Below are 72,089 nucleotides of genomic sequence, written 5' to 3' on the forward strand. Positions count from 1 at the left end.
GATATATTTTCTATCTGCTGCTTCGTTAGATTAAAATTTTGCTGTCTGGTCAGCTGCATCACTGGGATCTTTATCATGATCTGTGCCATCCTGAACAGTTTTTTTTTTTTTTCCTCCTGAAAAGTAATTTTATTTTTGTTTAACTTTCAATTTGTCAATCACTTCTTTCCTTAAATAGTTTTATCCCATTTGATACTAGGTACCCTCATATTGGAAACTTAGTAAGAACTACTTAGTGATTCTACTTAGAAGTTATAACCATACAACTAAGATATTTTGAATAAAAGCCTATCCATATGTCAGATAAACTTTAGGAACTCATATTATCTCTTCTTTTACAGAAACTCTCTATCCTGATGTAGTGTGACTAAGGGCCAGAAAGCTAACTTCCTTAAATGAGACAAAATTTTAAGTTTCCCAACTACCACTCTAAATAAGAAATCTTTCTTTTGGATACAAAATCAGTTTCCTCAACTGTACAATTAATTGTAATTTAATGGTTTTTACTCTTACTACTTCACTTCAAACGGTGACCTATACATTTGTTTAAGCAATAATAAGTTTCTTTATGGTTTCTTCATAATAAAAAAAAAATCAGATGTGTTAGAGACACTACTAAAAAATATTTTACCTATCAAATATATGGCCTGTGCATTGAAAATTTTCCAATTAATTTTCAAATCTTATAGAACCTCTGTTTTAAAAAATATCATATTTGAAATAATTTGAATGAATGCTTTCACAAAAAATGATGTTTCTGTTACCATAATCATCAGTTTTAACAATTCTCCTAAAAATGCTCTCCATCATTTTTCTTGATTGTAGATGTCAATAATATGGAAATATTTTTGATATAACAGAACATTTAATTTCATCAGTTTCCCTTCAACACACAAGTCATTTGATGATAATTATATTGGCCATTTCCATTGGTTGGCAGGAGGCTCATCCACTAAAGGCTCCCATGGTTTCCATCATATCATTTTTCTCGCCGGACTTAGTTCATTTTCAGCCTGAAGAACCACCTCTTCTATTTGGCCACCCTGAAGTTGGTCTTATAATTTTTTAACATCTGGTTCCGCTTTAACCATATCCAACTTCTCATTTGTAATCTGTTCTGTGTACTTTCTATATGCTGCATTTTTAGGGATTTCCTCAAGAACATCAAGAATTTTTGTGTACAATATTCTTAGCTTCTCTTGCGCACTCTCACATACAGCCAACCCCACAAGGCCAGTAGTCTTCTTTAGCAAGCCTGCCATGACAGCACTGGAAACTGGAATATTCATCCTGAACAGTTTTGTGTTTACCTTTGCTTCCTGGGCAGGGCTGTCACACCTCTTATGCTATAGGGGGCGGAGCCCTGTGCACTTGTCACAGCTGAGCATTTTCTGCGGACGTGGGGGTCCAAGATGAATTCCTGCTGTTCAATCTCCACTGAGAGACCGGGAGCTTCCTCCTCCATCCCTACCCCCACCAGGCCTCACAGTCCAACGCAATGGGGGTCTGCCTTCCCTGGCTTTGGAATCGTCAGCTGATGGGTCCGGTCTTTAGCCTGGGGTGCTCCCCAGGTTCTTCTAGCCTCCCCTTAAATACAGGTATCTGTGCTTACCGCTGTCCTGCTGCCATCACTGCTGCCGCTGCAGACAGCACAACTTGACCTCTCCTCCTCAGCTTCGCCCCTCCTACCTGTCCAGATGAGCACCACTTCTTTATAACTTCATACATTGAACTTCCATTTATTTTCTGGAACTTCTGGTTATTGCTGGTTTTGTGGTAGTTGTATTCTTTCTTAGTTGTAGAGGGAGACGGAGCATGTCAATCTTGACCTGAAGTCTCCTGTGTTTGTTTATTTCCATGTCCCAGGCAGAGCTGTCGATCCTCCTATGTTGTAAGGGGAGGAGCCTTAGGTATTCATCAGTAACGGACAACCTGTTTCACCACGTTGTGGCACTGTATGCAGGGAAGGGGTCTGAGAAGGAACAATGCCACTTCCCCAGCACTTACCCCCTTTCCAGGCACTTCTCCCACTTCCGCACCGGACTGGCGCCCCTCTAGCCACTGCCCTGGCCGTCATTCCCAGAGTGGGTGGGTCTGCGGACATTCCAGTTCCATGGGGGCCCCCCAAACAAATGGACTCCCCTGAGACCAGCAATTTCTGCCTCCATCCCAACCCCCACTGGCCTGCACAGTCAAAAGCAATGAGGCCTGACTCTCCCCGGAGCTGGGACAGTGAGCTGCTCTAGTGAGGATGTGGGAACACTCCCAGGTGTTCCTCCTGACCCACCAAAATGTGTAACTGCACTTTCTGCTGGCCTGCTGCTGTTGCCACTGCTGCCACCACCACGCTCTGTCCTGTATGCCTGGGCTCTGCCCCTCCCACCTGTCCAGACAAGCATTTCTTCCCTACATCCTTGTTTGCTGGACTTCCATGCACTCTGATACCCTGGAACCTCTGGCTGTCTCCAGCCCCAGGCAGTTGTACTCCTTCCTAGCTGCGAAGGGAGACACAGTATGTCAGTCTACGCCTCCATCGTGGCCGGAAGTCAAGACTTAATAATCTTTACCTACTTCATGGCACTGTTGGGGAAAACAAGTGAGATATAGTTGTAAAGTGTCTAGCACAGTTCTCAACACAGATTTTCCAAATGACTTTGAGAATTTGGCCATATTTTCAAACTGCTTGCATGTAGTGTCAAGCCTCCTAGATGCACATCTGTCTGCCTCTGAGTTGCAATATCTGGTCCAGGTTAGTGGGGAATCAGCTTGAAAGGGGAAGTTAGGTAGGCAACTGGGGAGAGGCTCAGAGAAGAGCTTTTGAGAACATGGTTGACACTAATAAAAGCGGCCTGTGGGTTGGGACTGCTCAGCTTAGAGGCACTAAATCTGAAGACTGGAAATGTATAAAACTTAAGGAACAAATGGAAGAAAAAGGATGAAATCAAAGGTCAACATTAAAAAGGAGATATATATACCAAGAGGCAGAGAACTCCTTCAATGAATGGTAATTTTCTTGAGAATAGACATCAATGTTCTGTGATTTAAAAATTGGTTTGTAATAACTTAATGAAGGTACAAATTGGGAAATCCCTGTGTCCTGTGTCCTAGTGGTGGGATTTTCTGCACAGATATGTCCAGACATTGTCATGCCAACAAGATGAGTTAGGAACACAGGTTGTCTGTGACTTTTTCTTGCCCACTGTGCCTATCAGTGCCTCTGTGGACTTAAAGAGTTGATAGCCATTTTGAAATTTAGGTTGTCAATATCTTTAACTCAGTTTTTCCCTTGATGCACTCAGAGAGGACTAGAAAACCAGAGGGTCAGTGGTTAATGCCATGTTAGAAGGACAGGAAAAATAATCCTGGAATGCAATTTTTCTACCTCTGGCTAGAAGGGGTCCATGGGGTACCACAGGAGTGAGAGAACTTAGAGCTTGGATAAAATGCTTCTTCCTTATCACTAGTAACAGAAATATCCAAAAGTAAAATAATTTATGGAATAATTTTTATACTTCTCGGTTTCTGTCAAAAAACAGAAAGTTTTCTTGCTTTAAAAGATCTTTCTACTTTCTGTTTAGGCTTCTGATTAAAATATCCAACTAACAAAGGTAGATCTAAGGTACCAGATGCTCTCCCCTTGGTTGTGACAAGACTTCTTCATTAAAATTGTTTTCAAAATTATTTATTTCTTTTCTATATGCCCGACAACTGTCAGATGGTGACAGCTTTTCATCCATGAATAATTTAATAGTTTATTAGGAGTAATTACTTACATATGAGTAGACACCTGGCCTCCTTTACACAGTATTAACTTTTCTTGAGTATCATCTTTAGAAGTGGATCTGACATTAGAGATTTGGGTAGCTAGAGGTCAAATTTGAATGCATCAAGTCAAGTTTTTTTTCTTAGCCACAGTTCCACAGAATAAGAAAATTGTAGGGATAAGGGACAGAGTGAAAGGAAAGATCACCTATTTCTTCCCTCTACTTTTGTGCTGTCCTTGAGTTGACCCAAATGTAATACATGTTAGTTATACTTGTTCTGCTTAGCTTGGTAGCATGCCATTTTCTGCTTCTGTCCCCCAGCTGCAAATTATATAGCCCAACATTTGTTTAACTGATAACACTGATCATTGCTGCTCTAATGTCATCTAATCAAACATGATCTGATTTTGTGACTCAAATAGCAGATGCTACTATTATCTGATTTCTTTCTAATGAAACACTTGGCTTTTGTCTCTCTTTCTGCTTTGGTTTTCCTAAAATTCTGAGGTTGAATTGCTACTCAAGGGTGAGAGTATCCTGTGACTATATAAACAATTCTCAGAGACTAGAGAGGAAACAAGAACTCTGAACTTTTGGAATTCATAGCCTCGTTTTTTGATTTCTTTTAATAAAATGTGTTTTTGATGATATTTCTTTTCTACTGGAGAAAAACAAAGTTGGACTTTGGAGTTAACTTCAGTTTTGTTTTTTTTTCTAAAGAAAAGCTGAACCTGCCTTAAGTTTCTTGGGTTACATTGAAATTGAACTCTCTTTCCATCCAGTGCTGAGCTATGGGCATCTTTTGGGACAACTGGCACAAATGTAACAAGACTGGGCACAAGAAAAAGACCCATAACAAGAAGTGAACATATGAGCTGGGATGCCTGCTCCCAGCACTAAGATTGGCCACTGCTACATAAAAAAGAACTACTGCACCTTGAGGCTGTACATAGGCAACTTCTCCCATACAAAGCAAACAAAGATTATTTATGTCGTCTACAATGTACCCAACAACAAACTGGCCCACACCAAGACAGTAATAAAGAACAGCATCGTGCTCATTGATAGCGCACCATACCAACAGTGGTACAAGTCCCACTTAAACACTGCCGCTGGGCCACAAGAAGGAGACCAAGCTGCCTCCTGAGGGGGAAGAAATTTTAAGTAAAAAATCATCAAAGAAAATTCAAAAGAAATATGATCAAAGAGAAAAGAATGCCAATATCATCCATCATCTACAGGAGCAGTTCCAACAGGGCAAGCTTCTTGCATGCATCCCTCCAAGACCAGGCCAGTGTGACTAAACAGATGGCTTTGTGTTAGAGGGCAAGGAGCTGGGGTTGTAGCTGAGGGGAATCAAGGTCTGGAAGGGCAAATAATTCCCTCTCGCACCCATCTTAGCTCATGTATAGAGATGTTCTATGTCCAAAAAAAAAAAAAGGAGGGAAAGAAAGCTGATGACTCAGGTGCCTTCACCATTTCTGCATCTTCCATTGAGATACAAAAACAAACAACAAACAGCAGAGCTCTGACACTTAGACAACTCAACAACTCCTCCAGTTTTCAACATAGTACAGTCTAGCTGCAAATAGACTGCAGATGGCAATAGTTTGACTAATCAAGTGTGAGACTCTCCCATAGCTCTCATAGATCTTAAGTATATATGTTGGTGGTGTTTGGTCAGAGGAATAACACAAACAGCATAGCATAAAGGCAATCAGGAAGCAGACAGGCTGTTATTGAGATTCCTCCTCTCATCTCATCTTTTTAGCATTTAGGATTAGTGTGTGTGTGTGTGTGTGTGTGTGTGTGTGTGTCTGAGAGAGAGAGAGAGAGAGAGAGAGAGAGAGAGAGAGAGAGAGAGAGAGATGAGATTGTTTACACTCCACCTTATAATTTAATAATTAGCATCTTCCTCAGTAGTGGAACAGAGAGACTGCTTATTAAGTCTGCAGATGGGGCTCTGCTAGGCAGGCTAACAAGATAGAACATTAATTAATTTTAGAGTGGCACAAAGCAATGGAAAAATAGATGAACCTATCACTAAGTGTGAAAATTAGGTTAGGTCATGAATGCAAAATAAAAGAACATAGTTTTGTAGGGAAAAGTATAGGAAAAGTTAAGTGACAAAGTGGCATAAATTTTCAGAAATAAAAACATTTGGAAAATACTTCAGTGAAAGTTGAAAAGGGGTGCAAGAAAAACCTTTATCCCTTTCAGATATAAGGCTGTAATGAAACTGCTAAAATTATTAAGAATGTCTGAATAATAAAATCTCAACTAAAAACAGATGACCAAATAACATTCTGTGATGATTTGTCAACTAACTCAGGTGATAATTTGCTTTATTTCAATGTAAAAATTGAATTAATTTATTATTTAGACATATATTTTACTTTTATACTGTATGAATCCCTCTAAAACATTTCTCATATTGTAAACAAAGTAATTTTTCCTTGGTTTTAAGGTTTTTATTTTGAAATTATTTTAGATTCAAAAAATTGTTTCAAAAATAAAGTTCTATAAAACCTTTAATTAGTTTTTCAAATCAGAAGATTTTACCACATTTATCATTTCCTTCTTTCCTCCCTTCCTTCCTTCCCTCCTTTCTTCTTCCTTTCTTCTTTCTCTCTCTCTTTTTTTTTTATTTATACATTTTAGGGAGGACAGTTTGAGAGTAAATTGCAAATATGATACACCTTTATCTATAAACATCTCAGTGTGTATTTCTTAAAAATGAGAAATTATTTTATATAACTTCAGTATAATAATAAAAATCAGAAATTAACAATATAATGCTGTTATTAAATCTACAGATTTTATTCAAATTTTTCCAGTTTTTCCACTAATATATTTATAGTACAATAATTTTTTACCTCTGGTTTAGATTTCATTCATAATCACAAATTGCATTTAGTTGTCATGTGAGTAATCTTTTTAAAAACCAAATCTGTTAGTATCACTATTTAGTTAAACATCCTATAATAATTCTGTATTTTTGTTAATATAAAAATAAAATATCCAGGGCTAAGGCTGAAGTTCAGCTAGTATACAGCATAAAAACCATATTAGTTTGTTAATGGCTTTTCTGATTTTCTTAAGTTCAGATTAGCTAGTGCCTGTACCTGATAGTTGTAAAATATTTGCACTATTACTCCTGACAATGTCTCATAATATCCTGCTTTCCTTTCTAGATTCATATTTTGCCATTCTCTCCTAATCTGTGTTTGCTTTACTCACACCTGTCTTCCAACTGTGAAAGGGCTTAGGTTTCATGCTACTTGAGAGCTAACAATGTAGCCTGCCACAGTTTTAGAGATGCTGGCAGAAGATATAAGATTCCTGGGTCAGAGACAAAGGATATCATTGTGCACTGCAAAGTGGACAGATTCATGTTCATGTTGGTTCTTCCTGACTCGCAAATGCTGTGAGAGCAACATGAACACAGGCCCAGGTTGAAGCTGTGCACATAACGGGTCTGTGTCACAGCTTAAGAACCCTGAGCTTGGGGTTGGTGAACTGAGAGGAGTTGGGGCACTAGGTGAAAAACATGAAGGGATTGACAAGTACAGATCGGCAGTTACAAAATAGTCATGAGGATGTAAAGTCGTCGTCGTTTGTCGGCAGCCGTCCGTCTCGAGAGACGATGGTGTAGCTTCTTAAGAGTCTATCTGCACGGCCGAGAATGGCTGTGCAGTCCGACTCGGGAGTGACATGGTATCTGTCTCCTCCCGTGTTGAATCGACATCTTGCGATGACGCTGAAGCTACAGAGCCTGGGCAGGGTGATATGGAGGGCCAGCTGTTGCCCATGCAGCAGACCCCCCCTCTCTTCGCAGCTGAAGGATCCAAGGGAAAGATGGAGTCAATACAGCTTGGGTTCAGGTGCGCCGCAGGAGTTGCCGGTGTTGACTACAACGTCAAACCGCCTTAGGGACTCCGGCTCCGGATTTTCTGTCGGGGTTTACTCCCTTAGCCTTTCCCCAGAAGAGGTATGCCGCAAGGCAGCGGAGGTTTTTTGGAGTCAGAGTTTTCCTTCTCTGATGTACCCTGACTGGAAGATCGAACCAGCGACACTTAGCTCGCAGGCCGATGCTCAATCCACTGAGCTGAACCAGCCAGGGCCTGAGGATGTAAAGTACAGCATAAGGAATATAGTAACTAATATTGTAATAACCATGTATAGTGTCATTTGGATACTGGAAATATCAAGGGGAACACTTTGTAAAGTATACTATTGTCTAACCACTATGCTGTACACCTGAAACCAAGACAAAATAATAATGAATGTAAACTGTAATTTAAAAAAATTAAAAAACAAATTAACAACAACAGCAAAAAATCAACAAAAACCCTGAGCTTAGAAAACCCTCAATCTTATAGGTAGGCTGCCAGCAAACTTGTCTAACCTTTGACTTAGAGTAAGATATATTGTTCTGGTCAGGAAACAAATATGCTGTTTTGCTCCAAAGAGAGACATTATCTCTGTCTTCTAAGATTTTTGCTATACAAACATCCTTGAAAAGATAGTTCAGATAGCATAAGTTAGTGCAAGAGCTGCTACAAGATATCCATAAATGGCATTGAGAATTGTCTCAACAATGCTGGCCTTCTTTTGATTTCTCTACTGGGCTATTCTCCCTCCTATTGCCATTGCATGTCCTCTTTTTCTTTTGAAAACATTTTCTCTCCCTTCTCTGTCTCATATAATTAACTTCTCATTATTCCTTAAATCTTTTATACTGATGATTTTCCTTCAGTCCCTCAGATTAAGTTAGGTTCCCCTATAGAGATCACTGTATGTTTCATTAAGGGGACTCACCTCACACTCTGTGAATTATGTTAGTCAAAATATTTGGTTAATGTCTGTCTCTAAGAGAAGACACAATTGCATAAATGTAAGGGACTATGCTGTGTTTCTTGCCTTGAACCTCCAAGACCTAGCACAGTATATGACACATGGCAAACAATAACTATTTAAAGAGTGAAAAAAAGTATGTCTCATGCATGTAGTATTTGTTATCATGGCCCGTGGTTATATAGTCTTCTAGCAGTTATAGCAGTTCCTCTCTATATCACGGTTCACTTATTGCAGCCTCACTGTATCGCGGGGGTTTTACAAGTATTACAATTAATCATTTATCGCGGATTTTTCACTATATTGTGGGATTTTGCAGTACTGTTTACATATGTTGTTAAAGTTACATAGGTTTAAGAGTTTAGAATAAATGTAAGGTGCCTACTTTGTGGGGGAGGAGTCTAGAACATAATACCTGCGATAAGTGAGGGAATACTGTATTCCATAATTTTTAAAGTATTTGATTTTCTGAAATTACTTGCATATAATGAGAATTTAGTCTCTTTAGTTCTAATATTTATACTTCATTTCATGTGTGTGTGCATGTGTGTAAGTATAAATCAGGGGATAGGATTGCCAGTATAACAACACAAGTAGTGAGAACGAATATTCCTCTTTTGTTTCTACTAAAGCAAGAATGGTTCTGCTCTTTCATTCAGAATGGTCTACTCAGCCATAAAAAAATGAAATCTCCCCATTTGCAAAAACATGTATGGACCTAGAGGGTATTATAATAAGTGAAATAAGACATGTTATTTCACTTACCTGTGAAATCTAAAAATAAAAATAAAAAAATTGAATAAGCAAAACAAAAACAAATGAAAAATAAGAGAATGAACTTCTAGAAGATACCCTTAAAAAGTTTCTGTCTATTCATAGTTGGCTAAGAATTTTCTTTAAGACTGTATATTGAATTTTATCAATGACTTCTTTTCAGTGTTTTGTCTTTTAGCCTATTGGTGATTGGCTAAGGTAATTCTTTCATTCCAAGAAAAATTATGTGGTTATATATAATTTAGGAATTTTTTCCAGTTTTATTGAAAAATAATTGACATACTGGATAAATTTAAGGCATACAGTATTATGGTTTGATTTATATGTATTGTGAAATGATTACCAGAAAAGGTTCAGCTAGCATCCATCTTTTCATTTAGATAAAATAAGAAAAAAATAAAAAGTAAGTTTTTTCTTGTGATGAAAACTTCTAGGATTCACTCTCTTAATGATTTCTTGAATAGCATACAGCTGTGTTAGCTATAGGCATCATGTTATACATTACATTCCTCATATTTATTTATCTTATGACTCCAAGTTAGTATCTTTTAACCATCTTCGCTCAATTTTCCTCTCTCCATTCCCAGCCTCTCATAACCACAATTCTGAACTCTTTTCCTATAAGTTCTTTAAATTTTTTAAAAGATGCCCCATGTAAAATTATATGGTATTTATCCATTTTTGTCTGACTTATTTCACTTAGAAAAATGACTTCAAGTGCTGTTCATGTTGTTGCAAATAGTGGGATTTCCTCCTTTTTTATGGCTGTATTATACACACACACACACAATCTCACAACTTTTATCTATTTATCCATTGATAGACATTCAGGTTGTTTCCATGTATTGGCTATTATAAATAATGCTTTAATGAACATGGTGGTGCAGATATCTTTTTCCGTTAGTGTTTCTATTTCTTCTGGATATATTCCCAAAAGAGGAAGTGTTGGATTATATGGTAGTTATTTAAATTTTTTTTTTTGCAGATACTCTATACTATTTTCTATATAGCTGTACCAATTTACAATCCCTCCAACAGTGTACAGTGGTACAGTGTTCTTTTTTTCTGCATATACATATATCTATATATATATCACCATTTCTTTTCTATTGTCTTTTTGATGATGGTCATTTTAACAGCTTTGAGATGATAGATACCTTACTGTGGTTTTTATTTGCATTTCCTTAATGACTAGTGATGCTGAGCATCTTTTTATGTACCTGTTGGTCTTTAATATATTACATTTTCAACACTATTAGAGAATCTATGCATATCTTTAAATCCTTAATTTAAAATTTAAATTTTCTTTCTATAAAGATGCATATAACTACAATTCTATAATCTAGACACTCTTAATATAGTATGGAACACAGCATGATTATTTTGAAGTGCTAGGTAAACTTATTTCTCTGTATCCTTTAAACACATATTGACATGTAGCTTAATATTTATAAGTTGATATTATATCCATTGAAGATTGATGCATTTGAATTTATAAATTAATTTTTAAAAGCAGTTTTTATTATGGATTTGGATATACACACTGCAATGTTAATGATGCATTTTGAACATTTAATCTATAACTTATAAAAATTTATAAATATTGCACTTTGAAGAGGAAGATTTTTTATCCAACATTGAATAGATATTATTTTGAATCACCAATTCAACAAATCTCTTAGGATACTACCCCAAAACTCTGTTGAAAATGCTTGCCTTTCTTTGAAATATGCTTAAACACAATACTTTGGTAATATAAGCAACACTTTTTTTTTTTATAAATCTATGTTAAAAACCTTACTTTTTGCAAATGAAATAATGAATAAAGGATTGAGGAACAGAAAGAGATTTCAAGATGGTGGCAGAATAGATGGAAGCTACACTCACCTCTTCCCAGGACCAAACTGGAATTACAACTAAATTATAGAAAAATCATTGTGAATAAGCAACTGAAGACTAGATGAAGAGAAGTGTTACAATCAAGGACTTACAGCAGCAGCTACATTGGGACTGGTAGGAAGAGATGAGAAAAGGACTGACTTTGCTCCCATGGATGGCAGCTAAGGTTCAGAAGGGTTATCTCAGTTGTGAGGGTTCCTCCTGACAAGTGTGAGGTCTCAACCCCAAGCCAACTCCCCAGCATAGAGCACTAGAGCCTGAAGAGGTGCCTCACAATATCTGGCTATGAGGAGCAGCAGGGTTTCTGTCTGTCAGGGAAATACAGGAGTCTGAAAGAGACACAGGTCCCTCTTAAAGAGTCAGTGCATGACATTTCATTTGCTACCAATTATCCTGGGCTCCAGGTAATAGAGGGCAGAGCAGAGTAAAGTTGCATGAGTAGAGTATGGGGTTTGTGGCTCTAAGGAGAGAGCTGAAATGTTAGCTGCCAGGACCCCTGTACTGAGTCATCCACTAATACTTCAGACACCATCTTTCTGAGTGAAGTACACCCCTCTATGAAGCATCCGATTGGAAGAATGCAATAGCCCCACACTCTGGACTCCTTTTCACTATAACCTGTGGAGCTTATGCTCTGCTGTGGAGTTAGCTACTTTGGTTAGAGTGTAGATATCTGGGCAGACTCATGGTGTGTCAGTGACTAAGTTGTGTGGCCTTGGGATAGGGGCATTTTCACCACTTTCCTATAAACTGGACTGGCCTGCCACTTTCCCATCATAGGTGATGCTCTAGCCTTAGCCGCCAAGCTTCTGGTGGACCCAACCTATGGTTTCCAGTGGCCCCAATTGCCTGATTCTTGGTGGTTCCACCCTGCTGAGGTCAGGGCAAAATCTGGGATGAACTGAATTGTGTGGCTTTTGGGTTAGGCTCACAACCCCAGCTTCCCCGAAGCCTGACCAGCACCTCCTCCTCACAGGAGAACTACTCATCCTCATGACTCCTGATGGCCTTACTCTGATGAGCTCCATCTCTACCTGGAAGAATCTGGGACAGCTGAGTTGTGTGGCTCTAGGACAGGAGCTGTATTTCCATTGTCTAACTGATCAGTGCAGAGCTCTCCCTTCACATGGCCAAATATTTGTCTGTTTGGGCCCAGTAAACTTTGCTGAACTCACCCTGACAACTCTCAAAGGCCCCAACACAACACAAAAGTATGTAAGAACCCAGTGGGTAGCAGTTAGACTTGGGTTACCTTGAGATATTTACTGAGTGGCCTCAGACACAGCACAGGCATCAAGTTTGAACCTGTATCAGCTTTATGAACACCACTCTCCCCTACCTGGTGACTCACTGAGTACCTACCTCATGCAACTTGAGTACTGCCAAAGACTCTTTCAGTGACTGAGCCTAATAGGCAGTCACTCGGAAGGTGGAGGTAGATCTTGGGGTGGCTTTGGATTTTTGCTGACTAGCCCCTGGGTCCCATGCTGGTAAAAGTTGGCTATGTTATGCAGCTGCCCTTCCTTTGTGTACCCAGACATAGCAGAGGCAGCCACAAACTGTGCATCTCTTGTATCTCCAAACAGGTTGCCCAGAGGTACTCATAGGCAGTTCTTGATATTGGTCTGCATGAGAGTCCCTTAAAAAAGCTCCAGAATCAACATACCCAGTGACCAGCTTCAGACAACATTAGAGTAGGATCCAATAAGCTTCAAAAACGGTATATCCAAAGGGAGATTTTGGTAGGCACTAGAATCTGTTGTGGCAAACTATGCTTTGTGTGGTCAGCACCTGCACAGCAGCTTATACACTGTGGTCATGGTCGAACCTCATGATCAGCGAGCCTGAGGCTTGATCCCATGCAAAAACAATGCAATAGCAATCAAAATTCAATTACAACAGGGGTCCCACATAATCCATACAAGGGACATTCCTGAAGTACCCAGGTCAAATGATCAAGGAGACAGCACCAGTGGACCCCACAGGACACCTACTACACAATGCCACCCTTCAAGGTGGGAAGTCGCAGAAGACCTATCTAATACATAGAAACAAAACAAAGAGGAGGCCACAATGGGGAAATATAGAAACATATCTCAAATGAAAGAACAGAAGAAATATCCAGAAAAAGAGCTAGGAACCTAGGGACAACATGAAGCATAACAACATCTGCATCATAGGGATACCAGAAGGAGAAGAAAGAGAGCAAGGGATTGAGAACTTTTTTAAAGAAATGATGACCTATGAGTAGTGAAAGAAATCATCAACAAAATTAAAAAGGAACACACTGTATGGGAGAATATATTCACCAATGATACATATGATAAAGGGTTAATCTCCAAAATATATAAAAAACTAACAAAACTCAACACCGAAAATCCCAAACAACCCAATTCAAAATGGACAAAGGATCTGAATAGACACTTCTCCAAAGAGGAAATACAGATGGCTAATAGACATATAAAAATGATCAGTGTCACTAATCATCAGAGAAATGAAAATTAAAACCACAATGAGATATCATCTCACACCAGTCAGAATGGCTATGATCAATAAATCAACAAACAACAAGTGCTGGCAAGAATGTGGAGAAAAGGGAACACTTTTGCATTGTTTGTGGGAAGGTAGATTGGTGTAATCACTCTGTAAAGCAGTATGGAGTTACCTCAAAAAATTAAAAATGGAACTGCCTTATGACCCAGTTGTTCCACTTCTGGGAATACATCCAAAAAAACTTTAAAAACTTCTTTGAGATAATATATGCACCTCTATGTTCATTGTAATGTTATTTGCAATTGCCAAGATTTGGAAGCAGCCCAAGTGCCCATCAGTAGATGAGTAGATAAACCAACAATGGTACATTTACATAGTGAAATACTACTTGGCCATAAAAAAAAAGGAAATCAGCACCCGAAAGGGGCAGCTGCTGACTGGCTCATTAGCTGGGATCTGCTTGGAAGCTTCCCCCACCACAGGCGCACCAACCAGCAAAGTCCCGGAGGGAGTCAGCGAGAAGGTTTGGTTGAAACAGCCGGAGGCGTGGGAAGACAGTGAACAGCTCAGACTGTGAGAAACTGTATGAACTGAGTCTAGGTGATGACTTCCTTGGCTGGCAACACTGGGCTGACAACTCTGCATCTAGGGCGCTCACACCAAGGGCTCCACTGGACAAAAGAGCAGAACTGAACTTGGGAGAGGGGCGCATATGGGAAAGCTGCGGTGGAACTGCAGACTTGGTGTGAGCTCCAGGCAGGCAAGTAGCACACACAGGCATACAGGTAGGGATGCACACTGGTGCTGCAGCTTGGAGGCAACACAGAAATTTTTTTGGAAAAGTGGAGACAGGACTTGAGGCTGAGCAGAGACTATTGGCAGGCGCGCACTGGCCCACAAGCAGAATAGCGTTGCTAGACAAGCCTGAGAAGGGCTGAGGGTGCTGCAGGATGAAGGGGTAGGGGACTCAACTAAATGCAGCTCACAGCAGGGAGGCAGCAGGCCCATGAGTGAAAGAAAAGCAACCCCAGAATCAAACTAGTTCTCACAGCCAGCCAGCAAGAGAAGATTTGAAACCCAAGGAATTTTGACATGGGGCAGGTCCAGAAAAAGAAGGCAGTGACCAAAGGTTGTACTGGGTAAAAACTCTTTCTTTACTCTGTTTCCTACATTCTCTCCCTCCTATTCTTCTTTAATTTTTTTTCTGTTTTGTTTATCCTCCCTCTCACACTAAACATATAGCATATAACTGCTATATAAACCTAATATACACTTCCACTTTCTCACTTCATTCTGCATTCGTCCCTCCCTGTTTCAACAACAATGTAAATATTACTTACTTTCTTGCATAGCCTTGACCCTATTTGCCACTATTATTATTCTATCATCTTCCTTATCAAAAATATTTATTTCATTTAAAACAACTCTTATCTGTTTCTCCTATAGTATAATAGTCTTAACCTCCTTACATTTATATTAATACTGGCTCATTTGCTGCTGATAGTGTGATTGTGGGTGGAGAATATTTTGGAGGGTGTGGGTTTCTTAAATGGGTTGTGTGTTTACGTTTTAACAGCATCTCCACAAAAGAACTCAAGACAAGGTGGGCAGAGTGACTCTCAATCAACTAGCCAGAGGGAAGGGTCCACCAAAGAGTAACTGAAATACAACCAGACAGCTTAAACAAATGGCATAAAGGGCATCCCAAGAGCATCAGGCTCAGGAGATCAAACAGACTGCACTACTGAATCCCCAAGGTCTCCTATACAGAATCTCATACCACATAAAGGTGGGAAATCAAAGCAGGCAAATCTAAGAAACAAAAACAAACAAGAAGCATCCAACATGGGGAGACACAAAAACAGACTCCCAATGAAAGGAAAAGAGGAATCCCCAGGGAGATAGATGAAACAGACATAAGCCAACTATCAGACATGGAATTCAAAAGAATGGTTATAAGGAAGCTCAATGAACTTGACAAGCTCAAAGAAAACTACAATGAACTCCAGGGGAATTACTGAGAACTCCAGGGAAACTACAAAGAACTCCACGAAGTTACAAGGAACTTACAGAGAATTGTACCAGCATAGAAAAGGACATAGAAACTATCAATAATAAACAGGAAGAAATGAAGAATACAATTTCTGAACTGAAGAACACAGTAGAATCAATCAAAATCAGGCTAAACAAAGCTGAGGATTGGATCAGTGAGTTAGAGGACAACATAGAAAAAATTCCCAGGCAGTACAAGAAAATGAAAAAAGTCTGAAAAAGAATGAAGAGGGTGTAAGAGAATTGCTGTACAACATGAAATGAAAAACTATTCAGATCATAGGGATACAAGAAGGTGAAGAAGAAGAGCATGGGATAGAAAACCTGATTGAAAAAGTAACGACAGAACATTTTCCTAACTTGATGACAGGAAAAGTCATGCCAGTCTAGGAAGCACAGAGGGTCCCAATTAAGATGAGTTCAAAAAGGCCCACTCCAAGGCACATCATAATTAAAATGGCAACATTCAAAGACAAAGAGAGAATCCTAAAAGCAGCAAGAGAGAAACAGAAAATAACATATAAAGGAATTATCAACTGAATTCTCAACAGAAACACTACAAGCCAGAAGGGAATGGCAAAAAATATTTCAAGCAATGAAAAACAAAGGCCTACAACCAAGAATACTCTACCCAGCAAGGCTCTCTTTCAAAATGGAAGGTGAAATAAGGAGTTTCCCAGACAAAAGAAGACTAAAAGAATACATCTGCACCATACCAGCATTGCAAGAGATGCTAAAGAGAATGCTTTAAGAAAAGGAAGAAAAAAAAGAGAGGGAGAGGAACACAGGTACAAAGGGAAATGAATAAATACCTGTCAATAATAACCTTAAATGTAAATGGATTAAATGCACCAATCAAAAGACATAGGGTAGCGGAATGGATACAAAAACATGACCCACATATATGATATGTTGAACACACCTCAAAACAAAAGATTTACACAGACTGAAAATGAAGGGATGAAAAAAAGTATTCCAAGCAAATGGACATGAAAAAAAATCTGGGGTAGCAATACTTATATCAGACAGAGCGGATTTCACACCAAAGGCCATAAAAAGAGACAAAGAAGGGCATTTCATAATACTGAAGGGAACAATCCATCAAGAAGATATAACACTGATAAACATATATGCACCCAACATAGGAGCACAAAAATAAAAAAGGAAATACTAGAAGACTACAACAAGGATAATAACAGCAACACACTAATAGTAGGGCACTTTAACACCCCATTATCAATAACAGACAGATCTTCAAAGTAAAGAAACACCAAGGATATTGAGGCATGAACAACACACTAGGTCAAATGGACTTAACTGATGTATATAGAGCTTTTCACCCCAAAGAAGCAAAATATACATTCTTCTCAAATGCACATGGGACATTTTCAAAGATAGACCACATGATAGGACACAAAATAAGCCTCAACAAATTCAAGAAGATTGAAATTATATCAAGCATCTTCTCAGACCATAATACCTTGAAATTAGAAATCAGCCTCAAGGAAAAAACTCAAAAACATTCGAACTCATGGAGAATGAATAACATGATATTAAATAATGAATAGGTTAAAAATGACATCAAGAAATAAATCAAGAAGTTTCTGGAAACAAACGATAATGAACACACAACAGCCCAAAATCTATGGGACACAGCAAAAGCAGTCCTGAGAGGAAAGTTCATAGCAATACAGGCCTACCTGAAAAAAATAGAAGAATCTCAAATAAAAAATCTAACCTTACAGCCACAAGAACTAGAACAACAACAACAAACAAAGTCCAGGGCAAGTAGAAGGAAAGAAATCATCAAGATCAGAGCAGAATTAAGTGACATATAGACTAAACAAACAATTCAAAAGATCAACAAAAGTAGGAGCTGATTCTTTGAAAAGATAAGCAACATTGACAAGCCTTTAGCCAAGTTCATCAAGAAAAAAAGAGGACCCAAATAAAGAAAATCAGAAACAAAAGAGGAGAAATTATGACCGATACCACAGAAATACAAAGGATTGTAAGAAATTACTACAAACAACGGTATGGCAAGAAACTTGACAACCTAGATGAAATGGACAAATTCGTGGAAACATATAATCTTCCAAAACTGAATCAAGAAGAAGCAGAAAGTCTGAACAGACCGATAACAAAGAGTGAAATTGAAACAGTAATAAAAAAATTCCCAGTCCAGAAAAGCCCTGGACCAAGTGGCTTCACAGGGGAATTTTACAAAACAATTAGGGAAGAACTAACGCCTATCCTTCTCAAATTATTCCAAAAAATCCAAGAAGAGGGAAGACTCCCAAACTCTTTCTATGAAGCCAGTATTACACTAATCCCAAAACCAGGTCAAGACACAACAAAGAAAGAATACTACAGGCCAATATCGCTGATGAACATAGATGCTGAAATCCTCAACAAAATATTGGCAAACTGGATCCAGCAACATATTAAAAAGATCATACACCACTATGAAGTGGGATTCATCCAAGGGTCACAAGGATGGTTTAATATTCACAAATCAACAAGTATAATACAGCACCTGTACAAAATGAAAGACAAAATTCACATGATCATATCCATAGATGCTGAAAAAGCATTTGATGAAGTACAACACCCATTTATTATGAAAACTGTCTGCATAAGGGGAATAAAGGGAGCATACCTCAACATAATAAAGGCCATATATGAGAAACCTGAAGCCAAAATCATACTCAATGAACAAAAACTGAAAGCATTCCCCTTGAGATCAGGAATAAGACAAATATGTCCACTATCTCCACTCCTATTCAACATATTGTTAGAAGTTTTAGCCACAGCAATGAGAAGAAAAAGGAATAAAAAGCATCCAAATTGGAAAAGAGGAAGTAAAACTCATTATTTGCAGATGACATGATAGTGTACATTGAAAAACCTATAGACTCCACTAAAAAACAACTCTACATAATAAGCAAATTTGGCAAAATAGCAGGGTACAAAGTCAATATTCAGAAATCAAAGGCATTTCTGTATACCAACAATAAAATATCAGAGAGAGAAACTAGAAAAATAATCCCACTTACTATAACAACAAGAAAAATAAAGTACCCAGGAATAAACTTAACCAAAGAGGTAAAAAACCTGTACTCGGAAAACTACATAACACTGGAGAAAGGAATTAAGTAAGATACAAATAAATGGAAGCATATACCATGTTCATGAATGGGAAGAATCTACATCATTAAAACATCCATACTACCCAAAGCAATTTATAGATTCAACACAATCCCTATTAAAATACCAAAGACATATTTCACATACCTAGAACAAATCCTTCAAAAATTTATATGGAACCAAAAAAAAATAAATAAATAAAAAGCAAAGCCCTAATAGCCACAGCAATCTTTAGACAGAAGAACACAGCAGGAGGAATCACAATACCAGACATCAAAGTATACTACAAAACCTCTGTGATCAAAATAGTCTGGTACTGACAGAAGAACAGACATATTGATCAATGGAACAGAATAGAGAGCCCAGAAATAAACCCAGGTTCATATGGTCAACTAATATTTGACAAAGGGGGAAGGAACATAAAGTGGAGAGAAAAGAGCCTCTTCATCAAATGGTGTTGGGAGAACTGGACAGGGACTTGCAAAAAAATGAAACTAGACCACTAACTTACAACACACACCAGAATAAACTCAAGATGGATCAAAGACTTAAATGTAAGCTACGACACCATAAAAGTCCTAGAGGAAAACATAGGCAGGAAAATTTCAGATATCCCAAGTAGCAACATTTTCACTGATATATCTCCTAAGGCAAGGGAAATAAAGGAAAGAATAAACAAATGGGACTACATCAAACTAAAGTGTTTCTGCTCAGCAAAAGAAAACATCAGCAAGATGAAAAGGGAACCAACCATATGGGAAAACATATTTGCTAATGATACCTCATACAAGGGATTGATCTCCAAAATATATAAAGAACTTACACATCTCAACACCAAGAAGATAGACAGCACAATTAAAAAATGGGCAAAGGACCTGAACAAATGCTTCTCCAAGGAGGATACACAGAGAGGGTCCATAGACACATGAAAGAATGCTCAACATCATTATCCATCAGAGAGATGCAAATAAAAACCATAATGAGATTCCACTTTACACCTGTCAGAATGGCTATCAGCAACATATCAACAAAAAATAAGTGCTGACGAGGATGTGGAGAAATGGAAACCCTAGTGCACTATTGGTGGGAATGCAGACTGGTGCAGCCACTATGGAAAACACATGGAATTACCTCAAAAAACTAAAAGTGGAATTGCCTTTTGAACCAGCAATTCCACTGCTAGAATTATATCTGAGGAATCCTGAAGCACCAATTCAAAATAACTTTTGTACCCCTATGTTAATAGCAGCACTGTTTACAATAGCCAACTGCTGGAAACAGCCTAAGTGCCCATCTGTAGATGAGTGGATTTAAAAAACTATGGTACATTTGCACAATGGAATACTATGCAGCAGAAAGAAAGAAGGAACACTTGCCATTTGCTACAAAATGAATGAAACTAGAGAGGATTACGCTTAGTGAAATAAGCCAAGCAATGAAAGAAAAATATTATATGATATCACCTGATAGAGGAGACTAATGAACAACACAAACAAATGAACAAAATTAAACAAGGAACAGAATAACAGTTATCAGGGGGTAGGGACGAGAGAGAGAAGGAGGATAACTAGGGGAAGGGTCTAGTCAAAGAATATGTATGAATGACACACGGACATGGACTATGGGGTGAGGAATGACTGCAGGAGAAGGGGTGGGCTGGGTGGTGGAGAGCAATGGGGGGAAATGGGACAACTGTAATTGAAAAACAATAAAAATAATTTTTAAAAAAAGAAGGAAATCTTACCCCTTATGATAGCATTGATGGACCTGGAGAACATTACGTTAAGTTAAATAAGCCAGTTGGAGAAAGACAAGTACCATTTGTTTCACTCATATGTGGAATCTAATGAAGAAAATCTAAGACACAAAATAAAAACAGACTAATAAATAGAGAATGAATTAACAGCTGTCATAGGTGAGTGGAATTGCAGGGCTGGGTGAAAACGTGAAGGAATTAAGCAAAATAACAACAACAACAATAAACAACTCATAGACACAGAAAACAGTGATTATTAGAGGAAAATCATTGTACAGGGAGGTTAGAAGAGGGCAAATGGAGGATAAATGGTGATTGAAGGAGACTTGACTTGGGGCAGTGAACACACAATATGATATAAAGATGATATATTAAAAATTGTACACCCCAAACCTATATATTTTATTAACCCATGTCACCCCAATAAATTAAATAAAATCATTTTTAAAACTTAAAGGAAAAATTAAATGGTGATAATAAAAATTTAAAGTGTAAGTTGCAAAAATTATAATTTATTTAGTGATTTGAATAAAAATTAATAGATGATGATAAATATTTCTGAAATATACCATAAATATAATTAATTCAAAATTATTTAAGTATGTTTGGTCTTATGAAATCTGTTATTTTCAACTTTGGTTGTGTGGAGGTTTAGATAATGTTAATGGTTTTTACATTACAATTAAAGACTTGCTAGATCAACAAAAAAAGTTTTTCAGACTTGAAATAAAACAAATAAGTTTAGAATGACAATTTCCTATCAGTGTTTTAATTAAAAGGATAAATTAAATGGTAAATGACACATAAATGAATTAAAAATTAGTGAAATGGATGATAGACCTGAAGATATTACATAATAAAACACTGAGAGACAAGGAGATAGAAAATATGAAAGTCTAAAGAAAATGAAGATAGAGAAAGTAGTTCTATCATAATTAAGGAAAGAGAGAAGAGAGAGTGTAAGTGACAATAGCAAACAAATAATAGTTGACAGCTTTCTACAAATAATCAAAGAAATGAATTCACAAATACAGAAAGCTCAAGTTATACCAAGAAAGATGAATAAAAACAAATCCATGTGTGGAATATTGTAGCAACTTTTCAAAACACCACAAAGAGAACATTTCAAACAAATGAAGGGAAAAGACAGACTGAGAAATGATCATTAAACTAAAACTAGATTGGTTTATTTTTTATTTTAAGTATATTTTATTGATTATGTTGTTGCAGTAGTCACATTTTTCTCCCTTTGTTCCCCTTCACCTGGTAGTCCCCTTCCCTCCAGCAATCCCATCCACTTTAGTTCATGTCCATGGGTTGTGCATATAAGTTATTTGGCTTCACTTTTTCCTAAGTTATTCTTAACTTCCCTCTGTCTATTTTGTACCAACCAATTATGCTTCTTAATCCCTGCACCATTTCCTTATTTCTCCCCCAAACCCCTCCCAGCTCATAACCCTCCAGATGATCCCCATACCTATGATTCTGTTCCTATTCTGGCTTGCTTAGATTTTGTTTTTATTTTTTAGATTCAGTTGTGGATAGTTGTGAGTTTATTGTCATTTTAATGTTCATAGTTTTGATCTTTTTCTTAAGTAAGTTCCTTTAAGATTTCATATAATAATGGCTTGTTGATGATGAACTCCTTTAGCTTTACCTTGTCTGGGAAGCACTTTATCTGCCCTTTCATTCTAAATGATAGCTTTGCTGGAGAGGGTAATCTTGGTTGTAGGTCCTTGCTTTTTATCACATTGAATACTTTGCTTACAAGTTCATTCTTGCCTGCAAAGTTTCTTTTGAGAAATCAGCTGACAGTCTTACAGGCACTTCTTTGTAGGTAACTCTCTGCATTTCTCTTGCTGCTTTTAAGATTATCTCTTCATCTTGAACCTTCGGGATTTTAATTATGATGTGTCTTGGTGTGGTCCTCTTTGGGTCTAGCTTGTTTGGGACTCTGTGCTTCCTAGATGTATTTCTATTTCCTTCACCAAATTTGGGGAGTTTTCCTTAATTATTTTTTTTCACATAAGCTTTCAGTTTCTTGCTCTTCCTCTTCTCTTTCTGGCACCCGTATGATTTAGATGTTGTCACATTTAAAGTTGTCCTGGAGGTTTCTAAGCCTCTCCTCATTTTTTTCAATTCTTGTTTCCTCATTCTGTACTGTTGACTGTTGTTTTCTTCCTTATGTTCCACATCATTGCTTTGAACCCCAGTTTTCTTCCCTTAACCATTCGTTTTGTGTGGATTTTCCTTGATTTCATTTAGCATAGCCTTCACTTCTTCCCTTATGAGTTTGCCATACTTAAGCATATCTGTCAAGCCTATGAGCATCTTTATCACTAGTGGTTTGAACTCTATGTCTGTTAAGCTGGCTATCTTCTCATCTATTAGGTTGGCTGTCTTCTCATCGCTTAGTTCTTCCACTGGGACCTTGATCTGTTCCCTCTTTTGGGCCATACTTCTCTGTCTTTTCATTTTGACAGGCTCCTGTGTTTGTTTGCCTCTGTGTCTTAGGAAGAGCTGTCACACTTCTGACATTGTAAGGGGCGGATCCTTTGGTATTTGTTCCTACAAGTGACCCATTTCACCACATTGTGGTGCTGTGTGTTTGTGAGGGGTCTGGGAGGGAACAATGCTGCTTGCTTTTCACTCTTCTCTGTTCCAGGCACTTCTCTCACTTCCGTATGGGACTGATGCCTCTCTAGCTGTTGCCCTGGCCATCATTCCCAGAGTGGAGTGGGTCTATGGACATCCTAGGACCTTGGGGGCCCTTTAAACAAGCAGACTCTGCTGGGAGACTGGCAGTTTCTTCCTCTTCCCCAACCCCCACTGGCTTGCACAGTCAGAAGCAATGAAGCTTTATTTTCCCTGGTGCTGGATCCTTGTGTTGTACAGTCTGGTCTGGTGCTGGAAGTGCTCCCCAGGTGTCCCTCCCTACTTTTTAAGATGTGTGACTGTGCTTTCCACCAGCCTGCTACTCTCACCGATGCTGCTGCCACCACCACACCGCATCCTCTCTGGCCCAGCTATGCCCTTCCTACCTGTCTAGATGAATATTTCTTCTGTATATCTTTGTTTGTTGAAATTCCACACAGCTCTATTTTCAGGAATTTCTGGTTGTCTCTAGTTTTGAAGTATTCCTTCTTAGTCGTGGAAGGAGACAGAGAGTGTCTGTCTAGGCCTCCGTCTTGGCCAGAAGTCTAGATTGGTTTTAGAACAACAGTAGAAGCTAGTTCATATACAAAAGAACAAGTACTTTTAAATTCAGAACAAAAATAATTGTCAACTCACATTTTTGTCTTTATTAAGTTTATCTTTCAAGATGTTGGCAAAGAGCACTGGTCAGGTGACTCAGTTGCTTGGAGCATCATCTTGTAAACCAAAAGGTTGATGGTTTGATCCCTGGTCAGGGCACAACTTAGATTGCAGGCTCAATCCCAGTCGGGGCAGGTACAGGAGGCAGCTAACTGATCAATGATTTTCACATCAGTGTTTCTCTCTCTGTCTCTGTCTCCCTCTCTCAAATCAATATGTATATCCTTAAGTGAGGATTAAAAATTGTTTTAAAAGAATGAAGGTGAAGACTTTTTAAAACAAACAAAAAGTGAAAGAATTTACAACACCCTAGTCCATTTTCAAACATATTTTACAGGCATATCTTTTTAATAATTTTTTAAAGATTATTGACATATGATGATGGGTTCTGTTCTCTGTCCTCTGCTGAGTATTATGAGACCTACCTGAATATCAGAAGGCTTTTCTTCTTCTGAAAACCAAAGGAAATTCTTAGAGGGCTTCTAAAGGAATTGTCCATATACTAAATAAAGTCTATGATTTTGATATGTTAAAGAACAGAAGTATGGTGTTTTTCTGGTCTTTAGATGGTAAATATTTTCCTCCTCCCTACTTGAAATGTAATTCTTAGTGAATAACCAAATTTTGTTTAAAATTCTAAATCTATGTTTCTATTTGTCACACCATTTTCTAATCAATTGCCAATATATTTTAAATGTAAATACCAATACTTTGTTATTACAAAAATGATTAATTGTTTATATTTTTATGTGTCTCTTTGGGCAGAATATCTAAGTGAAAGTTTCTGTAGGATAAGTACTTAGAAGTTAATTGTTCTGTCTTAGGGTTTGCGTACTTTTTCTTCCCAGATACTATCAACTTGCTCTCCTAGTGTGGCTGTTCTAATTTGTCCTACTTTCAGTATAAGTTTCCCTTACCTAACATTCTTAAGCATTTGGTACTGACAAACATTTGACCTGAAGTCCTATTTTCTTGTTGTTTTCACTTATGTTTATGTGATTATTTGTGACATGTTTTTCTATTCTGTATCACTAATGTATTTGTCTAGCCTTACTTACATTGATAACTGTTTTTTCAGTTTAACAATATAATACATCATTTTAATTCCTAGAACTTTATAATAAATTTTGATATTAGTAGACACCTGTGCTCTTTTTATCTTGCAACACTGTTTCAATATCATACTTTTACTTTTACTTAGCTCTTTCCAGTATCATATTTATATAAAATCTTGTAAGCTTCTGGAGGTATGTCTATTAGGCACTATTGGTATCCTATATGGATTAATTTCTGTTGCATCCTTCTTAGTACTTTCTATCCAGTGTGACACATATAGCAGGTCCATACATGAATGAACAAAGTAGGAGATCTCTGCCTCAATCTATCACTGGGCAAGTAAAAGATCTCATTAGGCTGTGTCCTTGTTTAGAAAATTAATTTACACTATCTTATTGCACTAGCACCTGGCACCAGCACTAAAGAGTCCTTTCTTAGATTTATCAGAGTTCCTGTAAGGAATGCTATTAACTATGGGCCTTAAGTTCTTGTTTTAGTTTCTGGACTATCATTCCAGTGGATCTTCTCTGCTACAGAGTCAAGAAAGTACTACTGATTGACTAAAAAACAAGGAACAATCTCTTAGTGGTACATAGCACTGGATATGTGCTCCTTGCACCTTGCCTAATGTATACAATAGAAAATAATGAATAATATTAGTAATAGGAGCTTAGAGAAAGTAGACACAAAAGCAATAGCAATAACTGAATTATTATAATAGCATAATTTTAAATTTACTTTTTTTAACTGGAGGATTTAATCCTTTAGGGCTGAATATTACCTTTTATTAAACTGCTGAAATGATTTGCCCAAGAATACATAAATGCACCAGTAACTCAATTTAATGAAATGTAGAAGATCCACCTTTGAGTCCTGACCCTCAGTTTCTCCAATGCAAATTCCCCTTGGAAAAGTGCAGCATGCCTTAAGTAGCTGATTTAAATAATGTTAAATAGCTCTGAATTTGACACATCATATTTCTGCATCATACTGCAATCAGGAGAGCCATCTGGCATCACTAGGACTTTCAAAATACTACAGGCACTTAATGGATTAAGTCAAGGTAATTCTAGAAGTTTATAGAAGTTGTACATTATCCTTTTGCCCCCAAGTCTGTTTTGTGGGAAAATGCAGTACCGGCTGAATTTACTTCTAACTTAGTATCTATGTTTGGTGACCTGGAGGCGCTCAGTTGTTCTGACCTGACAAAAAGATCTAGTTTAAAGAAATTTCTAGCTGTAAGATTTTATTAAAAATAGAGCAAGGCAGATATTGCAATAAAAGTTTTCTTTCTGCCCTAAATAGTTGTCTCATGAAATAAAGAATATTGTATCATTGGGCAAAACTACTGAGGAGGGAGTCACAACTTTCTAGATTAGGTGGAACCTCCTGGCAGTGGAGGGAGGACTTTCATCTGAAACAATGAGAAGACAAAGGTAGGATCCAAGGAGAATCCAGGGGATAATTTATTTTGGATTTCTGAACTGCAGCATGAAGTAGTCAGACAGTGCACTTTCCAGACTTACTCCTGAAGTTCCTGTCTAAGATATATTTATAGAGAAGCTCCCTTTCTTTCTCTGAATAAAAAAAATATTGTATATGATAGGATAAAGGAATCATTTTAAATAAATGCTACAAAAACTTTCCAGAAGAAGACAAAGATAGCAATAAGTCAGAGGATGGAGTAATTTCTCACTACATTTTCTTTTTGTATCGAAAAAGTAGAAGTTTGAATCTCTACTTCTCAAATCATTCCAAATTTACTAACTTCATACCTGTTGGGATATAAATGATTTTGGATTCCTATTAAGGTCTGATCAAAGGAAGTTAAAAAAAAAAAAAAACACAGAAAAAAATATCCACCTGTTTCAAGATTCATTCTTATACAACCTTAATTACACTAATAACTCAAGACTCTTAGGTCAATAACAGTTAACTAAATACTTGCTTTAATTTACTAAGCAATTTAAATGTGTCCCTATACATGAATTTTACAAAGAAGGTTTTATTTAAAAGTCTGATTAGTGTAATTTGTTTTTTAGTATCAACATTCCAATAGAACACACTTTACAATGCAATTTAAAGATCATTTATATTCAATGCTTCATCATTCCTAAATGGTGTACATTCTGAGCATGCTGGTGTCTGGGATATACTGTTTCAGGGGATAAAGAATAGCTTCACTTCACAGATATGTTACCCTATGTTTTAGTTATCCCTTTAGAATTTATAAAGTCCTTAACATACATAATTTTCATGGACTCTGTTCACTGATTCTGTTAGTTAGGATTTATTCAGTCTTTTATACAGAAGAGGTTTTTTCCAAGTCACATGGCCGGGAAGAGAAAGATTCAGGAAAGAAACAACACAGTTTTTGGCTCCTGGTTCTTTCAAAATGAATTATTTTTGGTAAAGATTCTAGAATTTTGTGCATGAATTTAATAGAAAAAGGCATCTTTCAGAAACATGTTCCGCATTTCCTTAATCTCTTTTGGGTATTAAAGATTCAGCAGGCATCTACCGATTCAGAGCAAAGCAGGTATAGCTTTGAAAAGACTTAATAGATTTTAAGAAATACAGCTTGCTCTTTGTGACAGGGAAAACTATTTATAATGTAACCAACTAACATTTTTCTCTCTTTTGCTCAATAAGCAAAATGAAGACTTGGGTTGTTTTGCCAAATAGCATGCCTAAAACTCAGCTGCAGGTCATACTGTAGGCGTGTCAGGAAGAACACATTTCAAATTTCAAAATTATCATATTTGCCACTGTTGGAAACTAAAAATACTCAGAGAGAACTTTTCGTTTCTAATGCTGAAATCATCAGCATTAATACACTGTGTTCATTTTCATATATTGTGTTGCCTGTCACTAAATGAAAACCCAAATGAATTTAAGAAGTGACTTTATGTTCACTTCCTATTGCTGTGTAACAGGTTACCACAAACTTAAAACACCACCAAGTTTTCTTCATGGTTTTTGTGGATCAGAAATCCCAGCGTGACCTAACTGGGTTCTCTGCTCAGGGTCTCATGAGGCTGACATCAAGCTGTTGTCCAGTGCTGTGGTCTTATCTGTAACTGGAGGGCCCTTTTCAGCTTTTTAGGCTATCAACAGAATTCAGTCCCTTGTGGTTATAAAAAGACCAAGACTGTAATTTTACTGCTACCTGTTGGCTAGTGTTGCTCTTAGCTTTTAAAGGCCACCCTCAGGGCCCTGACTGGTGTGGCTCATTTGGTTGGGTATCTTTCCACAAAGCAAAAGGTTCAATTCCTGGTCAGGGCATATGCCTGGATTGTAGGTTCAGTTCTGGTTGGGGCATGTATGAGAGGCAGCCAATCAGGTTTCTCTCACACATTGATATTTCTTTCCCTGTCTTTCTCCCTCCCTACCCCTCTCTCTAAAAATAAATAAATAAAATCTTTAAAAAAAGGCCACATTCAGGTCTTAGTGCATGACCCCATCCAAAGACAATTAATGACATGGCTATCCAGCCATGACTCTTTTAGTGTCATTATCTGATTAGGTGAACCCCACCTAGAATAATTTATCTGTTGATTCACTTAAAGTCAACTGATTAGGGAATTTATATTTGCAAAATTCTTTTTGCCATGTAATGCAACATAATCATATTCCACATTCCATCAGACTCTGATGACATCTCAAGAGGAGGGGGTCACATAAGGTGGGCACTCCAGGTAGTATCTTATGAGCCATTTTAGAAACCAACCTATCATAGACCTCTAGGTCTAAGTATAGCCCCTAGAAAGAATATTATCCTCTATTTTGAATTCTTCCTTTTACAATAAAAATCTTCATTTAGGTTTGGTCAATACAGGTAAGATATATTGGAGTAACAGAGCAGTATGCATTAACAGAGTAAAACAGTTCATAAAAACTGAGTAGCTGTGCACACAAACTTCTTAAACATTTAGTCACCTAAAGAGAAAATGCACAGATGTATGGTAGAAAAAACTGTAACACTGAAACTACTATAGGACTCCATCAAAAGTCCCATTTATAGTGATGAAATGACTGTACTGGGCGAACTTGACAGTCATGATCCCACATCTACTCTAACAAGTCTGAATGGTGCCTAAGTTTAGTAACAGCATGAGTAAGTACACCTTTACACAGCACAGCTTCTAGATAGACACTGATTTACAAAGACATCATCATGTTATACTTTAAGGAAAGATTTTCATTTACAACTTCACATTAACTCATATAAAAGTAACCTGCTCCTACACAAAATATCTTTTTAGCAACGAAATAGTTGACTTTTACAATTTCCAAAGTGGCAGAGATATTGAAGCAATGAAAAAAAAAAGGAAAACACACACACACACACACAGAAAAAAAAGGCCAATTGTGACAAAAGTAGGCATTAATTTTCTAGATAGTTTCCTTTCCTAAATTAAATGACACTATAAAAATTTGCTGGAAAAATATTACCAAACTGAATGCTGTACATTTACACTTAAGTCCAAGCCATTCTGAACGTGGCAGGAACTCGAGTTCAGTTACCTTTCCCACTCACTGTTTTCTCCTCTTGAGGGTCATGATTGGAGTCTGTGTCATCTGAGTGGGGTGTGAGAGTTTTCACTGTCTGTGAGGGAGTCTCAACTTTCAGACCCTACACTGAGTTGGTTTATGTAACTACTACCTCCTCTGCTAGTTCTCTCTGAGCTGTTGGAGATCTTATTACCATTCCCTGGAGAAGAAAAGAACACCATCTTTAGTTTTGTTCCCTCCCTATGAAATCCAGGCCCAGACATCCTCTGCCAGGAGGAACTGCCATCATTTGGTCTGTTGGTCAGCTGACTTCAATCTGTGGCTGGAGCCTCTGCCTGTACTACCGGTTGGGAAGATGTAGTCCTGCTCATACTTGGGGCTGGGGCTTAAGAAGGCTGATGTTGGTACTGAGACAACTGTTGGCCTGTTTCCTTCAGTTGTTGCTGAAGAACTAGAATGGTACAGTGCATACCCTCTTCTTCTTTGTCAAGTTGAATGATGAAGTCAGTCAGTTTATCCTGACTGCTTTTCAGCTCCTCACTGTATTTCTTCTGTAAAGCCAACTCTGCTTCAAGTCATGCAATATGTCCCTGGGACAGCTGCCTTCCAAGCTCTTGGTTGTCCTAGATAAGCATGCAACACTTCGCCATTAACTTTTTGCCTATTTGTCTTTATTATTATCTCATTTATTCTGTTTCATAATGGTTTTACAATGACAGGTCTTCTGTCATTTTTCTGGAAGAATCTGCTAGTCCTGCTCAGAGATCTTCATTAGAGTAGTCCTTCTACTGGCTCACAAAAACTCTTTAAAAAAATTATTTTATTTATTTTTATTTTTTTAATTATATTTTATGGATGTTATTACAGTGGTATCAATTTTTCCCCCTAGCACCCCCACCACACAGCACCACCCACTCCTCAGGCAATACCCCCACCATGTTCATGTCCATGAGTCATTCATATAAGGCTTTGGCTACTCCATTTCCTATACTGTACTTTACATCCCCATGGCTATTCTGTAACTACCTATTTGTACTTCTTAATCCTCTCACCTCTTCACCCATTCCTGCACACTCCTCTCCCATCAGGTAAACATCAAATGCTCTCTGTATTGATGATTTTGTTCTTTTTGTTTGATAGTTTATTTTTGAGATTCAGTTATTGATAGGTATGTATTTATTGCCATTTTATTGTCCATAGTTTTGGTATTTTTCTTAAATAGATAACTTTAGCATTCCATATAATAATGGCATAGTGATGATGAACTCTTAATTTTTACTTGTCTGGAATGCTCTTTATCTACCCTTTGATTCTAAATAATAGCTTTGTTGGGTAGAGCAGTTTTGGTTGTAGGTCCCTGCTTTTCATGACTTAATATTTCTTGCCAATCCCTTCTACCTGCAAAGTTTCTTTTGAGAAATCAGCTGATGGTCTTATGGAAACTTCCCTGTAGATAACTAATTGCTATTCTCTTGCTGCTTTGGCATTTTAATTATGATGTGACTTGGAGGGAGCCATTTTCCATGCATCTTGTATGAAACTTTCTGTGTTTCCTGGACTTGCATGTCTATTTCCTTCTCCAAAGTAGGGAAGTTTTCTTTCATTTTTTTTTTTTCAAATAGATTTCCAATTTCTTGCTCTATCTCTTCTCCTTCTGGCACCCCTATGATGCAAATGTCGAAATGCTTGAAGTTGTCCCAGAAGTTGTTTATTCTAGCCTCATTTTTTGGATTCTTTTTTCTCCTTTTTGTTCAGATTGGTTGTTTTTCTTCTTTATGTTCCATATCATTGGTTTGATTCTCAGCTTCATTCACTCTACTGTTATTTCCTTGTAAATTTTATTTTATTTTTTTCAGATTTAATGTGTTTTATTGATTAAATTATTACATTTGTGCCAATTTCCCTTCCCTCTGCTCCCCTCCACCCGGTGGCCCCCCTCCCTCCAGTTGTCCCCCCCTTTTAGATTATGTCCATTAGTTGTGCATACAGTTCCTCCCAACCTCTCTCCGTCTATTCCATTCCCTCCTACCTTGATCCCCAATTCCTATATCATCTCCCTCCCTTTCCCCATTCCCCCTCCCTGTTGACCTCCCCCCAATATGCTTCCCGTACCCACAGTTCCTTTTCCACTCTCGTTGCCTATTTAGTTTGCCTTTGTTTCATCTCCCTAGCTTCTGTTTTTTTAAACCAGTCCCTTTAACATCTCATATAACAGTGGTTTGGATCTAATGAACTCTTTCAGTTTTATTTTGTCCTGGAAACACTTTCTCTGTCCTTCTATTCTGAATGACAATTTCGCTGGATAGAGTATTCGTGGTTGTAGGTTTTGGATTTTCATTACTTTGAATATTTCTTGCCAGTCTCTTCTTGCCTGTAGGGTTTCCCTTGAGAAGTCAGCTGATAGTCTAATTGGAACCCCTTTGTACATAATTCTTTTCTTCTCTCTTGCTGCTTTTAAGATTCTCTCTTTATCTTTAATTTTTGACATTTTGATTATAATGTGTCTTGGGGTGGTTCTCCCTGGGTCCAGTCTCTTGGGAACTCTCCTTGCTTCCTGGACCTGCAGGTCTATTCCCTTCCCCAAGTCTGGGAAGTTCTCCTTTATTATATTTTCACTCAATTTTTCAAGTTCTAGTTCATCTTCCTCATTCTCTGGCAAACCAATGATTCTTATGTTGGGCCTTTTATAGCTGTCCCAGAGGTTTCTGATCCTCTCATTGTTGCTTCCTATTTCCTCTCGCTGCATTGGTTGACTGCTTGTTCCTTCTCCATATTCCAGTTTGTTGAAATGAACTCTGGATTTTTTTTCCTCACCATCTGTCTCGTATGTGGTTTTGTTCCTTTCGTTATGAAAGTTTTTCGCTTCTTTCTTATCTTTTTCCTGCTCTTTTGTGAATTCTGTAAGCCATCTGTTAGCAATGGCCCAGAACTGAGCCTCTGACAGGTTTCTTATCTGTTCATCTGTCAGGTTCTCTATCTGCTGCCTGGTGAGTTGTGTCACCGGGATTTCTATAGTTGTCTACCTCATTTTGACAGATGCGTTTTGTTTTCTTGGGCCGGCTGTCCGGGGCAGTGCCTGTGTACGCGTCACAAATCAGCGACCGGCGCCTGCCTGTCCGCGACCTATTTCGCAGCCCTGTGGTGCTTTCTTTGGGGGCGGGGCTCCAAGATGGATTCACACAGTTATTCAGCTAGGAGACCGGGATCCGTCCTCCCGCCCCCCTGGGCCTCACTGTTCAAGGCGATGCGGCGGCCGCTCTCCCCAGCTCCGGAGTCGCGCACTGCCAGGGGCTTGGCCGCAGCCGGAACTCCTCGCCGGGGTCGCGCACCGCCAGGGCCTTGACTGCAGGCGGGATTCCTCGCCGCCCACCGCTGTCCAGGTGCGACCGCAAACAGCACTGCCCTCTTTAACTCTTACCTGCCCAAATGGCACCGCTGGTTTATAACTTCATATGTTGGACTTCCGTGTAGTTTTATTTTCTGGAATTTCTAGTTATCCTTTGTTTTGAAGTAGTTGTATTCCTCTCTAGTTGTAGAGGGAGACCTAGCGTGTCCGTCTAAGCCTCCATCTTGGCCGGAAGTCCAAATTTTATTTTTTTAATTGTTGTTCAGTTACAGTTGTCTCAATCTTCCCCCTAGAGCTGTCCCCTGCCCTGCCCTTCAACTGCTTCCCAGAGTCAATCCCCACCCTGTCGTCCATGTCTATGGGTCTTTTATACTTGTTCCTTGCTAACCCTTCCCCTTCTTTCTGCCATTTCCTTCTTCCCCACCTTCCCTCTGGTTGCTGTCAGTTTGTTCCTTATTTCTGTGTCTCTGGTTCTATTTTTCTTGTTTGTTTGTTTTGTTCATTAGGTTCCACTTAAAAGTGAGATCATATGGTATTTGTCTTTCATCACCTGGCTTATTTCAATTAGCATAATACTCTCCATTTCCATCCATGCTGTTGTGAAGAGTAGGAGTTCCTTCTTCATTTCTGCTGTGTAGTATTCCATTGTGTAAATGTACCCCAGCTTTTTGTTCCACTTATTCACTGATGGGCACTTAGGCTATTTCCAGCACTTGGCTACTATAACTAATGCTGCAATGAATATTGGGGTACATAAGTTGTTTTGAATTGGTGTTTCAGGATTCATAGGCTAAAATCCCAGCAGTGAGATCAGTGGATCAAAAGGTAGTTTCATTTTAAGTTTTTTGAGGAAAGTCCATACTGTTTTCCATAGTGGCTGCACCAGTCTGCATTCCCACCAGCAGTGCACTAGGGTTCCCTTCCCTCCACTTCCTTGCCAGCACATGTTTGTTTATTTGTTGGTGATGGCCAGTCTGACTGGTGTGAGGTGATATTTCATTGTGGCTTCTATTTGCATCTCTCTGATGGCTAATGATGTTAAGCATTCTTTCATATGTCTATGGACCCTCTGTATGTCCTCTTTGGAAGTGTTTGTTCAGATCCTTTGCCCATTTTTTAATTGGGTTATCTGTTTTCTTGGTGTTGAGTCATATAAGTTCTTTATATATTTTGGAAATCAATCCCTTGTGTGAGGTATCATTGGCAAATATATTTTCCCATATGGTGGTTCCCTTTTCATCTTGCTGATGTTTTCTTTGGCTGAGCAAAAACCCTTTAGTTTGATGTCTCCCATTTGTTTATTCTTTTTTTTTTTTTTATTTCCCTTAGCTTAGGAGATATGTCAGTGAAAATATTGGTACATGAGATATCTGAAATTTTCCTGCCTATGTTTTCCTCCAGGACTTTATGGTGTCATGGCTTACATTTAAGTCTTTGGTCCATCTCTTTTTATTTTTAAGTATATTTTATTGATTATGTTGTTACAGTAGTCCCAGTTTGTTCCCCCTTTGCTCCTCTCTGCCCAGTACCCCCTTTCCCTCCAGCAATCCCACCCCCCTTAGTTCATGTCCATGGGTTATGCACATAAGTTCTTTGGCTTCACCCTTTCCTATATTATTCTTAACTTCCCCCTGTATATTTTGTACCAACTGATTATGCTTCTTAGTCCCTGCACCATTTCCCCATTTTTCCACCTCTCCTGTCCTGGCTGATAACCCTCCAAATGATCCCTATACTTATGATTCTGTTCCTATTCTGGTTTGCTTAGTTGGATTTTGTTTTTATTTTTTAGATTCAGTTGTTGATAGTTGTGAGTTTGTTGTCATTTTAATGTTCATAGTTTTCATCTTATTTTTCTTAAGTAAGTCCCTTTGACATTTCATATAATAATGGGTTGGTGATCATGAACTTCTTTAGCTTTACCTTGTCTGAGAAGCACTTCATCTGCCCTTCCATTCTTAATGATAGCTTTGCTGGATAGAGTAATCTTGGTTACAGGTTGCCTTTCATCACATTGAATACTGCTTGCCAGTCCCTTCCTGCCTGCAAAGTGTCCTCTGAGTAATCAGCTGATAGTCCTATAGGCATCCCCCTGAAGGCAACTCTCTGCCTCTCTCTTGCTTCCCCCAGGACTTTATCTTTCACATTTGGCATCTCAGTAATGATGAGTCCTGGTGTGGTCCACTCTGGGTCGAGTTTGCCCGGGACCCTGCGTGCTTTCCAGGCCTGTATGTTCATCACCTTCGCAAAATTTGGGAAGCTTTCCTCATTTTTTTCAATCTTGCTTTCTCATTCTGCACTGGTTGACTGTTTTCTTCTTCCTTATGTTCCAAATCATTGATTTGAATCCCGGTTTCCTTCCCTTCACCATTGGTTTTGTGTGGATATTCCTTCATTTCACTTAGCATAGCCTTCACTTCTTCTCTTATGCATTTGCCGTACTCAAGCATATCTGTCAAACCTGTGAGCATGTTTATCACCAGTGTCTTGAATTCTGTGTCTATTAGGTTGTCTCCTCATCTGTTATGTTGACTATCTCCCTGTGGCATAGTTCTCCCACCAGAATCTTGATTCGTTTTCCCTTTGGGCCATAATCTCTGTCTCCTTATTCTGACAGGCTTCTGTATTTGTTTGCCTCTGTGTCCCAGGTAGAGCTGTCACTCCTGTTACATTGTAAGGGGCAGAACCTTAGGGATTCGTCAGTACAGGGTGACCTGTTTTACCACGTTGTCACGCCGTATGTGGTGGAGGGGTTCAAGAGGGAACAATGCCGCCAGCCCTGCACTCACCCACTTTCCAGGCACCTCTTCCACTTCCACACCAGACTGGCTCCCCTCTAGCTGCTGCCCTGGCCATCATTCCCAGAGTTGGTGGATCTGCGGACGTTCTAGAACTGTGGGGGCCCTTTAAACAAGTGGACTCTGCTGAGACCAGCAGTTTCTGCCTCCACCCCAACCCCCACTGGTCTGCACAGTCAGAAGCAATGAGGCTTGATTTTCTCCGGTGCTGGGACTGTGAGCTGCAAGGTCTGCTGAGGAGCTGGGAATGCTCCCCAGGTGTCCCCCCTGATTTTTAAAAATGTGTGACTGAGCTTTCTCCTGGTCTCCCACTCTGCCGCTGCTGCCACTACCAAACTGCGCCCTCTTTGCCCTGGCTTCCCCCCTCCTACCTGTCTGGATGGATATTTTTTCTTTGTATCTTTGTTTGCTGGACTTCCATGTAGTTTGATTTTCTGGAACTTCTGGTTATATCTAGTTTTGAGGTAGTTGTATTCTTTCTTAGCTGTGGAGGGAGATGCAGTGTGTCTGTCTATGCCTCCTTTTTGGCCGGACGTCTAAGTCTTTGATCCATCTTGAGTTTATTATTGTGTGTGGTGTAAGTTGGTGGTCTAGTTTCATTTTTTTGCATGTCCCTGTCCAGTTCTCCCAACACCATTTGTTGAAGAGGCTCTTTTCACTCCATTTTATGTTTCTCCGCCACTTGCCGAATATTAGTTGACCATATAGACCTGGATTTATTTCTGGGTTCTCTATTCTGTTCCATTGATCTGTATGTCTGTTCTTATGCTAGTACCAGACTGTTTTGATTACTGTGACCTTGTAGTGTAGTTTGGTATAAGGTATTGTGATTTCTCCTACTGTGTTCTTCTTCCTCAAGATTGCTGTGGCTACTTGGGGTCTTTTTTGGTTCCTTATAAATTTTTGAAGAATTTGTTCTAGGTCCGTGAAATATGTCACTGGTATTTTAATAGGGATTGCATTGAATCTGGAAATTGCATTGGGTAGTATGGATGTTTTAATGATGTTCACTCTTCCCATTCATGAACATGGTATATGCTTCCATTTATTTGTATCTCCTTTAATTTCTTTCTTCCATGTTATGTAATTTTCTGAATACAGTCTTTTATTTCATTGGTTAGGTTTATTCCTAGGTACTTTATTTTCCTTGTTGCTATAGTAAATGGGACTTTTGTTCTAGTTTCTCTCTCTGATATTTTATTGTTGGTGTGAGAAATGCCTTTGATTTCTGAACATTGACTTTGTACCCTGCTATTTTGCCAAATTCACTAATTAGGTTCAGTAGCTTTATATTGGAGTCTCTAGCAGTTTCTATGTACACTATCATGTCGTCTGCACATAATGACAGTTTTTCTTGCTCTCTTCCAATTTGGATGCCTTTTATTTCTCTTTGTTCTCTGATTACTGTTCTAGAACTTCAAAGACTGGGTTGAATAGGAGTGGAGAGAGTGGACATCCTTGTTTTGTTCCTGACCTCAGGACGAATGCTCTCAGTTTCTGCACATTGAGCAAAACTTTTTGTTGGCTTCAGATTTTTGGTATATGGCATTATTATGTTGAGGTATGATCCCTCTATTTCCATTTTGCTGAGAGTTTTCATAATAAATGGGTGTTGTACTTTATCAAATGTTTTTCTGTATCTATTGATATCATCATGTGATTTTTGTCTTTCATTTTGTTTATGTCATGTATTACATTTATTGAATTGTGAATATTAAACCATCCTTGCATCCTAGGATGAATCCCATTTGATAATGGTGTATTATATTTTTAATGTGTTGCTGGATCTGGTTTGCCAATATTTTGTTGAGGATTTTAACACCTATGCTCATCAGCGATATGGCCTATAGTTTTCTTTTTTTGTTGTGTCTTGACCTGGTTTTGGAATTATGGTAATACTGGCTTCATAGAAAGAGTTTGGGAGTCTCCCATCTCCTTGGATTTTTTGGAATAATCTGAGAAGGATAGGAGTTACTTCTTTCCTATATGTTTTCTAAAATTCACCTGTGAAGCCATCTGGTCCAGAGCTTTTGTGTGCCAGGAGTTTTTTGATTACTGCTTCAATTTCACTACTTGTTATCAGTCTGTTCAGGCTTTCTGCTTCTTCTTGATTCAGTTTTGGAAAATTATATATCTCCAGAAATTTGTTCATTTCCTCTAGGTTGTCAAATTTCTTGCCATTCAATTGTTCATAATAATTTCTTACAATCCTTTGTATTCCTTTAAAAAAATTTTTTTTGTTTATTTGTTTGTTTATTTATTGTTAGAGAGAGGGGAAAGGAGACAGAGAGGGAGAGAAACATCACTGTGTGGTGGCCTCTCACTTGCGCCCCTAAGTGGAGACCTGATGTGCAACCTACTTATGTGCCCTGACTGGGAATTGAACCAGCCATACTTGGTTTGCAGGCCGATGCTCAATTCACTAAGCCACAGCAGCCAGGGGTTCAATCCTTTTTATTTCTGTGGTATCATTTGTGATCTCTCTCTTTAATTTTTTGATTTTATTTATTTGGGTCCTCTCTCTCTTTTTCTTGATGAGCCTGGTTAAAGGCTTGTTGATTTTGTTTATCTTTTCAAAGAACCAGCTCCTATTTTTGTTGATCTTTGGAATTGTTTGTTTAGTCTATTTGTCATTTAATTCTGCTCTGATCTTGATGATTTTCTTTCCTCTACTTGCTCTGGGATTTGTTTGTTGTTCTTCCTCTAGTTCTTGTAGCTGTAGGGTTAGATTTTTTAATTTGAGATTCTTCTATCCTTTTCAGGTAGGCCTGTATTGCTATGAACTTTTCTCTCAGGACTGCTTTCACTGTACTCCATAGGTTTTGGGTTGTTGTGTGTTCATTACCATTTGTTTCCAGTAACTTAAAAAAAATAATTTATTTGTTTGTTTGTTTGTTTATTTACTTATTATTAGAGAGAGCAGAAAGGAGAAAGAGTGGGAGAGAAACATCACTGTGTTGTTGCCTCTCACTCATGCCCCCAACTGGGAACCTGACGTGCAACCTAGTGTTGTGCTCTGACTGGGAATTAAACTAGCGACACTTGGCTCACAGGTCACCACTCAACCCACTGAGCCACCTGAACCAGGGTTCCAGTAACTTCTTGGTTTCTTCCTTGATGTTATTGTTAACCCATTCATTATTTAATAGCATGTTATTCATTCTCCATGAGTTTCATTGTTTTTAATTTTTTCCTTGAGGTTGATTTCCAGTTTTAGGCCATTGTGATCTGAGAATATACTTGATATAATTTCAATTTTCTTGAATTTGTTGAGGCTTGTTTTGTGTTCTACCACGTGGTCTATCTTTGAAAATGTTCCATGTACACTTGAAAAGAATGTATATTTTGCTTCTTTGAGATGAAAAATTCTATATATATCAGTTGAGTCCATTTGTTCCAGAGTGTTATTCAATGCCTCAATATCTTTGCTTTGAGGATATGTCCATTGTTGACAATGGGGTGTTAAAGTCCCCTACTATGAGTTTGTTGCTATCTATATCCTTCCTGAAGACTTTTAAAATTTTTCTTATGTATTGGGTGCTCCTATGTTGGGTACATATATGTTTACAGGGTTATACCTTTTTGATGGATTTTTCCCTTAACTATTATGAAATGTCCTCCTTTGTCTCTTTTTATGGCCTTTGCTGTGAAATCTGTTTTGTCTGATATAAGTATTGCTACCCCAGCTTTTTACTTTCATGTCCATTTGCTTGAAATATTTTTTTCCATCCTTTCACTTTCAGTCTGCATAGATTTTTTTGTTCTAAGGTGCGTCTCTTGTAGACAGCATATATGTGGGCTGTGCTTTCTTATCCATTCAGCTACCCTATATCTTTTGATTGGTGCATTTAATCCATTTACATTTAAGGTTATTATCGATAGGTACTTATTCATTGTCATTTTCCCCCTTTGTACTTGCGTTCCTCTTTGTCTCTCTCTGTTTCTTTATCTTCTTAAAGCAGACCCTTTAGCATCTTTTGCATTGCTGGTTTGGTGGAGATGTATTCTTTTAGCCTTCTTTTGTCTTGGGAACTCCTTAATTTCACCTTCCATTTTGAATGAGAGCCTTGCTGGGTAGAGTATTCTTGGTTGTAGCCTTTGCTTTTCATTGCTTGGAATATTTTTTGCCATTCCCTTCTGGCTTGTAGTGTTTCTGCTGAGAAATCTGATGAGAGCCTTATTGAAGCTCTCTTGTATGTTATTAGCTGTTTCTCTCATGTTGTTTTTGGGATTCTCTCTTTGTCTTTGAATGTTGTCATTTTAATTATGATGTGTCTTGAAGTGGGCCTGTTGGGGTTCATCTTCATTGGGACCCTCTATTCTTCTTGGACTTGTGTGACTCTTTCTCTCCTCATGTTAGGGAAGTTTTCTGTCATTAGTTTTTTTAAATAGGCTTTCTATCCCTTGCTCCTCATCTTCTCCTTCTGCGATTCCTATTATATGGATATTATTACATTTCATGTTGTCCTGCAGCTGTCTTAGAGCCTCTTCAGTCTTGTTCAGTCTTTTTTCATTTTGTTACACTGTCTGGGAGTTTTTGTCTACATTGTCCTCTAGCTCGCTGATCCGATCTTCTGCTTCCTCTAGCCTGCTTTTAATTCCTTCTACTGTGTTCTCCAATTTAGAAATTGTATTCTTTATTTCCTCCTGGCTCTTATTGATAGCTTCTATGTCCTTTTTCATGTTGTTGTAGTTCTCAGTAAGTTCCTTGTAGTTTTCCTGGAGTTCTTTGTAGTTTTCTTTGAGCTCACTGAGCTCATTGAGCTTCCCTGTAATGCGTGTTTTGAATTCCATGTCTGGTAGTTTGCATCCCTCTATTTTATTTAGCACTCTTTCTGGGGATTCCTCCTATCCTTCGATGGAGGGTTGTTTTCCTGTCTCTCCATTTTTGTGACTTTTCTTGTTTGTTGCTGCTTCTTAGATTGATCTGCACTACTGGGTTCTTCCTCTGGTGGCATCAGATTGTGTACCAGTCTGGCCCTAGGCAGCCTGTTTGAGACTACCAGAGATCTACTGCCTTTGTCTGTTTTCTTTAGTTATTAATCTATTCAATCTGTGATCAGCTGTCAGGCTTAATCTCTGAGGTGAAGCAGATTAATTCCTGCTAACGGGGCTTTTGCTTCCTCTCAGGTAATATCACTTGGAGGGCAACGGTCTGCCTGCAGTATAGGGAATGAGTCAACACTGGGACCTGGTCGGCTGCTCCCTTAGTTCTCTCCTCAAGCCACCGCCCTAGATTATTTTCAAGTGTCTCTGTACTCTCTGCCCTCCCTTTACTTCAGCCCAAGGTAAGTGGGTGGCAAAATATTTTTGTAAGAGCTCTTTTTCTCCAACTGCTTTTTTCAGGCCAGCAAAAAACCTTGTGGCTTTTTGTTTTTCACAGCTGGATTCTATTTTACTTTCTGCTCTCTTGCCCAGCTGGGGGTTTAGATCCTGCCCTTCTCAGGGGGAACCCCTGGCTGCTGAGCTGTTTCTCAGTCCCTTTAGCTGCCATCTGTGGGAGCCCAGCCAGCCCTTTCATGTCTCCACACTTCCTACTGATCACATTGTGATGAAGTAGCCTTTTCTGTCTCTCCATGGTTATAAGACTTCTCTCCAGCTGGTGTTCAGTTGGTTATTCCAGATGACTTCTCCACAATTTTGTTGTCATTCCAGATTGGTCCTTGGAGGAAGTTAGTGTAGCTTCCACTTACTCCTCCACCTCTTGGATCTAGCCATTGGTGTTTTAATAGGGATTTCATTGGAACTATAAATTGTTTTGGTTAGTATGGACATTTTAATTATGTTAATTCTTCCAACCTATGAACACAGCATATGGTTCCTTTACTTGTTTCTTCCTTAATTTCTTTCTTCAGTGCTACATAGTTTCCTGAGTACAGGTCTTTTACCTCCCTGGTTAAGTTTATTCCTAGGTACTTCATTTTTCTTGTTGCTATAGTGAATAGAATTTTTTTCCTAGTTTCTATTTCTGATATTTCATTGTTGGTGTACAGAAATGCCTTCAATTTCTGAATATTGACTTTGTATCCCGCTCTTTTGCTAAATTTACTTATTAGGTCAAGTAGTTTTTTTGTGGAGCCTATAGGGTTTTTTATATACTCTATCATGCCATCTGCAAACAATGGCTGTTTTACTTCCTCTTTTCCAATTTGGATGCCTTTTATTTCTTTTTGTTTTCTGATCACTATGGTTAGAACTTCCAATACTATGTCTAATAGAAGTGGTGAAAGTGGACAACCTTTTCTTGTTCCTGATCTTAGGGGGAAAGCTTTCAGTTTTTGCCTTTTGAGTATGATGTTGGCTGTAGGTTTTTTATATATGGCCTTCATTATGTTGAGGTATGCTCCCTCTACTCCCACTTTACGGAGTGTTATTATCATTGTAAATTGTTCCTTATTTCAATTAGTGTATTTTTCATTTCTGACTGGTTCTTTTTTATGCTGTTGAGGTCCTCACTATGTTCCTTGTGCATCCTTACAACCAGTGTTTTGAACTCTGCACCATAGATTACTTATCTCCATTTTGTTTAGTACCTTTTTCAAGGTTTTGACCTGTTCTTTCATTTGGTCCATGTGTCTTTGTCTCTGTTTTGGTAGCTTTCTTATTTGTTTATATATATTAGTTATAGAGTTGTTATGACTCTATGTCTGGGTAGTGTGGCCTAATATAGTAGGTGTCCAGTAGGATCCAGTAGCACAGACTCTCCTATCACCCAAGCTGGGTACTTGAGGTGTGCCTTTGTGTGAGCTGTGTATATCCTCCTTTTGTATTGAGACTTAATTGCTGTTGGCAGGTCAATGGGAGGGATTTAACCAGGCCAGTCAGCTGCAAGTATTGGCTGTGAGCACTTACCACTGACCTCTAACCTCCATGGAGGACCAGCTGTGCATGGGTAGAGTGTTGGTGCTGTGACGTGGTCTGTAGCTATCAACTGCATGAGCCAGCTCTCTGTTTTTTGGATGGTGCAGGCCAAGTTCAGGACCCATCTATGTTTTCCCAGGGTCACTCTGCATGAGCTATAAAGCAATCTGAGTTGGCTGCTACTTGTGCTGGGCTTGGAGAAGCCAAGGTGTGAATCTAGGTTGGCTGCTGCTAGTTCAGTGTCAGGGGCCACTCAGCAAGTGGTATAAGGGCTGGGATTTCATTGAGGCCAGCTGTTGCTTGTTTGAGAGGATTTAGGATTTGTGAAGCATGGGCCACAACCAGCCATTCATATGGAACAGTGATTGTGATGGGCCCATGTTGGGTTAGATGGAATCTCTGGGGATCTCTAGGGTGGAGCAAACATCATTAGCCGGGTTGATGGAGCCTCAGATTTGGCATCTGCTTTTCAGTTTGGTGACTGTGTCAGGAGAGGGTTCGGAAATGGGACAATGGCTTCTTCCTGCCCTTCTGTCTTGGAGCAAATTGTCCCACAGCTCTCCCCTTGATGGCAGACTCTTCAGTTCCTCACTGTGTGCCACTGGTGCCTTTCAAGATTCTACCTTGCCCACAACCCAGGTATGTGCCCTGACTGGGAGTTGATCCAATGACCTTTCAATTTACAGGCCAGTGCTCAATCTACTAAGCCACAGCTTCCAGAGCTGTAATTTAATTTTAAGTTTGACCTCCCACTGGTAACCTTGTAAGACAAAACTCTTGCCTTACTATAGTTTCTGCTACATGATTTAAAGAAGAAGAAGAGGGACTAAAGTGGGAATTATATACCTGTATTTGCCCATATTTATATCTATCTGTTCACCTGTTACAGAACACCAATGCTGTTGCAGAACTGTCAGTGAGATTCTACTGCTCACTGCCTCTAGATAAACCTCTGGAGTCAGAAGTTTGGTAGAAGAGGAAGGAGTTGTTTTGTTCATTCTTTTTTTTAAGGGGTTGTTTCTTAAAGGCTATGTAGTTTTGTAGTACTGGAAGGTTTTCATCTCAGAGTTCTGCTCCTTTTTAAACAACCAAAGACAAATAATTCTGCCAGGCCAGAACAGTTCCAGAATGTGTCTGGAATCCCTTTTCCCATTTTAAAGTACCATCTTTTGGAAAATGCAGGTTGCTATAGCATGCTCATCATGGCTGCTTGGCAGGCTCCTGGTCAGTTTGGCTATCGGCATCTCTCATGATTCTCTGTGTCCTGGCCAGGAAGGGCCATGTAGTACCAGCCAGCACTGCTGTCACTTTCTGTGTAGGAATGCACCCACCACATAGCCTCCAGGGCCCACCATCCTCAGGAACTCAGGTCCCTTGCAGTCAACTAGACTAGTGAGGGGAGGAGAGAGACCCTGTGTATCTCAGCACATTCTATTTTAAGTCTTGGCCCAGAAATCCATGCACAACAGAGCATCTGGTGTTTCAACCAATGGACACCATTGTCTGCCATGTTTCTCAGCTCCCCAGTGTCTTTGATCCTCTTCTGGTGGAAGGGGGCAGACAGTTCCCAAATGTGCACAGGTGCACAAACGTCCAGTCTGAGATAGGGCATCTGGCCCCCCTGCAGCTCACACAGACTCCGTACAAGCTCCCTCTGGCAGTGTCACAAACGTGCCAATTGCTTACCCTCCCCCAGGGTAAGGAAGCCTATTTTGCAGGCTGTGACTTCAAACCACCACCTTAGGATTTCCTCCCCACCCCCTTCCTTCTCCATGGGTAGGGGGAAACTTCTTTTTCCAGATCAGGGTTCCCTCAGATTGGGGTCTCACCCACTCCCCAGAAGTTTGGCCAGAGCTACTCTGTTACAGATCTGTCATAACTCATCTCAATGACATTGTTTTTAGCTATTGGCAACCTAGTTCTTTCTCTCTTACTAAAGTCACCATAAGCTAAATAAGAGTGCTTGATAAAAAATTACAAATGATTATTCTGAAAATTCTTTTCAAAATTGACCAAAGCCAGCACACACAAAATAAAAATGTCAGAAAAAGGAGTGACTCATATAGCTTTCTTATTCTGCTTACATTTTTGCAACAGCGCCTCTGATAATTTCTGCTTCCAGAAGGGAAAGATGGATTATGAAAGAAAAAAGAACTAACAGGTTTATTGTGAAGATGTGTTTCTATATATAAAGTATCTAAGTACCTGGCACAATGCAGTAACTCAGTAAACATTAGTTAACTTTTGTGTTTTCCTAAGAATGTGGAAAAGTAACATGAATAAATTGTAAAAGCAAAACTCTAGTTCAATAATTTAAAACTTTCCCCAAAAGCCTTTAATTAAGATTAAAAAACAAAACAAAAACCAAAAAACTAAGAACTTTAAGGACTTCCACATGATAGAATGTTTGGAGGAGTAGCAATAATGAGAAAAGATTCTTAGGATTCAGAAGACTGAGCCTTTGACTTTTCATTGGGTTTTATAATTTATATTCTTTCTTGCTTCTCTCTATTTCTTTGCCTAACATGTGGTTTGCTGTCATTGGAGTAGAGACTATATAAGGACAATGTCATGTCTGTAAAGCAGTCTCTAGTACCTATTGGGTTTTCTCCCATATATGTACTGCTTCCACAGGTTTTTGAAGTCTGGCTGGTCACAGGGATTCTTCAAGGTTATTGGGATGTCATTTACTGAGATGGGAGGTTTTTGTGTCCTGACTTACTCTGGCTGTTTATGTCACCTTATTGCCAGGAGCACATTTTATTCAACCCATTAATATAAAGATGTTCAGAGTTAATGATGAGTAAACAATATATATTTTGTGCATTTTACAGGTTATTGCTTTTCTTTTGCATCTTAGGTGGAACAATCTGACTGTGCTCACAACTTAAATTTGAACACATTTTAAAAATTGCTTTGGTCATTATTTCAGGCACTTATGAAGTTGCTGCATAAGAATCCTGCAAAAAGCATATGCATTTAGATTCATGGCAGTGCTCTCAGTCACTTTCTTGCTTGAGAAAAACATAAATACCTGCCAAGGGTCAATGTACTGTTTTGGGAAAGTAATGATCACTCTGTTACTATCAATCTTATGGAAGTTCACTGTTTAATTCTCTGTTCAGAAGCAATCACATACAGAAGGCATAGGCAATCTCTTAGCATGAAAGGCTGCTTCCTAACTAAGCTTAGTTCAGTAGATCCCATTTGCATTGAAAGGCTTAAGTCTGTGGTTTTTTTTTTTGTTTTTTTTTTGGTGGTGTTTGTACTAAAGGCAATATAGTAGTGTGGTTAACAGCAGTGATTTTGACCTTACATAAAACTGAGTCAGATCCTTACTTTCCTATCTCTAAACTATGTGATGTCTGCCAAATTCTTAAGCACTTTGCCTTTCATCTTCTTTATTTATATAGTCCTTAACTCAGTGTTCTCTTGCAAGTTTGATGAGCAGCACTTAAATATAGCAAACTCATATAGCTTGATTACTAAAATTAACTTTTAGTTTTCTTCTGAAAAACTTTATTACAGTGTTTTCACAAGTGTTTTAAGTTCTCCATCAGAAGTAAAGCCCTATAGCATAAATAGATGTTTACCTATGTCGCAGGTAGGAAAGTTGATGCAAAGCACTCATGAGGTAAGTCATGGGGCCTGTGCTGCAATTGCTTCTCACAGTTGTGTTGGGCTGTGTTGAGACACCTATACTCTCTACCAGGTCACTGTTGCAATTAAGGGCACATATTTGGAAAAGTGCTGATTTGAAATAGGAGTGCTAATAGCTGCAATGGAGCTGGATGTTTCATTTTATGAAGCCAATTTGTCCATGACACCAACTGATTGAACTTAGGACCCTGTCTCATAAGCCCTACATTCTGGCTACTGATTGAACCATTGCTATCTGAGAGCTGTCACCTTTTTTACAGGTTGAACCACACAAAAAAGAGCAGAGCCAGAAAAGTAATTAGAGTTCATGAGTTCAGGGAGACCACAAAAGGATTTTGACTGAACTTTCTTTATTGTTCATGATGAGCTGCTGGGTTTCAGAGCTTTAGGATATTAGTTTCCCCTTGTACATCCATGGGGGATATGTTTCAAGACTTCCAGTGGATGCCTGGAACTGTGGATAGTACCAAACCCTGTATATTAAATATATAATTAAACTTATGATAAAGTTTAATTTATAAATTAGGCACATGAAGAGATGAACAATATGTAATAATAAAATAAAACAATTATAACAATATAATGAAAGTTATATCACCAAATTAACACAAATTCCTTTATTTACAATTTCATAGATAAAAGATTTTTCTTACCATACATCTTAGCAATCTCAGGATATGATTTTTTTCTTTCCTTATTAAGTCAAGAACCTTCACCTTTTCACTTAAAAGAAGCACTGTATGGCTTCTCTTTGGCATATTTGAATTGTGCTTTGGTGTATTTGTATCAGCAAAGATAAGTAAAATAAGGGTTAGTTGAGCACAATGATTGTGATATCATACCATCAATTTGGTAACTCAGATAGCTACTAAGTGAACAAAGTGCAGTAACAGGTAATGTATACAACATGGATATGCTTGACAGGTCGATGACTTATGTTTAAGTGGGACGAAATAGGACAGCACAAGATTCCATCATGCTACTCAGGATGGCATGCAGTTTAAAATTTATGAACTGTTTATTTCTGGGACTTTTCCATTAAATATTTTCAGACTGAGGTTGACTGAGTAACTGAAACCTCATAAAGTGAAACTGCAAATAATGGGAGATTACTGTGTTGGTTTCTCAGACTGGGTAAAGCTAAATGAAATGTAACTTTAAATTAGCCAGATAAAAGGCTTAAATATTTTCTTTTTTATTTATAATTAATTAATATTTTTATTGACTTCATTGGGGTGACATTTGTTAACAAAACCATACAGGTTTCAAGTGTGCAACTTAATAAACCATCATTTGCATACTGCATTGTGTGCCCATTGTCCAAAGTAAAGTCTCCTTTGGTCTGTTTATTCCCCTTCCAGCCCCCAAGTCCCCTCCGCTCTGATACCTGTCAGACTGTTCTACATATCTACACTCCTGTTTCTATTTTATTTGTTAAATTATATTATTCATTAGATTCTAAATATAAGTGAGATCATATGGCACTTGTATTTATCTGACTGGCTTATTTCATTTAGCATCGTGCTCTTCAGGTACACTCATGCTGTTGCAAAAATGTATTGGGTTTGCCAAGACATCCATTTAGTTTTTTCCATAAAATAAAAGACACATTTTTCACTTCCACCAGTAACTTTATTGATTTGGATATTTTGAGTATGGTGGCTATCTCCTGTGTGGTTATAACATTGATTTTTCTGAATTAATGTCTTGATTTGATTGCTATCAACTTCAACTGATCTACCCAACCATGGAGCATCATACAGCAAGAAATCTCCAGCATGAAATTTTCAAACCAATTTTGACATGTTTGAACAGTCACAGCACCTTCTCCATACCTGCACAAATCTTTGTTTATGTTTCAGTTGCATTTTTACCTTTCTTTAAATAATAAAACATAATATACTCAAACTTTTGTGTATTTTCTTCCATCTTCAATATTAAAATGGCTACACAAAACTTCACCAATTGTGATAAATTAAAAAAGAAATACACCTTGATATGACAGCTGTAACAATACAATCTAACAAAATTGTTTCAAATGAAGTTAGTTAACTAAACTACCAGAGTCATCTTATGGAAAAAAAAAAAGCTCAAACTTTTTGGACAATCCAATAATATTTTCTTCTTTTTGTGGCTGAGTAATATTCCATGGTGTAAATGTACCATAGCTTTTTCATCCACTCATGTACTGATGGACACTTGGGCTGTTTTCAGATCTTGGCTATTGTAAATAACATCACAATGGACACAGGGATGCATATATTCTTTAGAATTAGAGTTTTTGGTTTCTTCAGGTATATTTCTAGGAGTGAAATCACTTGGTCAAAATACATTTCCATTTTATATTTTCTGATGTAAGTTCATATTGTTTTCTGCAGTGGCTGTACCAATCTGTATTTCCACTAACAGTGCTCAAGTGTTCCCGTTTTGTCCGTATCCTCACCAGCACTTGTTATTTATTGATTTATTGATGATAGCCATTCTGATAAGTGTGAGGTAATAACTCATTGTGTTTCTTTAAAATATTTTATTTATTTATTTTTAGAGAGAGGGAAAGGGAGGGAGGAAAGGGGGAGAGAAACATCAGTGTGTGAAAGAAACATCAGTTGGTTGCCTCTCACCTGGCTTATTCTTCTGTATGGCATAGGAGGTGGTCTAGTTTTATTTGTTTTGCATGTACCTGTCCACTTTTCCCATAATTTATTGAACAGATTGTCTTTACACCATTGCATCTTCTTGCCTCATTTGTTAAATATTAATTGACCATATTGGCATGGGTTTATTTCTGGGCTCTCTATTCTGTTCCATTTTTCTGTATGTTGATATTTTAATTTTCCTTTTCAGTTTTTTATTTCTAAATAAAATCATTTAATCATATGAAGAACTCAAATTTTTTTAATACAAGGAAGAAGAAGGATCGAAAAACAGAAATCATAAACAAAGATATTCTCTTGTATCTTGTTGATTTTGACCAAAAAGCCAAAGGATAAATGCCAACAATAAATAACCAATAAGCACAAGTATTTCTTGAATTACTACTCTCTAAGATTAAGGCAATGGCCTCTGTTCAATACAGGTTCTCCAACTTCTTGCCAAGATGGCCCAGTCTCTCAGACATATTAATGGGTCTTACCCATGAGTTTTTGCTTGTTTTCCATGTAATTTAAGGGAGTGACTTTCTCATAATGGGTGATCAGTAACTGTTAGCTCTTACTGTTGTTATCTCTACTCTTTTTGAATCCTCTCAGTATGAGATAGGTACTATTATTAGCTCCATTTAATACCTATTACCACTGAGACTTAGGTTAAATAACTTGCCTGTTGAAGAACTCTCAGTGACTAAATGGGCAAGCTGGAATGTAAAGCCAAGTCTTTATTATCATCAGTGTCTATTTCACATACAGGATGGGGCAAAAGTAAGTTTAGAGTTTTTGTATGGAAAGTAACATAATAATTAATAAATAACAATACAAGAATAAACTCTGTGCTTGTGTACTCACAACTGTAAACCTACTTTTGCCCAATCTTGTATTTTGAAGCTCTCTTATTTGCTAGATAAAGGTTTAATATTTTATATCTGCTTGATGAATTGACCTCTATATTACTGTGAAATACCTCCTACTTTTTCCTTAATAGTCTTTATTCTGAAATCGACTTTGTCTGATAAAAGTATAGATACTTTAGCTTTCTTTTGTAATAGCTGCATAGTATGTATTTCATATTCTTTTACTTTGAGCACTATGCTGAGTAGAAATTATGGAAACATTATTGCCTTATGATCTTAAGAGACAGCTTTCAGGATTTCACCATTAACTATGATGTTAGGTGGAGGCTTTCTTTAGAAGCTCTTTATTATGGTAGAGAAAGTTTTCTTCGTGTTTTTCTCCTGAGAGTTTTTAGTTTGCATGGGTAATAGATATTGTCAGGTGTTTTATTCTGTATCAATTAATATAATCATGCAGTTTTTTAAGCCTTTATATGATGAATTACAGATAGATTTCTTTATTTTCTGATTTTTAAAAATATATCTTATTGATTATGCTATTACAGTTGTCCCAATTTTTTCCAAATTTGGCCCCCTCCACTGGTTCTACCCATATCCTCTGGATACCCACCTTCCTTAGTACATGTCCATGTGTCATGCATATCAGTTTTTTGGCTACTCCATTTCCCATACTATTCTTAACACCCCCTGTCTATTCTGTACCCACCAATTTATACTTCTTAATCCCTGTGCCTTTTCCCCCATCTCCTCCCTTCCCCTTCCCAACTGATACACCTCCAAATGATCTCCATATCTATGATTCTATTTCTGTTCTGGTTGTTTGTCAGTTTGTTTTTTAGATTTATGTGTTGATATTTGTGTATTTATTACCATTTTAATGTTCATAGTCTTGACCTTCTTTTTCTTAAATAAATCCCTTTAACATTTCATGTAATAATGGCGTGGTGATGATGAACTCCTTTAGCTTTACCTTGTCTGGAGAGCACTTTTATCTGCCCTTTCATTCTAAATGATAGCTTTACTAGATAGAATAATCTATGTTGTAGGTTCTTCCTTTTCATCACATTGAATACTTCTTACCAGTCCCTTCTTGCCTTCAAAATTTCTATTGATAAATCAGCTGACAGTCTTACAGGAACTTTTTTGGAGGTAACTCTCTGCTTTTCTCTTGCTGCTTTTAAGTTTCTCTCTTTATCTTGAACCTTTGGCATTTTAATTACGATGTGTCTTGGGGTGATCCTCTTTGCGTTCATCTTGTTTGGGACTCTCTCTCTGCCCCCTGGCTTTGAATGTGTATTTTCTTCAACAAATTAGGGAAGCAGCTATACCTAATAAGTTTTTAATTTCCTTCTCTTTCTCTTTCCAGAACCCCTATCATTTGAATGTTGGTATGTCTGTATTTGTTCCTGAGGCTCCTTAGCCTATCCTTGTGATTTGGATTCTTTTTTCTTCTTCCTGTTCTGATTTAATGCTTTTTTCTTTTTTATGTTCCAAATTATTGATTTGATTCTCAGCTTCATCCACTTCACTATTGGCTCCCTGTAAGTTTTTCTTTATTTCACTTAGTGTGACCTTCATTCCTGACTGGATCTTTTTTATGCTGTTGAAGTACCCAGTGAGTTCCTTGAGCATCCTAATAATCAGTGTTTTGAACTCTGCATCTGAGAGATTGCTTATCTCCATTTTGTTTAGTTTTTTTTCTGGAGTTTTGTTCTGTTCTCTCATTTTGGCCATGTTTTTTTGTCTCCTCAGTTTGGCAGCCTTTTTGTGTCTGTTTCTATTAGGTATAGCTGCTTTGACTTCCTTCTTAGTAGTGTGACCTAATGTAGAAAAGTGTATTGGTAAGCTGGATGGGGCAGAGCCTTAGGTAACCACCAGGTTGAGGCAACCTTTGTGAACCAGGTTCATGGAGTATCTGATATGGTGTTGCTACTCTGTGGCTCCGTGTGTGGGAGGGCTCAGAAAGGGGACAATGCTGATTCTGTGGCTCTGGTCTTGTGTCTTGGAGGAAGCTGTCCCTTGACATTGCCCTAATGCCAGACATTTTAATTTCTTCCTGTATGCCTCTTGTGCTGGTGTCCTGGTGCTGAAGCCCAGAAGGAGTGAGACTCTGTAAGTCTGAAGTCTGTTGCAGTCCCTTTAAGAGGAGTCTCCTGAGTATCTTGAAGTTTCTTCCACTGCCCCACTGGTTTTATAGGCAGAAGTTATGGGGACTTATATTCCAGGCACTGGAACCCTAGGCTGGGTGGTCTGATATGGAGCTGGGATCCCTTGCTCTTGGGGTATCTCTCCAATTTTTCTCTGCCACACATGGGTATGGGACAATCTGTTCTGAATCTCTGCATCTTCATGCCTTTCTGAGCATCTCTGCATCTCTGCTCCTCCTACTCATCTGGATGAATGTGATTTCTTTAATTCCTTGGTTTTTGGACTCCCAGTCAGTTTGATTTTCTGATGATTCTGGGTGATACTTGTTTTGTAGTCTAGTTATAGTTTTTGCTGTGTTTGTGCAAGGAGGGGAGCCATGTTTACCTATGCCTTCATTTTGACCAGAAGTCTCTCTGATAGATTTTCTAATGTTGAATCAGCCTTGCCTTCTTAGAATATTTTGTTAATGTATTTTTGTAGCTATATTAGTGAGGAATATTGAACTGTAATTTTCATCTTCTGTACTATCTTTGGAAACAAGTTAATACTGATTTCATAACCACTGTTGACATACATTTGAATGACTGCATATTTTACAACGGAAACAATACAAACAAGCAGACAGTGGAGAAATATCTTAAAAGTATTGAAAGTTAAAACAAATATGTCAGCCTATAATTCTTTATCCACTAAAATATCTTTCAAAAACAAAAGCAAAATAAAGATTATTTTAGACACACAAGCCAAAAAAAATTCAGGAATGCATTACAGAATATATTTAAGGAGTTTGTTAAGAAGAAGAAACAAGATACCAAATAAAACTCCAGATTTACACAAGGGAATGAAGCCATAGGAAAATACAACTACATGAATAAATGAAAGAATTTATTTATTTATTTATTTAGCAAGTCTTTTATTATTTATATCTCCATAAAAGATAATTAACTATTTCAAGCAAAATAATAGCAATGTATTGTGAAGTTTATAACCTGTATAAAAGTAGAATGTATAACAATCCCTCAACATCAAGAAGGGTGATATAGAAGTAGACCTGTGAGTTTCTCTTACTATATGTTAAGTTATATAATACTATTTCATGGTAGACTGTGGAAAGTTATAAGTGACACTGTAAACCCAAAGTCAATCATTAAAGTAAAACAACAAATGCTTATAGCTAATAAGTCATAAAAGAAGATAAAATGGAATTATAAAAAATCTAATTCAAATGAAAGTAAAAATTAAGAAGAACAGATGGAACAAATAGAAAAATAGAAAGATGGTTGACAAATCCAACTATTTTAATACTCTCATTAAATGTAAGTGGCCTAAAAATCTCAATTGGAAGATATTGTATTATTGGAATTAAATACAACACTAAACTATATGCTGTCTACAAGAAATAAATGTAATAAAAAGACACAAATATGTTAAAAAGAACTATTGATTTCTAGTTTTATTTCATTTTTGTTAGTGAATACATTCTGTATGATTTTAATTCTTTACATATTGGTTTTTTTTAAAAGTATATTTTATTGATTATGTTGTTACAGTAGTTCTAATTTTTTCCCCCTTTGCTCCCCTCTACCCAGTACCACCCTTCCTTCCAGCAATCCCACCCTCCTTAGTTCATGTCCATGGGTCATGCATATAAGTTCTTTGGCTTCACCCTTTCATATATTATTCTTAACTTCCCCCTGTATATTTTGTACCAGCTGGTTATGCTTCTTAATCCCCTTCCTCTCTCCCAGCTGATAACCCTCCAAATGATCCCCATACCTATGATTCTGTTCCTATTCTGGTTTGCCTAGTTGGATTTTGTTTTTGTCTTTTATATTCAGCTGTGGATAGTTGTGAGTTTGTTGTCATTTTAGTATTCATAGTTTTAATCTTCTTTTTCTTAAGTAAGTCCCTTTGACATTTCATTTAATAATGGCTTGGTAATGATGAACTCTTTTAGCTTTACCTTGTCTGGGAAGCACTTCATCTGCTCTTCCTTTCCAAATGATAGCTTTGCTGGATAGAGTAATCCTGGTTGCAGGTTGCCTTTCATTACATTGAATACTGCTTGCCAGTCCCTTCCTGCCTGAAAAGAGTCCTCTGAGTAATCAGCTGATAGTCCTATAGACAACCCCCTGTAGGCAACTCTCCATCTCTCTCTTACTGCCCCCAGGACTCTCTCTTTATCTTTGACCTTTGGCATCTCAATCATTATGCATCCTGATGTGGTTCCCTCTGGGTCCAGCTCACCCGGGACCCTCTGTGGTTCCCGGACCTGTATGTCCATCTCCTTCACAAAACATGAGAAGTTTTCCTCATTTTTTCCAATTCTTGCTTCCTCATTCTGCACTTGTTGACTGTTTTATTCTTCCTTATGTTCCAAATCATTGATTTGAACCCCGTATTTTTCTCTTCACCATTGGTTTTATGTGGATTTTTCTTCATTTCACTTAGCATAGCCTTCACTTCTTCTCTTATGCGTTTGCCATACTCAAGCATATCTGTCAAGCCTGTGAGCATCTTTATCAGCAGTGTTTTGAACTCTATGTCTGGTAGGTTGGCCATCTCCTCATTGCTTAGTTCTCCCACTGGAATCTTGATCTGTTCCCCGTTTTGGGCCATAGTTCTCTGTCTCCTCAGTCTGACAGGCTCCTGTGTTTGTTTGCCTCCACATCCCAGGTAGAGCTGTCACTCCTGTTATGTTGTAATGGGCAGAACCTTAGGGATTCATCAGTACAGCACGACCTGTTTCACTACGTTGTGGCACTGTATGTGGGGGAGAGGTTCGAGAGGGAACAATGCCACCAGCCCTGCACTCACCCACTTTCCAGGCACCTCTTCCACTTCCACACCAGACTGGCTCCCCTCTAGCTTCTGCCCTGGCCTTCATTCCCAGAGTGGGTGAGTCTGTGGATGTTCTAGAACTGTGGGGGCCCTGTAAACAAGTGGACTCTGCTGAGACCAGCAGTTTCTGCCTCCACCCCAACACCCACTGGTTTGTACAGTCAGAATTAATGAGGCTTGATATTCTCTGGTGCTGGGAAGGTGAGCTGCGATGTCTGGTGAGAAGCTGGGAATGCTCCCCAGGTGTCCCTCCTGACTTTTTAAAATGTATGACTGAGTTTTCCGCCGGCCTGCCACTGCTGTCGCCACCACACTGCATCCTCTCTGCCCCTCCTACCTGTCTGGATGAATATTTCTTCTTTATATTTTTGTTTGCTAGACTTCCATGTAGTTTGATTTTGTGGAACTTCTGGTTGTTTCTAGTTTTGAAGTACTTGTATTCCTTCTTAGTTGTGAAGGGAGATGTAGCATGTCTTTCTATGCCCCCATCTTGGCTGGAAGTCTCCTACATATTGTTGAGGTATTTTTATGACCCATCATATGGTTTATCTTGGTATATGTTTTGTGGACACTTGAAAAGAATGTGTATTCTGCTGTTGTTGGTTGAATTGTTCTATGCATGTTGATTAAATCCTGCTGTTGATGATGTTGTTGGGTTGTTTTATATCCTTGCTTTTTTCTTTTATATTGGTGGAAATTTATTTTTTATTATATTTTTTGTTACCAGTTAACCCCCTTGATGCTCTAGGATTCTTCTTTATTTAGTTTATGTAGGCTATCTTGTTGTATTTGAGCTTTGATTATTGGCGGCTTATTTGTTGGTTGGTTCTCCCCGTCAGCTGGGTGACTTGGAGTCACAACTCCCACCACATCTTGTATGTCGTTGTACAGGTGCTGGTTAACAAAATACTATTACTAGAAAACCAAACCCATGCCAGCATAAATACCCCTCTACCACATCAGCAATATCAACAGCAATTTAGCAAATATTACTGAAGGTGGAGAGAGATTAAGAATATTACAAGATAGGAAAAAGGGAATATGAGATGACTAAAGGAGAGAAAAATGATTCTGAGTGGGAAGGGGAAGGAGAAGTAATGAGTAAGCAATAGAAACAAGGTGAAGAAAGGTAGAGAATAGAATTTAAGACACAATAAAAAAGGGAAGCATGATGGCAAAATGGAGTAAAAAAGAGAAGAATATACTATGAGGTTTGAAATAACATTTAAAAGGTAGTGAACCAACGGGAACCAAATTTCAGAAAAATCACAGCAGGATTAGTAGCAACAACAGCCAAGCAAAGAGTAATAAAGTAGAAAGGGAATAAGAATATTATTATACAAAAGCAAAAGAGAATATGAGATGTCTACAGTAAAGAAAAATGATTTTGAGAGGATAAGGGGAGGAAAACTAATAAGAGTAAGGAATAGAATCCAGGCTAAGAAAGGGAAAAATAAAAATAAAGTTTCTAACTCAAATGAGTAAGGGCAAGGGGAAGACAAAATGGAATAAGACAGGCAGAGTAACTTATGAGATTTCAAGTACAAAAAATAATGAACAAATGTGAATGCCATTGAAGAAGAACAGCAATAACCATACTATCCATGCCCAGCAAGCCACAATATATAAAGGTAGAAACAAAATAATATTATAAGAGGGAGGAAAAGAATGTGAGCTGACTAAAGGAAGGAAGAATAATTTTGAGAGGGTAGAGGGAGGAGAAATAGTAAGAGTAAGGAATAGGAACAAGGTATAGCATGGGAGAAAATAAAATTTACAACAAAAATAAAAAAATAAATGACAGGAAGAAGGCAAAATGGAGTAAGTCAAGGGAAGGGCACAATGTGAGATTTGAAATAATAAAATAAAAAATAATATAAAATCTGAATTAAAAGGATAAAAAAAGACAGAGTAGTAAATTAGTTGAAATACAATTGAAGCATAAGAAATATTAAGAGGCTATGTGAAAGGAAGAAAAGAAAAAAAAGAAAAAATTCAAATTCCAAAGAAGTGTGAGGTAAAATTTGTCTCATTTGTTTGGTGTTCACCTCTTGGTTTCTCTTTCTGGATCCACCTCTGGTTTTTTAATCAGCCCAAGGTCCCCAGGTGGGTTGTCCAACTTCTGGCATCACTGCATGTATCACCTTCACCTGCCTCTAGAGGTAGCTTCTGTTGCAATTGGGTTTTCCCTAGGTCTCCCCTGAGAGGCACTGTTCAGTTGTCTGGGAAAATTGTGGGTGTGTTCCCTCTGCCCCTGCACCATGCCTCTTGGTCTGTCCCCACTTATTTCCAATAATGTACAGTTTCTAATTAATTAGGTATTTGTGTCATGGGGGGGTCAACCTGTGTAAGAGGGTCAGCTTTCTCCTGCTTGATGTTGACATCAGCTCTGTGTGCTAGCCAAGCTGAGGCTCGACAGGGTCCTGAATCCCAGTTGCTGCACCAATTTCTGATCTCCCTGCCTTACTGGTCTTAGTGAAATAGGGCCTTAGGAACCAGTGTATTTTGTCTTCCTGAGAGAAGTTCAAAATTGGCCCTTCAGGTGTTCCTCTTACTGGCGTTCTCTTGCAGAAATGTACCCTGCAGTGTTCTTGAGCCTGCCTAGGCTATTTACAGATCTTCCCAGCTCCTGAAGGAGGTGAAGGCTTGGTGTGACATTCCCTGACCTTCCCTTCCTAGAGGGAGGTTCTGTCCAGGAAGGAGGCTCTGTTTAGCATTAAGTGATCTCAGGTACACAGTTTCCGGCCCACTGACCTCACAGTACACAAAGGCCTGCACTCTCCACTTTGCACAGCTGCACCAGGCTGGGGCCCAGAAATCCCTTCACTTTGCACCTTTCTGGTCAGTCTGTCCAGCTGCACTGCATGGGAGCAAACTGCATCCTCAATCCTTTCTTCTTGCTGGCAGGATAGCTACATGCAGGGTTCCTGCCCAGCACACCTCAGCTCCCCTTTTAAAAAGTCTCCCTGGGCACTCCCACTGCAGCACTGAGTCACTGTCTAGCTTTCTCTACACTCCACCTCTCCAAAAAGCCAAGAGTCTCACACCAGACCCCAGTGCAAATAGTGTCCCCCTCTCTCTGTGGCTCTCTCCTGGTTGGCATTTTCTGCTGCAGCTATGAGTGTGCTGCTCAGTGTGTGTGTGTAGCCTGGGTCTTCCCAGCTTTGTGCATCCAAGTCGCTCAAGCTTGGGCCTGGGGACTCCCTGCCCTGGAAGGGGAGGAAGCCATAAAACTGTGATCTCTGACCAGGCTGACTTCAGATATAGGTGCTGTGGGTGCCATGGCTGCAGATGCCACACCCATAGTGTTTCCCAGTCCACCTGTAACGTGTCCTTACCACCCATTGTGAAGTATCTTCTATACTTCTTGGCTTCCAAACTTCATATCAGCTAGTATTCCATTGAATGTTCAGTTTGTTTTCAGAAGATTAACCAAGTGTCCAAGTTGGGAGCAAGGGCAAGTGGACTCTGCTTCCACCTACTTGGCCACCATCTTCCAAATCCCCCAAACTTGAATAATATTTAAAACTCTTATGGAAGATTATTTTATCTACCATTCATCACAATTTAGAGCTACCATAGTTATTTAGTACATGTGAATTCATTTAAACTGTTTCAGTTAGAAAGTAAAAACATTGTCCTATTGAAATGTTTTTTGGGGGACTAGTTTTTTAATACATTTTAGCAGAGTGTACCTGCCCTGGCTGGTTTGGCTCAGTGGATTGAGTGTCGGCCTGCGAGCTAAGTGTTGCTGGTTCGATCTTCCAGTCAGGGCACATCAGAGAAGGAAAACTCTGACTCCAAAAAACCTTCGCTGCCTTGCGGCATACCTCTTCAGGGGAAAGGCTAAGGGAGTAAACCCCGACAGAAAATCTGGAGCCGGAGTCCCTAAGGCGGTTTGACGTTGTAGTCAACACCGGCAACTCCTGCGGCGCACCTGAAGCCAAGCTGTATTGACTCCGTCTTTCCCTTGGACCCTTCAGCTGCGAAGAGAGGGGGGGTCTGCTGCATGGGCAACAGCAGATCCTCCATATCACCCTGCCCAGGCTCTGTAGCTTCAGCTTCACTGGAGAGGACACTCCAGCGTCATCACAAGATGTCGATTCAACACGGGAGGAGACAGATACCGTGTCACTCCCAAGTTGGACTGCACAGCCATTCTCGGTGGTGCAGATAGACTCTTAAGAAGCTACACCATCGTCTCTCGAGACGGACGGCTGCCGACGACGACGACCTGCTCTCAATTTTAGTATGGATTAGTAAAGAAAAGAAATTAAGAAAAAATGTTTGGGCCAAAAATACAATTGTCACTGGGAAATTTAGCATATTGACAAATGTATGGTTTGGGATTGAATTTAATTTTTCATCTTTAAGGATTACTAATAAAATGAAGTAAAGCTTGCATTACTCTCCTTTGGCAAAGACATACATTTAAATATAATGATGAAATGAAATGCAAACTTCAAGGTGAACTTTAGAATTACAGGGTGTTACCATGAATTGATGTGCCAAGCTTGTTTGTATTCTCAGCCTAGTCTCTACATAAACAATGTTACTTCTAGTTTTGTGACTCTGAAATTATTTAATTGAAAACGTATGGGTTATCTGTCTTAAAAGGATTATAAGAAGTAGAGGAACCAATGACCTATAGAATGCATTATCACTTTCCTCTTGACAGTATTAAGGAAATGAAACAGCCCAAAATAGAGAATACATAAAAACCCATCTGTTAGGGACCAGAAATAGGAAAACTTTAATAGGCTCTAGAATGTATTCAGGACATCACAAAGAGGGCAAGATAAAGCATCCAGCATGCTTGCATGTGGCACTATTATAGAGCTTGTGCTAACAATTTATGTCAAGCAAAAAATTAACACTGGAAAATAAATTCCTCTGGATACTATCTTTGTAACTGTGCATATTGTGTAAGTTACATCTCTTAAACTGCCACTGGTTTTATTAGGTTAATTTAATCAAGGAGGAACTCACCTGAAATAAATGTATAATAACTGAGAAATGAGATTATTAATATTTTGGGGAAGATAGGAAATGGGAGAAATTACCCTCAGAGGGTTAGTCAGCCTCAGTGAATGTTCTTTTTTACTGTGTTGTTTCTGGATATGGGTAGTAATGAGTGTGCTAATCATGCCTGTTTTCACAGACCTGGCTTAAATTTCATAATCTAAGAGCTTTGTCTTGTTAAGATAGAGATACTGTTACATTTAGGAAAACTAGGGGTTTCATTTGGCATAGTCTGCTTGTCTTTATCATGTTTACAGGATGCTTTAGAAAAATGTTTGGCAGGGCCAAAGAGGGGGGAAAAAATTCTCTTTGACTACAGACATCTTTTTTCACTTTTGTGATGCATGGTGTGCTCATTGCATGTGGTTGTTTCTCAGAAGTGTACATATTAACATTAGGTTATGATAAAGTACTATATTATTCACTCCATAAAATGCACTTCCCCCCCAAAAAAGTGGGGGGGGGGCAATGTCTGTGTGTCTTATGGACCAAATATTGCATCACAGACCATGATATGTGTTACTTGACCTGTCAGCAGTGGTGACAGCTGTTAGAAGAGGAAGCAGTGGGCCCACATGAAACCCCTGAGGGTGCTAAGTGTCCCACTTTACTGCTGAATTTCAGGGTGTCTGGTCAGTATAAAGATAGCAAAGAAAGTGATATCAGTGATTGTGAACATCTGAGCTTCATAAATTCTCACACTAGCGATGATGAATTCTTGGGGTTCCCAGAAAACAAGAAGAGTACTTCAACCTTAAAGTCTCTCCTCATTTGTTAATGACAGTGATGATGATTTTTAATACTGCTTTTGACTGGTGTTCACTTTACATGGTTGAAATATTATTCTATTTTATTAAATATTTTAGCACACTATTTGGTTCAGAATATTTTTTTCTTGTTTTCCTCCTCTAAACCTAGGTGCGTCTTATGTTCAAGTGCATCTTATAGTGTGAAAAATATGGTAATTAGTAGAAATTATGTATCCTAGCATGCCTGTTAAAATTTATATTCACACTTCCGACCAAGATGGAGGCGTAGACAGACATACTGTGTCTCCCTCCACAACTAAGAAGGAATACAACTACCTCAAAACTAGAAATAACCAGAAGTTCCTGAAAATCAAAGTGCATGGAAGTCCAGCAAACAAGGATATAAAGAAGAAATACACATCCAGACAGGTAGGAGGGGCGGAGAGGACATGGTGTGGTGGTGGCAGCAGTGGCAACAGCAGCAGGCTGGAGGAAAGTGCAATTACACATTTTAAAAAGTCAGGAGGGACACCTGGAGAGCATTCCCAGCTCCTCACCAGAATAGCTCACTGTCCCAGCACTGGGGAAAATCAAGCCTCATTGCTTTTGACTGTACAAATAAGTGGGGGTTGAGACGGAGGCAGAAACTGCCGGTCTCAGCAGAGTCTGCTTGTTTAAAAGGCCCCCATGATCCTAGAACATTCACAGTCCCACCCACTCTGGGAACGACAGCCAGGGCAGCAGCTAGAGGGACGCCAGTCTGGTGCGGAAGTGGGAGAAGTACCTGGAAAAGAGGCAAGTGCTGGGCAAGTGGCATTGTTCCTTCTCAGACCCCTCCCCTGCATACAGCACCACAACGTGGTGAAACAGGTCATCCATTACTGACAAATACCTAAGGCTCTGCCCCTTACAACATAGTAGGAACGATAGCTCTGCCTGGGACATGGAAGCAAACAAACACAGGAGACTTTTGGCCAAGACTGACATGCCCTGTCTCCCTCCACAACTAAGAAGGAATACAACTACTGCAAAACCAGCAATAACCAGAAGTTCCAAAAAATAAATGGAAGTCCAACATATGAAGTTATAAAGAAGTGCTCGTCTGGATAGGTAGGAGGGGCAAAGCCAGGGAGGAGAGGTCAAGCTGTGCTATCCATGGCAGCAGCAGTGATGGCAGCAGAACAGTGGTAAGCACAGGCACCCATATTTAAGGGGAGGTGAGAAGCACCTGGGGAACACCCCCGGCTGCAGACAAGACCTGTCTGCTTGTGATTCCAAAGCTGGGGAAGGTAGATCCCCATTGCCTTGGACTGTGAGGCCTGGTGGGGGTGGGGACAGAGGAGGAGGCTCCCGGTCTCTCAGTGGAAATTGAATGGCAGGAATCCATCTTGGACCGCCACCCCCGCAGAAAATGCCTGCTTGTGACAAGTGCACAGGGCTCTGCCCCTATAGCATAAGGGGTGTGACAGCCCTACCCAGGAAGCAATGATAAACACAAAACTGTTCAGGATGGCACAGATCATGATAGAGATCCCAGTGACACAGCTGACCAGACAGCAAATTTCTAATCTAACGAAGCAGCAGATAGGAAATGTTTCTGAGGCACAGTTCAGAGCTTTGGTTATGAAAGTGCTTACAGACCTAACAGCAGATCTTAAACAAGACAGGGAAGGAATGAAGGCTAGTCCTGCTGAAATGAACAAAAACACATACAAAACTAGTGGTGAGGGAAAGAAAATCAGGGATCAAATCAACAAATTGGAACATAGAGAAGGAACAAACAGTCAACCAGTGCAGAAAGAGGAAACCAGAAGTGAGGAAAATGAGAAGAGGCTCAGAAACTTTTTGGACAGCTATAAGCTTGCCAACATCCAAATTATAGGGTTGCCAGAAGGTGCAGAAGAACTAGAAATTTAAAAACTATGTGAAAAAATAATGAAGCAGAACTTCCCTAACTTGGGGAAGGAAATAGACTTACAGGTCCAGGAAGCACAGAGAGTTCCAAAACAACTGGATCCAGGGAGAACCACACCAAGACACATTATAATCAAAATGTTAAAAATTAAGGGTAAAGAGAGAATCTTAAAAGCAGCAAGAGAAAAGAAAAGAATTACACACAGAGGGGTCCCAATAAGACTGTCAGCTGATTTCTCAAAAGAAACTCTGCAAGCAAGAAGGGACTGACAAGAAATATTCAAAGTAATGAAAAGCAAAAACCTGCAACCAGGATTACTCTATCCAGCGAAGCTGTCATTCAGAATAGAACGGCAGAGAAAGTGCTTCCAGGACAAAGTAAAACTGAAGGAGTTCATCAGATCCAAACCACTGTTATATGAAATGTTAAAGGGGCTTGGTTAAGATAAAGAGGATCAAAACTATGAACATTAAAATGAAAACTGTATCACAACAACCAACAACAGAAGCTAGGGAACTGAAAAAAAGGCAAACTAAGCAGGCAATGAGAGTGTGAAAAGAATTATAGGTATGGTGAACATTATGGGGGGAAGTCAGCAGGGAGGGGGAAGGCAGGAAAGAGAGGGAGATGGTACAGGAATTAAGAAGCATAGTAGGAGGGAGTGGAGTAGATAGGAAGATGTTGAGAAGAACTATATGCACAACCAATGGGCATGGAATAAAGGGGGGCGGACAACTGGAGGGAGGGATGTCACTGGGTGGAGGGGAACAAAGGGAAAAGAAATTGGGACAACTGTAACAGCATAATCAATAAAGCCTATTAAAAAATAAAAGACATTTTTATTTTCACCAATAAAAAAATATTCAATTTATAGGCAGATAAAATTGATCTTTATTCAAAATTTTTGTTGAGCTTTATTCAACTTTTTTAGTAATAGCTTAAGTCCCACAATAAAAAAATAAATTTTTTTATGTTAATTGATTTTTATATGTCATTTTCTGGGTAGAAGAATACATATAGTTCTTCCTCTTTATGGCATACAGTACTACGTATGACTATGAAGAACTAGATATAAAAATAGATGCAAATTATAATTGAGAGAGAAATCAACTGGGAGATTGTGGTGGGGGTTAAGGGTGTGGATAGAGTTAATTGCCCAGGTAAAGTGGCAGGAGCAGGGGGAATCTTAAAGTCTAAGGGATGACCCCAGGATTCAGGATCTCATGGGAATAGGGATAAATCCAGAGGAGGAGTCTAAAATCAAAATGAGTCAAATCCAAGGAACATTGCAAAGCCACCACATAGTGAGTATCTGTACAAGGGGATCTGTAAGAAATGTGTACTGTAAACCTGGTTGATAGTTCTTCTCAACTACTTCACGAACAGATCTTTTGTACCTAGAAGACCTTAAAGATATGCCATGTCTTCCTAACATCACCTAATGGAATAAGTGGAACTCCAGACCCACCTTCCAAGTCCTTTTGTGTTTTTCTGGATCCCAGTTTGATCTGTGTTCCCCCTCTGTGGCTTCTTTTAGCAGCAGCTGTTTCAGGTTTATTCTCTTAGTCCTGCTATTCCTGTCTAGTTCCCTTGGCTACACCATCCAAACATTGTGCCTCATTTTTGTCTTTCCTGAGGTGGAGCGGCATTAGACTCTGATGATAACTAACTAGTAGGCTTTTCAGGGATTGCCTGGCTCTTAGGTTTCAGTACCTTTTGATTATTTATTCTTGAGCCTATTTTATCATATATAGACTTAAGAATCAGTTCAATAAGTTAAATAAATATCCTATTAAATTTTCATAAAAATTTTTGGGACTAAAACTAGGATAAGCCCAGTGAGGGGAGTGAGGCATTTACCTTCCCTGCAAAATATAAGGGGTTACCAAAATCTCACCAATATTTTAGAAAATAAAATTAATGTAAAATGTCCCTGAAAAATCAAATATCAACAGTTTTGATAACGACTGAGTTGGTAACTGTGCCATGCAAAGCCAGATAGGAGGAAGAGAAAAAGTGGAAAATCAGAACTGATCCAGTCCTTCAATAATTTTTTTGACAGTACAGAGAGGTCTTTTATTTATTTATTTTATACTTGTCATACCATGAATTCAGAGGAAATGGACTCCAGCACTTCAGGCTCCTCTGCACTGATGCTCACACGGTGTGCTTCTCTGCGTGGAGCAGGCTGGTGCTTCAGCTGAACCCAGGTACCTTTCTCTTTGGCATCCTTCTTTTTCTGATTATTTTCCTTCACACATTCCAGGAAGCCATTTCAGCCCTTAGAGTACTTAATAGGTTCAATGTGTATTCTCTTGGCAAGACTCTTGCCTTTAACTTGTTTTTTTATAACAGTGCCCATCACATGCTGGGTGACATCGTAGGCTCTTCCAGTTTTGCCATGAGAACATTCATAGGGTATTTCATTGTTGTGACATCACCTTGCTTTTAGATTTGCATGTATGTGGCCAAAAGAATAACTCCATGTTTCCTAAAAGGTCTAGAGAACATATAGTGGATGCCTCTCCCTTTTCCCTTTGTGTTAGTCATTTTGCTTATTACTGGAAGATGGTGGTTCCAGCCAAAAAGCCTGTGTTTCATTATTTATTACAAATTTTTATACTTTGTTAATCACTGACTTTTTGAATTGTTGCATGTTTAAAAATATTGTGTTAAGATATTACTTATCTTTATTGCTGAGTTTTTTTTTTGGTGTCTTTAAAATTTTTGCACCCTAGTCAAGACTCTCACTTGCCTCACTTTCTGTATTCTAGTACTTGTCCTGGAAAGCTCAATACATTTATAATTTTATTTAGGAAAAAAATCTTTTGTGATATGGGGGTTCTTAATCATGAATATAATGTTTACTTAGGTCTTCTTATATGTCCTGTAATAAATGTTTTATATTTTATTCCATAAATTTATTGCACACTTTAAAAAGATTATTTCTAGCACTTTATATGTTTTGCACTTTTAAGTGGATTTCATATCTTTTGTTGTATTTAAAAATTGTTATTTTTGTAGTTCAGTCTTATATCTATTCATCCTTTCTTTCTTTCTTTCTTTTCTTTCATTTATTTTTTGTTCAGTAAAACATATGGATGCCCTCTATGTGTCAGACATTATAAGTTGCAGCCTGAATGTCAACAAGGAGACACATATCTCTATGTCTAAGAAACATTAGATAAGCTCCAGAGGATGACTGAATAATATCAGGATGGAATTTAGATATTTTGACCCTTTGCTTTCTTAGGTTACTTCTTCTCTAAAACCCAAAGCTGCTTTCTTATTTTTCCCCTCATTTTCTTATATATTAATATATTTATTAGACCAAAAATATTTACTGACACTTTACCATGCACCCTTATCACTTTTAGCACTAAAACATCTTTGATTATTAAATTATTGATTAACTAGCAATGAAGAATGGAAATTGCACTTTATTTTTATTATTTTTGATTTAATCTCTATTATATATTTTTCTATTATCAATTAGTCCTCTTATCCCCCTCCCCCTGTTATCAACACACTGTTGCCCATGTCCATTAGTCCTTTTTCCTTTTTACTTAATCCCTCCACCCCCTAATCACCCCTCCCCCACTAGCTGTCATCCTGCTCTCCATCTATAAGTCTCTATTTTGCTTGTTAGTTGAGTTTGTTCATTAGATTCCACATATGAGTAAAATCATATGACATTTGTTTTTCTCTGACTGGCTTATTTCACTTAGCATAATGTTCTCCAGGTTCATCCATACCATTGCAAAGTGTAAAATTTTCTCCTTTTTTACAGCCAAGTGGTATTCCATTGTGTAAATGTCCCATAGTTGTTTTATCCACTCATCTATGTTGGACATTTGGGCTGCTTCTATATCTTGGTGACTGAAAATAATGCTGCAATGAAATAGGGGCACTTATGTTCTTTCAAATTAGTGTTTTGGGTTCCCTCAGACATATTCCCAGAAGTGGGATCTCTGGGTCAAAAGGAAGATCCATCTTTAATTTTTTGAGGTGTCTCCGTACTGTTTTCCACAGTGGTTGCACAAGTCTGCATTCCCACCAAAAGTGAGAAAGGGTCTCCTTTTCTTCACATCCTTACCAACATTGGTTGGTTGTTGATTTATTGATGATAGCCATTCTAACGTGCTTGATATGGTATCTCATATTGGTTTTAATTTGCACTTCTCTGATGATTAATGACATTGAGCATCTTTTCATATGTCTATTAGCCATCTGTATATCCTCTTTGTATAAGTGACTAATTCATGTCCTTTGCCCATTTTAAAACTTTTTTTTGGTGTTGAGTATTGTAATACCTTATAAATTTTGTGTATTAACCCCTTATCAGTGAATATATTCTCCTATTCTGTAGGTTTTAAAATTTTTTTGTTGATGATTTCCTTTGCTGTGCAAAAACTTTTTAGTTTGATGTAGTCCCATTTGTTTAATTTTTTCTTTTATTTCTCTTTCCTGAGAAGCTATATCTGATAAAAACTTTCTTTGAACAATGTACAAAATTTTGCTGCCTATGCTTTTTTTAAGGATTTTTATATTTTGGGTCTAACATTTAAATCTATGATCCATTTTGAATTTATTCTTCTGTATGATGTAAGGTGGTCTAGTTTTATTTTTCTGCATGTATCTGTCCAATTTTCACAACATCATTTATTGAATAAACTATCTTTAGCCCATTGTATGTACTTGCTTCCTCTACCAAATATCAATTGACTATAAAGGTGTTGGTTTATTTCTGAGCTTTCTATTTTGTTCCACTGATCTATCTATCTGTTTTCTCATCAGTATAATGCCATTTTGGTTACTATGGCCTTATAATATAGTTTCATATTAGGTAGTGTGATTCCTCCAACTTTGTTCTTCTTTTTCAGGATCACTGTTGTTGTGTGGGGCCTTTTGTAGATCCATATAAGCATTTGAAATATTTGTTCTAGTTCTGTGAAATAAGTCATGGGAATCTTGATAGAAATTCTGTTGAATCTATAGATTGCTTTGGGTAGTATGGACATTTTAATGATGTTAAATCTTCTGTTCTTGAATGTGGTATGTGCTTCCACTTATTTGTATTTTCCTCAATTTCTTTCTTTGGTGTCTTATAATTGCCAAGTACAGGTCTTTTACATCTTTGGTTAGATTTGTTCCTAGGTATTTTATCTTTTTTGAAGCAATTGTTAATGGGATTGATTTCCTAATTCCTCTTTTTGTTAGTCCGTTATTGGCATATAAAAATGCAACTGATTTCTAGATATTAATATTCTATCCTGCTAACTTGCTGAATTTGTCTATCAGTTCTAGAAGTTTCTTAGTGGAATCATTGGGTTACTTTATGTACAGTATTGTGTCATCTACAAATAAATATAATTTTACTATTTCCTTTCCAATTTAGATGTCTTTGTTTCTTCATCTTGTCTGATTGCTGTGGTTAGGACTTCCAATACTATTCTGAATAAGAAAGGTGAAAGTGTAGATCCTTGTTATGTCTGCAATCTTAAGGGAAATGCTTGTAGTTTTTGTCTATTGAGTTTGATGCTGGCAGTGGGTTAATCATACATGGCCTTTATTATGTTTAGGTATATTCCTTCTATTCCCATTTTGCTGAAAGTTTTTGTCATAATTGGGTACTGGATTTTATCAAGTACTTTTTCTGCATCTATTAGTATGATTATGTGGTTTTTATCTTTTATTGTTTTTATGTGATGAATCACATTTATTGATTTTCAAAAGCTGTACCAACCTTACATTCCTGGAATAAACCCCACTTGATCATGGTGTATGATGTTTTTGATGCATTGCTGTATTTGTTTTGCTAATATTTTGTTCAGGATTTTAGCATCTATGTTCATTAGGTATATTGGCCTATACTTGCCTTTCTTTGTAGTGTCTTTAATCTGGTTTTGGAACTAGGATAATACTGGCCTCATAAAATGAGTCTGAAAGCCTTCCTGCCTCTAGAATTTTGTGAAATAGTTCAAGAAAGAGAGGTGTTAGTTCTTCTCAGAATGTTTGGTAAAATTCACCTTTGAAACCATCTGGTCCAGGGCTTTTGTTTGTTGGGAGTTTTTTGATTCAATTTCACTGGGTGTAATCTGTCCATGAATTTATTTATTTTGTCCAGGTTGTCTGGTAGTTGTTCATAACATTTTCTTAAAATCTTTTGTACTTCTTATGTGTCAGTTATTATTTATCCCATTTTATTTCTGATTTTATTTGTTTGGGTCCTTTCTCATTTTTTTTTCTTTTTTTTTTTAGTCATTCTCTCTTCAGTGGCATTAACTCTGTGGTTAAAATACCCATTGAGATTTTAATTTCAACGTTTACATTTTTTATACTTAGAGGTTCTATTTGGATGATTTTCAAATATGCCTTACTACTTTAATATATTCCTGTTTCTTGCTCAATTTATTATTTCATATTTTACCTGAAATTTTTTTTATTTTTTTTATTTTGGTTTTTCAATTACAGTTGTCCCCTTTTCCCCTAATTTTTCTCCCCCACCCAACCCACCCCCTCTCCCGCAATCTTATCCCTCCCCGTTGTCCATGTGCATGAGTCTTTTATACAGGTTCTTTGACTAAACCCTTCCCTTACTTAACCCCCTTCTCTCCCTCCCTCCTCCCCCATTGACTACTATTCTACTCTTTGTTCTATTTAGTTCCTTTGTTTGTGTTGTTCTTTAGTTTCTTGTATTAGGTGATATCATATGGTATTTTTCTTTCTTTGCCTGGCTTATTTCACTAAGCATAATTCTCTCTAGTTCCATCCATGTTGTTGCAAATGGCAGGAGTTCCTTCTATCTTTCTGCTACATAGCATTCCATTGTGTAAATGTACCAGTTTTTTGAACCACTCATCCACAGATGGGCACTTAGGCTGTTTCCAGTACTTAGCTATTATAAACAGGGCTGCTATGAACATAGGGGTGCATACGTTTTGTTTGGGTCCTTTCTCATTTTTTTTCTTGATGAGCTGAGGTAAGTTTGTCAATCTTGTCCATCTTTTTAAAGAACCAGCTCTTGGATTCATTGATCTTTTGTATCATTTTTAAGACTCTATTTCACTTATTTCTGCTCTGATCTTAATCATTGCCTTCCTTCTACTCATTTTGGGCTTTGTTTGTTGTTCATTTTCAAGTTCCTTTAAGTGTGAAGTTAGACTGTTTATCTGAGTTTTTCCTTTTTTTCCCTTTGTTTTTTAATCCTATGAATTTATCTCTTAGGGTTGCTTTCCCAGTGTCCCACAGATTGTAGATTGTTGTGTCCTCATTTTCAATTGTTTCAAGGTATCTTGATTTCTTCCTTTATCTCATTGTTGACACAGTCATTGTTTATAATAACATGTTATTTTGCTTCTATATCTTTGTGTTTTTTTTCAGTGTTCTTCTTGTGATTGATTTCTAATTTCATAGCATTGTGGTCAGAGGAGATACTTGATATGATTTCAGTCTTCTTAAAGTTATTGAAACTTGTTTTGTGTTCTAATATGTGGTCTATCCTAGAAAATGTTCCATGTGTACTCAAAAAGTATATATATTCTGCTGCCTTGGTGTGAAATGCTCTGAAGATATCAATTAAATCCATTTCATTTAGTGTGTTGTTTAAGGTTGCTGTTTCCTTGTTGATTTTCTGCCTGGAAGAATGACCCATTGACATCAATGGGATGTTAAAATCCCTGACTATGACAGTATTTCTGTTGATCTTGCCCTTTATGCCCATCAAGATTTGCTTCACATATTTAGGTGCTCCTATGTTGCGTGTGTAAATGTTTACCAGGATTATATCCTCTCGTTGCATTACCTCCTTATAATTATGTAGTATCATTTACTGTCTCGTACTATAGCCTTGGTTTTAAAGTCTATTAGGTCAGGCAGAAATACTGCTACCTCAGCCTTTTTTTCTTTTTCCAATTACATAAAATATCTTTTTCCCAACCCTTTAATTTTAGTCTGTGTATATCTTTTGATCTGAGCTGGCTCTCTTGGAAGCAGCATATATATGGATCTTGTTTCCTTGCCATTCACCTCCCCTGTGTCTTTTGATTGAAGAATTTAAGCCATCTACATTTAAAGTGATTATTGATAGATAAATATGTAGTGCTATTTTATTGTTAGACTATTTTCCTCTTTCTTTCTCTTCCTCTTCTTCTTCTTGTTCTTGTTCTTGTTTTTCCTCCTCGTTTTATTCCTCCTCCCCCTCTTCCTCCGCCTCCTCTTCCTCCTCCTCTTCCTCCTCTTCTTCTTATTCTCCTGACAAGTCCTTTAACATTTGTTTCAGTACTCTTTTGGTGTTAACAAATTCCTTTAGCTTTTTGTTGTCTGGGATGCTCATTATTTCTCTTTCAATTTAAAAAAAAATTATTTATTTATTTATTTATTCATCTATTTTTAGAGAGAGGGGAAAGGAGAAAGAGAGGGAGAGGAACATCACTGTGTGGTTGCCTCTCACTCACGCCCCCAACTGGGGACCTGAAATGGAACCTAGTCATGTGCCCTGACTGGGAATCAAACCAGCAACACTTGGCTCGCAGGTCAATGCTCAATCCACTGAGCCACAGCAGCCAGGTCTCTTTCAATTTTAAATGATAACCTTACTGAGTACAGTAGCCTTGGTAGTAGGTCTTTGCTTTTAATCACCTTGGTTATTTTGTACCACTCCCTTCGGGCCTGAAATATTCCTGTTGAATAATTAGATCCCAGTCTAATTGGTGTTTTCATGTAGATAACTACCTGCTTTTCTCTCATGGCTTTTAGGATTCTCTCCTTGCCTTCAAGCCTTGTCATTTTAATGATGATGTGTCACAGTACAGACTTCTTTGGGTCCAACCTGTTTTGGTCTCTGAGCTTCCTGTAGTTGGGTGCCTTTTTCCTTCACCAGAGAAGGGAAGTTTTCAGTAGTTATTTCTTTCAATAAATTCTTGATCTCTCACTTGCTCTCTTCTCATTCTGTTATTTCTATGATGCAGATGTTGTTTGCTTCAAGTTGTCCAAGATGTATCTTAAGCTCTCCTTATTTTTAAAATTATTTTATCTTTTTGTGCTCAGTCTGTTTTTTTCTACCTTATCTTCCACTGATTAGACCCACTTCTTCAACTAACCTACTGTTTATTTCTTTCGGTGTATTACTTATCTCAGATATTGCATTCTTTACTTCTGACTAGTCCTTTTGTATGGTTTCTACATCTTTTTTATGCTGTTGAGTATCCTTATAATCCTTACTCTAAATGCTCTATCTGATAAGTTTCTTACCTCTATTTCATGTAGTTCTTCTGGAGAATTCTCTTGTTCTTTCCTTAGGGATCTGTTTTTTTTTTTGTTTTTTTTTTTTTCTCTGTCCACATTTTATTTTATTTTAAAATTTTTATTTATTTAAACTATGCTTTATTGATTATGCTGTTACAGTTGTCCCAATTTCTTTTCCCTTTGTTCCCTTCCACCCAGTGATCCCTCACTCCAGTTGTCTTCCCCCTCTTAATCTATGCCCATTGGTTGGGCATATAGTTCTTCTCAACATCTTTCTATCTACTCCACTCCCTCCTACTATGCTTCTTTTTTTTTTTTTTAAGTATATTTTATTGATTATATTGTTACAATAGTTCCAATTTTTTTTTCC

At 38.2% G+C, this 72,089-nt stretch overlaps 2 pseudogenes; both read right to left on the minus strand.

Annotated features, from left to right (window-relative positions):
* Window positions 1-911: 911 nt before the first annotated feature.
* Window positions 912-1,262, minus strand: LOC150021499 (NADH dehydrogenase [ubiquinone] 1 alpha subcomplex subunit 5 pseudogene; annotated as a pseudogene).
* A 28,302-nt stretch (window positions 1,263-29,564) lies between these two features.
* LOC150021500 (pre-mRNA-splicing regulator WTAP pseudogene) lies at window positions 29,565-30,578 on the minus strand (annotated as a pseudogene).
* Window positions 30,579-72,089: the final 41,511 nt, after the last annotated feature.

Source organism: Furipterus horrens, unplaced genomic scaffold, assembly GCF_987537825.1.
Source record: "Furipterus horrens unplaced genomic scaffold, mFurHor1.1.pri manual_scaffold_1, whole genome shotgun sequence".
Taxonomy (NCBI): Eukaryota; Metazoa; Chordata; class Mammalia; order Chiroptera; family Furipteridae; genus Furipterus; species Furipterus horrens.